Source organism: Paramormyrops kingsleyae, chromosome 25 (genome assembly GCF_048594095.1).
Source record: "Paramormyrops kingsleyae isolate MSU_618 chromosome 25, PKINGS_0.4, whole genome shotgun sequence".
Lineage (NCBI taxonomy): Eukaryota > Metazoa > Chordata > Actinopteri > Osteoglossiformes > Mormyridae > Paramormyrops > Paramormyrops kingsleyae.
In genome coordinates this window covers 15,094,566-15,166,471 of record NC_132821.1, presented here as the reverse complement: position 1 = coordinate 15,166,471, position 71,906 = coordinate 15,094,566, and the positions used below count along the sequence as shown (strand labels likewise).

Here is a 71,906-nt window from a genome sequence, read left to right as displayed (position 1 = left end):
ACATGACAAATGAGGTAATAATCAATATTTCAGAATAATTCAAACTCAGATATTGGTGTGTGATATCTGAGTTTTAATTATTTGACTACAAATCTCACCTCATCATTCCTCCCAGTGATTATTTCCAGGATAAACTGAGATGCCCCAAAGCTGGCTTCTTAAAACTGACTAAATATTTAAAAAGAGCCAAAAGAGCCGTTCTTTTGAATGGCTCTTTGAAAGGAACGGATCGCCAAGATCCGGAACCCCTCACAGAGCCATAAATCCCATCACTATTACTCTGATTGACCGCGCCTCTCTGATTGACCGCGCCTCAAAAGAAAAAAGAAACTTAAATCTCGCGGTATTTTCTGCTGCTTGGGGCAGAATTTTCAGCACCCCAAGACCATAAAATTCGGAGAGACTGATTGGCCGCATATTTATTAATTTACCCTAGCAACAGGACATGACGGGCTATTTGGCTGCACTCAGGGGCGCTTTTTCTCAGCGCCCCATGACAGAAACTCACTGGTGAATGAATGTCACTAGGTGGGAAATGTTGTATATGTTATTCATATCGCATGTAGGCACATACTGGTGGGTAAACCGAATTTAAAAACTTAATTTGTAAAAATATATTTTACATTTTTAGCCCCTCTTATCAGGGAGGGCGGTGCCCCAGCGCCCCCTATGGGCCGGCCGCCACTGCTTGAAACCATGCTATTGTCTTCGGCTCGTCTTTGATTTGAAAATAGCTTGAGCAGCGTTGCCGGCAAAATTCAAAAACTTCTTTAGACAAATGAGATGTCAATCAGCATGAGGAACTGCCAGCAGCAAATAAAACTTTGGGGTGGCACCCGGGGTGGCCAATCGGATGTCAGGGGTGTCCAGTGCCACCACGGACACCCCTCTGGTTCTGCCACTGGTAAAAAGTTAATGTAAATCACCTATTACCCACTGTAATCCTTTCTATACCCACCCCTGTAGACTTCACAGAGCATCACTGCCAACAAAATAAGAGGGTTACAGTTAAAGAGGGTAAAAAATTCATGTAAAACTTGCCAATCCAGGTTTTCAGCACCATGGACAGCAACCTAATGTTGTTTAAAAGGCCATTATTATGCTCATATTCACTGTTAATAATTAAACTTTTAGGGTCTACAAGAATTTATTTACATGCTTCAATGTTCTAAAAGCACATATTTTTTCTAATAATGTACATCTCTATTCACCCTCTGCCTGAAATGCTCCATTAGGGCTTTTAATCCCGCCTGGGTGATGAGCCTGCTGTGCCCTGATTGTTCAGCGTACCCTACATACCCCTACAGATAGATCCTGGCAGGTAGGCAGCCAATTAGGATTGTGTTACGAGGTGGATGTGTTGGCGCCCACTCCTGGGTTATTCCCTGCCCTGTGATGGGCTGGTGACCATAACACCTGAACTGTTGACGGTAGTTTGGCTTGACGCCAAAACCCCTGGAAACCCTCGTGTCTGTGCTTCCTTCCAGGTCTCCCTTTTAGCCAGGCTGCCATAGTTACTTTAGTACTGCCGGAGGTTAGGTTAGGTGTAGGGCAATAACTCTTCTCCATCTTCTCTTTTACGAGCTGATCGCGAGCCGACACTACACCGCTTGAACCCTCACCTGGACTCCTTGGAGATAACTACATGAAACCAACTGGGACTTTAAAACTTTCTTGATTTAATTAGTGACTGGGCCGATACCTGGCAGATGAAATTTAACATAGACAAATGTAAGGTACTCTATATAGGGAGCAGAAATATAAAGTACAGGTATTTTATGGGACCTACTGAAATAAAGGTAGCTGATATATGAGAAAGACCTTGGTGTGTATGTTGATGCTTCCATGTCTCATTCTCGCCAGTGCGGGGAAGCAATAAAAAAGGCCAATAGGATGTTGGGGTATATCTCCAGGTGGGTGGAGTTTAAGTCAAGGAAGGTAATGCTAAGATTATACAATTCCTTGGTGAGACCTCACCTAGAATATTGTGTGCAGGTTTGGTCGCCATATTTTAAAAAGGACATTGCGGCCTTAGAAAAGGTGCAACGTAGGGCCACAAGAATGATTCCTGGTCTTAGAGTAATGTCATACAAGGAAAGGTTAGTTGAGCTAAATCTGTTCAGCCTCAAGCAAAGGAGACTGAGGGGGGACATGATCCAGGTCTATAAGATTCTAACAGGTTTGGATGCTGTTCAACCGAATAGTTACTTCAGCATTAGTTCAAATACAAGAACTCGTGGTCATAGGTGGAAATTAGCGGGAGAACATTTCAAATTGGATTTAAGGAAGCACTTCTTTACACAGCGTGTAGTCAGAGTATGGAATAGTCTTCCTGTTAATGTAGTGCAAGCTGAATCCTTGGGTTCCTTTAAATCAGAGCTAGATAAGATTTTAACAACTCTGAGCTATTAGTTAAGTTCTCCCCAAGCGAGCTCGATGGGCCGAATGGCCTCCTCTCGTTTGTATAGTTCTTATGTTTTTATATGGAATCAAATTATTGTCAATGTTAATGCAGTTTCAGAATCAGAATAACTTTATTGTCATTGTAACAAGTACAACGTAATTAGGTGCAACCCCCATGTCGGACATAAAAAAATTATATAAATAACAACATGTCAGTGTAGACAACATTCACTCTACATGGGACAATATTGCACGAGTCCTTATTGCACATGAGGTAGAATTGAGGTGAAGAAAAAATAAAAAATAAAAAATTAACTGATATTCAATGCCCTGATGGCAACAGGGTAGAAGCTGCTGTATAGTCCATTTGTCCTAGCTTTAATGCTCCTATATCTTTTGGCTGATGGCAGCAGTTGGAACAGATCATGAGCAGGGTGTGAGGGGTCTTTTAAAATGTTTTTCGCTCTGCTGAGGAAGCGTGAGTTGTGCAGTTCTTCTAGAGTGGGTAAATGACAGCCGATGATCTGCTGGGCGGTTCCTACGATCCTCTGTAATGTTTTTCTCTGTGCTAGTGTACAGCTGGAAAACCACGCGCAGAGGCAGTAGCACAGGATGCTCTCAATGGAACAGCGATAGAAGGACACCAGCAGTTTTTGAGAGATGTTGTTTTTCCTGAGGACTCTCAGTTCTGTTGAGTTTGTGCCCCAGGACAGGTCGTCAGTGATACGAACACCCAGGAAGCGGAAGTCCAACACCCTCTCCACACAGTCCCCACTGATGTAAAGTGGTTTGGTGTCTGTTTTCTTTTTCCTGAAATCCACAACAATTTCCTTGGTCTTTGCTGTGTTCAGGAGCAGGTTGTTGTCAGTGCACCACGATGTCAGCCGCGCCACTTCGTGCCTGTAAGCAGACTCCTCTCCCCCAGAGATGAGCCCCACCACAGTGGTGTCATCTGCAAATTTGACAAAGGTGTTGCTGTTGTGTGCGGGAGCACAGTCGTGTGTGTACAATGTGAAGAGCAGGGGGCTCAGCACGCAGCCCTGGGGGGAGCCAGTGCTGACAGTGATTGCTGAGGAGATATGGGGGCCCACCCTAACCCTTTGTTTACGGTCTGTCAGGAAGTCCTTAATCCACAGACAGGTGGAGAAGGGGAGTCCCAGGTGTGACAGTTTGCACACCAGTCTGTGGGGGAGGATGGTGTTAAAAGCAGAGCTAAAGTCAATAAAGAGGAGACGTGTGTAGTTCCCCAGATGCTCCAGATGGGACAGGGTAGCATGAAGAGCAACAGCTACCGCATCCTCCGTAGACCTATTTGCTCTGTAGGCATCAAAGGTGGGAGGGATAAAGGACATGATATGACTCCGGACCAGTCTTTCAAAGCACTTCATCAGGACTGGGGTGAGCGCTACTGGCCGGTAGTCATTCAGGCAGGTTACGGATGATTTTTTTGGTAAGGGGACTATGGTTGAGGATTTCAGACAGGGTGGACAAGTCATTAGACTCGCCTTTCATGCTCCCCGGTCGCCCAGAGGAGGATGGGGTCCCCTTCCCAGTCTAGGTTCTTCTCAAGGTTTCTTCCTGCTAGAGGGAGTTTTTCCTTGCCACTGTCGCCTCAGGCTTGCTTGCTGGGGTTCTGGCCGGTTAAACGTAAAGTGCTTTGTGACAATGACTGTTGTTAAAAGCGCTATATAAATAAAATTGAATTGAACTGAACTGCAATAACTCCTAATGACTCTGAAACAAATTAGTCCAGCAAGCATTAAACTCATTGGGCCGGTTTACCAGACAGAGACTAAGCCTAGTCCTAGAATAAAAAGGTCTTTTAATCCAGAATAACTGAAGTATGCTTTCTCAGTCAAGGATTGAAACGGTTTTGGACTTAGCCTAGTCCTGAACTAATTGAGCCAATTTCCTGATGGAAGATTAGAGTGACTGCAGGAGTAAATGATGCCTTAAATTAAGCCTCCAAGGAGGCAGGTTTAACTTCAGATTAATGCTGCTTGTCAGAAAAAACACATGGATTATTTAACCTATGTCAGTTAAGATCAACGAGTACCACTGTCATGACGGCTGACGGCGCAGCTGCAATTAATTAGCACCACGCCTACCCAACTACTTAAACTTATTGTTGGTCATGCCACTTCTGAGCGATTCTCACCCTTGTCTTTGTTACAGCTCCGCTCCGCCCGACTCTCCCCACTCCCTCTGAGTGTTCTGTCGTGACAATCACCAGATAGACAAGTTCTTGCTGACAGAAATGACCCATTGCAACATTTTCATGAATGTAATTTTCAAAATCATTTTTGAAGGCATAAAGAAAATGCAATGGAGATCATTTCTCTTTTGGAGGCCAGGCTTCCATCTATGATCCAAAGAGGAAAATCTGTTCCGGCTTGTGTCCAGGTACTTATAACTTTAAGGTTTTTAGCGTGTGGCACTTTTCACCAAGAGACTGGGTACTGGTGTAGTGTCATTCACAGAGTATACAGGGCAATATGTGAATTAAGAGCACATTACATAATCTTCTCTGACCCTACAGCTCAGACTAAGTACAAGACACAGGCGGAACCCATCTTCCCATAAAATATACCTCTACCTCTAAATGCTGAGAAATATAGGAACCGCAAAAACTTTTTTTCCATAATTGCGCAAGGTGTACGCACATCAAAGTTACAGTTTTCAAACATCCTTGAACATTGGAAAGATGCAACTCATGATTTGTGAATTTCCATTAAATCATTTCTGTATACTCAGCTTGAAAGAGGAGAGCATAATGGAATATTGCTTGACGACAGTGCGTATGCTCAGAAGAATTTTGTGTTTACATCATGCTCTCACCCAACAGCTGAGTGATGTCACTACAACCAGGCTCATGCACACTAGCAGTCTAGTAGAGCACGTTTGGTGTTTGGAAGAATCAATGTCAGTGCCTCGGGAAAGCTCTTTGGTTCAAATTAAGAAGCTGTTGCACTGTCATCACTGCAACAGCTGTCCTTCACAAATGTCTGAAATGCATGGATGCCCAGATCCTCCAAGAGAAGAGGACAACAATGCAGATGTTCCACCATTTACAACAGACTATAGAGATGGACTTGCATACAGAGATGCTTTTGCATTGTGCCACATTGTTGACTTTATTTACATTTTCATCGTTCTACTCGGATCAGATAAATTTTCTTATTCAATGAGCAAATACAATTTAAAAGCAGAAGTGTACATTTTATCTGGTATGATACAGAAACAGCCATAACATCCAACATGAGTTAAGATGACAATATTTATTTATTTTGTTTCTGGTACTGATGAGACATCTGAGACGGTTGCATCTTTCTCTCCATCAGCATTTCCAATTGTAACTGAAGAATCTTCATTTTAATATCATGCTCTTCCTGCAGATACTTTAGCTTTTGCTCATAAAATTCAATTGCCAGCCTTTCCTGGAGAGAGAGTCTTTGGTGAGCAGTACTGGCTGACACTGCCACCCTTGCTCCTGCAGATGTGAGCGGTGAATCAACTTGCAGGTCTTGAGTACTGTACACATCATTTTGTCCTTGAAACAAGAAAAGTCCATATGTATGGTCAAATAAATACAGATTGCATGAAGAGATATTTCATGTCAGATGACACAGAAGTAAATGAAAGTTTTAAAGTAGAGAAAGAAAAGGCAAAGTGAAATGTTCTCACATACTTGAGGTAGATGTGTGTGACACCTCATCTGAACCCTCCGGATGGTCGTCAGTTGAGATGTTCTCCAACATTGGCTGGCTCTCCGTTATTCCAGGCGGTGAATCATCCAACTGATCGGGTTCTTCATTTGCCTATAAATTGCATTTAAAGACAACCTCAGTTCAGCTAATTCAGACTAGTATAGGTGATTTTAAATTGATCTCGTCTACTACAAGTCATAGTGCAGTAATCAGTAATTAATCATTTTTAAAACCATGATTAACTATTCCAGATTTAAGGCCAACCCCTGACTTAATTTAAACCCTGTCTGGGAAACTGCCCCCTTAAGATTAAACTCAGTACCTTGATGCTGGTCTCTGGGACCTCAACGAGGACAGAACTCTCACGTCTGTTACCCACAGCTTCAGTGGCGTCTCCCTCACTGTCTGCCTCAGGTCCCACACCTGAAAACAATACTGCATGGTGAGTACAGGCATTTGTTCCACTTTTTTTTACCTCCTTCCTCAGCTTAGCCCATGGGCACAGGCTAGTCACTCAGTGGAAAGGTGTGTGATCTACAGGTGATGCAGTAGGCCTACCTGTCTCAGTCTCTGCAGCTGGGCTGCAGAAATCATGGTCAGCAGGAGGGCTGCATGATTCCAGGCACTGATGCAGAGTGTGGTCCAATGAGAGAAAATTCTGGACAATACTTCTCACAAAGTACTGTCCAGCAAACTTCCACTCAGACCCTGCTTTCACGATGGCATTTGGTGCGTCATATTTGACAAAGCACCTTTTTCTGCCCTTTATGATGGTGAACTCGATACACCGTGTAACGCCCCCCTGCTCATAAAAGACCTCCACACGGTAGACTACTCTCTTAACCTTGCACATTTTGGTGACTAAAAGAAGTTTGCAGTTAATGCGTGTTGCAGAAAATGTCAAACTGAGATGATCGTCCGACAACGATCAAATTTGTACTCTGGGTTCTAGAACTTTCAACTTACACACGTAAGCAACTGTTTATGCACGTAAACAACTGCTTATGCACGTAAACTACTCTTCCAAGATCTCATTGGAAACGGACTGGAACTGAATGGAAGAACGTCACTTTGTAGACGAAATGTATTTCGTGAGTGAAAGAAATGCATTTTGTTTACGTAGAGGGTGCGCGCCTGTGTAGTACCTTTCAATGACCAGAAGGTGGAGCGCCGGCTTTGATTTTGCAGACCCGTGTGACTACGTTTAACTGTAATTTCAATGTCATTTAAATTTTAATAGAAATAGCTTCTGGGCTCATACTTTCACGTTTGCATGTACTCATTGGTGTCACTGTTTCTTTATTACATTTTGAATATTTTTGAGCCTAGCCAATGAAAAATCGCGCCGCCTATTCCCTACTGTTGTCGGCTATATTACCTAGGCGGTTCACCGCTGAATACCACGCTCCCCGGTACTTCACATCAGACACACTGAGTAGCCTGCGTGTAGAATACAAGGTTAAAATTCCAATGGATTAATACCAGGAGTCACAGATGGTCTGCGGATCCTCGTAAAATCGCTGCAGCAAATGCGTTTTATGAACGAAATGACTTGTTGTTGGAAGCAGATACATTCAGCCTTCTGTCCGCGAAATGCAAGGTGCTGATATCAGATTTGACGTTTTATCTGAATGTCAGAGACTGTTTTAGTTCTGAAGTGTGTTCGGACTGAATGAACATTTGAACCAGACTGTAGCGGTCGCGCAGAGTTTGTTTACAGAGTTTGTAAGAGTTAACGTGAGTAATCTTGACGGAGCTTTGTAATTTAAATGCAAAAAAAATGTAATTGTAATCCGTTACTGTCACACCCTGCTCCGTACGATCCCGATGTGTGCCACGCCCCCCTCATTACCTCGTGTTCAACCCTGATTGTGCTCGCCTGTGTCTTATTCAGTCTAGCTTGTCTTGTGTATTGTCTGTAGTGTCTCGTTAGATGTTCGTGCCTGTCTTCCCTCGCCGAATAAACCCCGTTTCCCTACTTCCTGGCTCCCGATCGCCTGCTTTCTCGCTCGCCTCCCCGTCTGATGCTGACAGTTACAGTTACTAAAGAAAAAAGTGTAATTAAATTACAGTTACTTATGGAAATATTCATGATTACAATTTTATTTACATCATAAGATTGTATGCTAAACCTTGCTAATATCTTTAATAAGTGTTTTTATTGCTTTTCATGTTTTTTTTATATAAAACATCCTCTTTTGCTATTTCCACAGACGAACGTTTGAAACTATTCGATGCTTCTGATTGGTTATACTGTCACGCATGGTTCGAATTACGGGGGGTACTGGGGGGTACGTACCCCCGATCAAGATCCAGACCCCCCCCCCCCCCCCCAAAGAGACAAAAATAGCAGTTTGGGGGGGTCTTAACGTTTTTCTTTTGTTGTAAAAAAAAAAAGAAAAGAAAAAGCTAACCTCACCTCAATGTAAAACAATTTCAGACACCCCTAATGTGGACCGTACCATTTAAATCACCTCGGCGCTAGAAGCAGCCAGTCGGTTGCGTCATTCATTCTCATTGAGTGACATATTCGTTGTATTCGTCTATCGTGGTACTGTTTGTCGTGCATTGGTCAAAGTAAGTAGTCAGCAGAAGTCTAGCCTGTTGAAAATGCGTTATTTTACAACCTTCATTTATTCGTTTAAGTGTTTCATCTACTAATGCAAGCTGACGTCTTTATAAGTTGAATTACGTACCATTGTCCTTCTGAGGCCGGTATAGTCAACGTTCGTCACTTTAACTAGCAAGATAAGCTAAGTTCTCTATTTAAACCAGGCTTATTTGGTGAGGTAAAATCGATCATGATTATTTTCCAAGGAGATTAACTCTCTATGTTTTCATTCTCATTTTATCATGAATAAATTGTGCCTTTCTGAAATTAATACGCCATTTAGCCTGTGTGGTTTATTACTATTAGGCTAATGTTAATGCATAAGAAGGTCTAACGTTATGCTCTGAAAAAACATTACTATAAGTGAAACTTTTTTTTTATCCATTGAGGCATGTCAGGACATTCTTCTTTTTTCCAAGAGCATGCATGCAATTACACGTTTGGCTTCCAGCAGACAAAGAATCAGCAGCAATCTTTCATGTTTGGTAATTTTTAAATTCAAAGGACAAATATGTAATATACACAGCTTGGGATCAATAGGAATTACTTTACAGATGATTTTACTTACGATGTTCAATATTTTAACCCAAAAACAATTAACTTTAGTGCATTCCCACATACAATGAAATAAAGTTCCCTTCTCATGCTTACATTTATAGCATTCATCAGGAATATTCCGGTTGAAGTGGTGTAACTTGACTGGAGTGATATTTTGTCTACTATCCATTTAGCCATTTATACTGAAGCAGTCTCAGATGAGTGTTCATTGTCTGGGTTTGGGCTTTTAAACATACGATTTGCCACTCTTTCTCGGTTATATTAACCTGCAGGTCAGATCGCCATGCTTGAAGTCTGTCATGAAATGATTCTTTAGAATTAGCTACAAATTGTTTATATAATAGAGATATTTGACCTCTACCTTTCAAACATTTAAGTGTAATATTTTCCAAAGTAGAAAGAGGAGGCTCAACCAGGCTTTGGCCTTGCCTTGATTGAATGAAGCTACGTAATTGCAAATATTTGAAAAAGTGTTTTTGCGGAATTCTAAACCTTGTCCTAATGTCTTCAAAGGACATGAATTTTCCTTCATTATAGAGATCAGGCACCTTGCTAATACCTTGAGTCGACCAGATTTTAAAACCTGGATCTACCCTACCAGGATGGAAATTTTCATTACCAAAAGTGAAAAGCATGAAAGTCGTGGTAATTCACCTAAATGAGTAAGAACCTCAAACCAAACCCTTATAGTACTTCTGGTATATGGATTTTTTGTGCACTTAATCAACTTTTTAACATTTGCTGAATAAAGATATAAATTCAAAGGAATTGAAATAGAATGAGCCTCTATAGCAGTGTTACTCAAACTTTTTCAGACCAAGGACCACTTTCTCAAAAAAAAAAAATCAGGGACCACATCCAACCACCCCCGTCCCACGCCAAAAAAAAAAAAAAAAGCATAAATGTTTTGAACCTTTTATTGTACAAATCATCTAACAATGGTTAACCAATGGTTTGGAATGTTTTTTTTTTCTTTTTCAATTTTATTTAAAGTTTCCTGTTCGAAATATTGAAATATGTGAAACTTTAGCTCCTCGCATTTCCTCTCGAAAAATGCCAAGGGTTTGCTAATGTAATCTTTGTGCTTTGTGTCTAAGTGCCGCTTAAGTTTAGCTGGTTTCATTGCCTCGTTGGCCAAGATATCGTAGCACAGGACACAGTGTGGATTCGGATCCTCGGAATCTCCAGTCCAAAAAAAATCCGAATTTTAAGTATTCATCATGGTATTTCCTTTTAACTTTTGTAGATGATTTCCCAGCATGTTGAATTTTTTTTGGTGGAGCTAGGTCTACCTCTTGTTGCGAGCAGTGCTGTGAGTGGGACTCCTCGCTAGCTCCCGACTCCTTTCTATGCACGTCGGTATCTTTATCATTTGCCTTTCTTTTAACTGATCCCGTCTTCAGCCATCTATCCATCCTTGTTTCATACTATCTGTGTATTTTTTTTAGTTAAAGTTCAATGCTTTTACTGCTTTTTGCTTCTTTTCAATTAGCCTACTGACCTGACAGCGGATGTTGTTTAGGAGACGAAATTGGCGGGGTTGATAGGCAACAATTTAGGCACTGCCAATTCAGATTTATTTTTAGCCTACATTTATTTTTATACATTTTTTTAAATAAAATGTATACATTTTTGTTCCGAGAATAAATTCGCTTTACCCTTCAGTCAATGTTAGGTTAGGTATTTTTTTTTAGAGATGATATCACTTCACGGACCACTTGAGGTCGCTCACGGACCACTAGTGGTCCGCGGACCACACTTTGAGTAACACTGCTCTATAGATACCCAGGTTGGAGGGTAATCCTTCTCAAAGTAAAACATTGCTGCTCTAATTTGAGCCGCCCAGTAGTACCATTTCAGGTTGGGTAGGTTTAACCCCCCTCTATCATAGGGCAAGTAAAGCAAGGAAAGTCTGAGGCGAGGGCGCTTGTTGTTCCAAATAAAGTTTGTAAAAAAAAATGTCATTAGGACAAAAAAAGAGGAATGTGGAGGAAGTGGGATGGATTGGAAGAGGTATAACAATTTAGGCAGAATTGACATTTATAATATATTAACACGGCCAATCAGAGAGATGGGGAGTTTTGTCCACCTGTTCAGCAGACCAATTATTGAATCTGATACAGGCTTATAATTAGCTGATACAATTTCATTAACAGTTGGTGTAATTTCAATCCCAAGATAAATGAAACCGTCTTGTGAAATTCTAAAGGGTGTCTGAACTGGGAGGAGAAGCCTTTCCGCTTTATGAAGGAACATCAACACAGATTTAGAATTATTAATTTTATAGCCTGAGAATTCTCCAAATGTTTCAATCAAATTTAGCAATGCTGGGATAGATTGTTTTAAATTGGAAAGGAATATAACAATATCATCTGCATATAGTGAGATACGATGTTCTGAAGGGCCAATTGTAATACCTGAAATGTGTATATGTTACGGATTGCCATAGCCAGTGGCTCCGTCGCTAGGGTAAAAAGTAAGGGAGAGAGCGGGCAGCCCTGGCGTGTTCCCCTGTGGAGTCTGAAAGGAGCAGATATTATTCCATTTGTTATTATCTCAGCTGAAGGGTTAGTATACAGGATCCGTACCCATTTCAAAAACCCATCCCCAAACCCCATTCTTTCCATAGTTTTAAACAGGTACTGCCACTCAATCCTATCAAACGCTTTTTCAGCGTCTAATGACAGAAATGCATTATCACAAGTATTCGATTTCTCATGTAATATATTTAATACTCTACGAATATTATGCAATCCTTACCTCCCCCAAACAAAGCCATTTTGATCCATGTTAACAAGCCTAGGCAAATGTATTTCTAATCTTTTTGCTAGCACCTTGCAAAGAATCTTTAAATCATTATTCAGAAGAGAGATGGGTCTATATGAACCACAAGCAGTTGGTGGCTTGCCGGGTTTTAACAGCAGAGTTATTATCGCCGTATTCAAAGAGGGAGACAAAGCCCCATTTTCCAAGGATTCCAGGAACATGTCTAAAAGGGGGCCAATTAATTTATGATGGAAAATTTTATATAACTCTATTGGTATGTCATCAGGCCCTGGGGTCTTCCCTTCTTTCATACTGGTAATGGCCTCAGACAGCTCCTCAGATTTTAGGTCCTCTTCAAGAGATGCCATGAAGCCCGAACCTGTGGATTTAAAGTCCAAAGCATCTAGAAAAGCTTTTTCTCTCACTGCAGCACTTTCCGAATATTCAGAGCTGTAAAGGGTCTGATAGTAATTCCTAAAGACCTCATTTATCTCAGTCTGATCCGATGTTACCTCACTCTCCTTCATCTGAATGGAATTTATGGCTCTTTCAGTTTGTAACTGCTTAATACGCCAAGCCAGTAACCTGCCCGCTCTCTCCCCCCTTCATAATAAGTCTGTTTGAGTCTTAGCAAGCTTTTCTTTACGCGTTCCAATGAAAGTTTGTTATATTTCATCTTCAATTTGTGCAGCTCCAGAAGAAGATCAGGTGAAGTTTTTTGGTATAGTTCAAATTCAATTTTCTTTATTTTCTTTTCAAGGTCTACCATTTCTACTTGACAATGTTCGTATTTATAATTTGTATAGCTACTCATTCATCCTCTTATAAAGGCTTAAAATGCTTCCCACTGGACTGAAAGGTTTGATTTGTGTTCATTTCAAAATAATAATCTATCTGTTCATCAATGAGCTCCAAAAATTCGGGATCTCTCAACCAGGTCATATGTAGGTGTGAAACTGCATCAATCAAACAAAAGTCCTGGCAGTAACAGGAGGACAGACTCTTTCTACAATGTGCCTAACATTTTGATGTGTTGTTCTAAAACTAGTTGGATGAAGGACAACTACATATTGCTGTAGGTGAGCATATATTACACAGGTCTACAAAAAAAAAATTCAGGTGCCAAGGTTTTTTGAATGGATTTAGGGTATTTTGAGGGTGCTGAAATCAAAAATTTTGCTGAATTGGTTCTAGTTTTTGAGATAATGGAAATCCACGAAAATAATGCATTCCTCCAATGCGACTTGTGTGTGATAACAAATGCAATAGCTTTCGGTCTGTCTTTTGACTCGTTAACAGTGTCTTAGGTAATGAAATGAATGATTAGATATTTTTTATTCCTTTTTGTGTGATGTTAGACTGTTTACTTACTAGTTGTAACTAAAATAAAAACATTCTTGCAATTCTGAATGCTTTTCAAAAGGTGTTGCCTTAATTAAATAACTATTAAATGTCTCCTGGGGTGGCATGTTGGTGCAGTGGTTAGCACTGTTGCCTCATACCTCTGGGACCCAGGTTTGAGTCTCCACCTGGGTTACATGCATGTGGAGTTTGCATGTTCACCCCATGTTGTCGTGGGGTTTCCTCTAGGTACTCTGGTTTCCCCCCACAGTACAAAGACATGCTGAGGCTAATTGGAATTACTGAATTGCCCGTAGGTGTGCATGTGTGAGTGAGTGTCAGTGTGCCCTGCGATGGGCTGGCCCCCCCATCCTGGGTTGTTCCTCACCTTGTTTCCATAGCTTCTGGGATAAGCTCCAGACACTGAAGTTTACCTTTCATATGAGAAAATGCTTTTTACATATTGATTCTCTGCAACATAAAAGTCTCATCCATAGGATTCGGACTCGGCTGTAGGACTGATGGCGGTTTTATTCTCTCCATCATGGTTGGTTTCAGTTGGCATTGGTTTTACAAAACATGTAAAATACAAAACATGCTACCAACCTCTTCAGGTATTTCACCTGGGTCTGCCTGGACAGCCCGGCCTCACTCAGCTCCCGAAAGAAGAGTCTGGCCTTCTCCCTCTCCCTGACAAATTCCAGGGAAGGCTTCAGAGGGTTCATATAAAACATGAACCTGCTGACATTTTCCACCTAAAAAGAAAAAAACATGAATGAAAATATGAATATATTACTTACTATAAAGCTAAAGTGCATTTTAAGGGAGTCCTCACCTCCTGCTTAAAATTTTCATTCAGGAGATCCTTCTCCAAGTATGTGGCGAAGCCCTTCAGGAGGGGATGGTCCAGAGAATGTTTCCTGTACAGTCCCTTCTTCTGCATCATGTGCCTGGAGGTCTGTGTCCACTGCACCTCCCGGGTACTGCCATGGGGAAAATATATTTTGTCATAAAATCGCACATTCAATTGGCTCACAAACAAAAGCAAAGAATATCAATGAAGCTGTAAAGCCGAGATACTCATACTCACACTTGAAAGGTCTCTTCAAGCTGCCCGCTGCTGACACTGACAATGTCTTCCGACTGCTCACTCTCAGTGCTCTCCGGTCGCTGCCCGGCTGTGACTGTACCAGCCACCACAGGAACACTGCTGGTCTGCGCCACCACTGCTGGGGAGGGTGTGTCTGTCACCACCATGTGCCGACGCTCCAGCTCCTGGATCAGCCTTTCAGATAAATAAGTAAATAAAAAAACTGTTGGTAAATGTCATACAGAAGAAACGACGTGAGATGTGTAAAAGACTTAAGAGTTTTTCCACCAACCTGCTAGTTGGATTAGCATCATCCATAATCTCTCGCAGGTGCCTGTAGCTAAACACCCTGCCACACTGCAGAACTTCAAGCGAATCCTGCTTCGCCTTCTTCACTACTTCATGGATGTCCTTCTTCGAAGACCTCTTCATGCACACCCTAGTCAGATGCACTGAGAGGCTTGCCTGTGTCTTCTTGCACATGGGGCAGAGCAAGAAATGCCTGTTGGAAGCACTGGGGATAAAAAAAAAACCATTTATTGACAGTTAAGTCATGGAAGTGTTACTCAAGATTAGATGTGATTCATGATTTTTAGTTGAATAAGGAAACATTCCAGTCATCCTCTCCATTGTTCATTCCTCTCTGGTTTGGATAAATAACATTTGCATATTTATTCTCATCCTGATGGGTCCCAGACTGAGAAAAGTAATTAGTTAACTACATCTATCACAACTACAGAAACAAGTACAGGTAGACTACAGTCAGTTCAGATTGGGGGCCGCTCCTCTGCTGTACAAATTCTCAACACAGGGACTCCTCAAGGTTGCGTGTTTAGTCCCCTGCTTTATACCCTCTTTACTTCTGACTGTACTGCATCACAGAGCAACACCAGTATCATCAAATTTGCTGATGATACAATGGTCACTGGAGTGATTACTGGTAGTGATGAGACAGCATATAGGAGAGAGGTGGTGAGTTTAGTGTCAGGACAATAATCTCCCCCTAAATGCTGACAAAACCAAGGAGATGATTGTAGACCCACGGAAGAAACAAAAATAACACACACCACTGCATATTGGAGAGAAGGAGGTGGAGAGAGTGAAGACATTTAAATATCTTGATGTTCACTTGAGGGATGACCTCACTTGGTCTCACAACATCAATAAGCTGGTCTCAACAGCGTTTGTATTTCCTAAGAAGGCTGAGGAAATTTGGAATGGCAACCAGAATTTTTTAAAACTTCTACTGCACAATACTGTAAATTATTTCTGAAGGTTTATGTGTTTGCACAATAGCCTTTGTCTAAATATTATTTATTTTTGTAATGCACATTGTATTGTCACTCTGTGTTTACTGTTCTATCTTTAGGGCAATGCGACGGAACATGTGGAGTTAGATTTTCATTGTATGCAGTGCTTGAAGTGGGCCGGAACGCAGCGGAACACAGTTCTGGAACTTCTGTATTTTCGTCTTTTGGGTTCCGCCACTTTTTTCTGCGTTCCGGTACTTACTGAAACTGATCCGACGCAGCGACAGTGGCCCGAGAATAGACAATATCACAAGAACGATAAAAGACTACATTACCCACGAGCCACGACAGTGCCCTATCATATGCATCCACTGAGTCCCAACCAATCGCATCAGCTTTAGTCCTAGTCTATTGTTATGACTACAAGTATCACACTGGTCTGGTTCATGTTGTTTTAATGCTTTTTCAATATTCCATTTGTGAATTAGAAAAAAGTAGCCTATGCCTATAGGTTATTGCTTGGAAGAATGATTAAATTAAAATAGTTTTTGAACCAACACATCCTAAAGACTTGATTTTTTTTTCACCGCACAAATGTCAAATGTCGGAAAATTAGAGTTCCTGCACTTATTTTTTCCCACTTCAAGCACTGATTGTATGGTGTAACTGACTGTTTTTACCATGCATATGACAATAAATTTCTTAAGGACACTTGAAATTCATAAATTGTTTTACATGACTCAAACTTCTAAAATATTGGTGAGTAGGGGATTTTATATTTTATATTTTTAGCGAAAAGACGAACGGCAACAGAGATATACTAAAACTAGAAAAGTTCTCAAACAGCTCGCGAAGGGTAATATTACTCGGTATTTTGATGCCCTGCCAAGATTTTAATACCGTGGGCCCACACACAATCTGACAAACGATAAAAACCATTGTCCGAGAAGCGTCAAATTGAAAAATCCGAGGCTGACATTCAAGATTTTTCACCCACAAGAGAGAGATAGAATGCCGGATTCGTCAAAATGACAGGTTGGGTCAAAGGTCACAAAGGTCAAATAAATCAAAAAGTGACAGGTCCGCGCTGCAAGCCGGGTGACGTCATGAGGTAGTGGGAGGGGGGTTTTTTTTTTTTTGGCTGTGAGCCAGTTGAGCGTTGGGATAGGGGTTTATTTGTATATAGTTTATTTATTTATTATAATTATTATAATTTAATTATGTATTATAATTTAATTATTTATTATTATTTAAGTATTATTTTATATTGAGTAGAGTGCTTATGAGTGTGTTGTTTTGTCTGCATCCACCGGGTGCCGAGCAGGGGACTGAGCAGGGGGGGTTGGTGCGTTAAGGTCCCAAACACTGGGTCTGAGTGGGGGGTGGGTTACCTGATGGAGTGTGAGCGTACGCTGTACCACCGTGGTAAGGTCCGTGGCTTTGGAGAATCTGTAGAAAAGGGCTCGGAGAGAGCGATGCTGTGTCTGGTGCAGTACCGTGGTAAGGTCCCGTGGCTTTGGATAATCCGCAAAGGACTCGGAGAGAGCGATGCCGGAGAGCTGAGAGTTGTGCTGCGCGAGACTGAAAGAAATCCTGTGAGAATGAACAAGTTGGAGCTAAGAATGAGAGGAGGGTCTGGGTCTGACGTCCAGTAAAAAACGCTTAGCAGTAGTTTGACCATCTGTGTGTGTGTGTGTGTGTGTGTGTGAAAGCCGACACCCCCCTGCAGCAGTAGCAGTTTGGCCTTGTGTTTTTCCTCATGCAACCTATGTACATCCCGATAGGTCAAATCCCGGTCAAACTGTAATTTGGGCCACAGATCAAGTTTGACATTTTGTATTTCAGTAAATTTTGTTAAAAGTTTTGTCTTTTCCCCCCGACTCCCCGCCACACATCAAGTTTGACATTTTGTATTTCACTAAATTTTGTCTTTTCCCCCCGACTCCCCCCATACCGTCTGCGCAGTTAAAACGTACATCGAAATAGACAACAGATAAAACTTGACAGGACGTATATTTCTCCTTAAATAAATCCTAAAAAGTAAGCAACCGCTGAAATTTTTATTACCTTGATCAGGGTTTCACTCCTTTGGTAAAGAGACACAAGTACCCCCACCCAGTATCATCATCATGGCCTTACCATGCGTGCCACACCCCCACCATCAGGCCGTGGAGAATATAGGGAGCTTTGCGCTGTAGGGCCAACACTGATTTTTTAAGAAACACAGACATGTCTGGCACTATGGAAATGAACGATTCAGCCTCAACACCACCTAAGACTCAGCAGGAGCAGGAGGAGGCTGTTATGCGGCCTCCGGGGGCTCCCAAGAAGAAGACTCCTACGAGGCGTAGACGGGTACTTTTGATGCAGCCGTCTGGAGACCTGAGAGGTACCTGGGAGCTGCCCAACGGGGATAAAGTGGTCTGCCTCTTTGACAATGCTGCGGAGGAACTACGCATCTTTCAGGTCACCGGAGATGCCGCAGACCCGGGGAATGATGACCCGCATCTGGCATGTTTTTCTGAAATGGAATGGGGAAACTTGAAGACTGTCGTTATCCCGATGATGAAGGAGAGCACCGACCCCGACTTTGAGACAGAGACTGCTAGAATGGAGATGCACTATAGAGATGCTGACACTGGTAAACAACGGAGCACCTTTATGAAGTGGGACGCGACCGGGGAGCTGGACAAGAGAATGCTGAATATATGGCAGCTGCCTAAATGCAACTGTTGTGGAATGAGAATTCCGTTCATGATTTGGATGCGGGTGATTGAAGAAAAGAGCGATTACTTCCAAGCGCTGTTCAAGGAGAGTCGGGTACGTAAGGAGATGCAAAAACCTACGCCTTAAGGATCACCCCCCACCCCTCCCCTCACCCTCTGCCTGTATATAACTGGACGCCTTTACAACCCCCTTTCACAAACATCATCATCATCATCATGGCAGCAGCAGCAGCAAATTACAGCGACAAAGTGTTCTCCGACGACGACGACGAAAGCAGCGGGGAGAATGAGGCCTTTTCACCCCCTTCACCAGCAGCATCAGAGGCCTCTGATGCCGGAGAGCTCCCTCCGACCCCTCCACCGACACCGGCCTCTGTTCCTGGAGAGGTCCCTCCGACCCCTGAGATCTGCACGCTTCTCTCCAGACCGGCTTTGTGCATAGGGATGCTCAGCTGCATAAAAGCCATGGTAGTGGGCCTTTTAGCCTCAGTCATCAGGAAGCATCAGCAGAAAAACTGCTACGGCTGCGAGGTGGATCATCCCAGTCAAAGACAGCACCCTTGCCTGTTTCCCGCCGGCAGGAATTACTTTTACATTCACTTTGACTCTGTGCTGAGTGACCTGTGGACCAGCCGGCTGACACCCGCCTTGATTCACGTTCTGACGACCCTGGGCATCCGAGCTTCCATCGGCAGGTTGGAGGGGACCGTGGAAGCTATCCTGTATGATCTACGCGAGGCCCGCGACGGAATGCTGGAAATCACTCGCCTGGAACAGGATCTGTTTGAACAGACCCCCGCGCTTAAGCAGATCCTGGAAGAAGAGTTTCTGAGTCGTTGGGAGGCCCAAGACTAAAACAAAACGCAATTTGTAATGGGGAACGGTATCGGCAGCGTTTTACGGCGGTTTATGTTAAATGTTTTTTTAGAAAAAGTTAGCCCACTGTTGTTGCATGCTATCGATAAAAAGAAAAGCGATTGTCGGGATGATTATACTTGTTGCTGCTTTCATAGACTGATATTTGAGATTGCTCAAGTCGGAGAACATTATCAGCGGGGAATAGTTTTACTTACTCAGCCGATGGCAGAGAGAGAAGGACAATCGTCAGAAAGTCTCATACACGCGTGTCTATCTTGTATTCCCGACGATGAATTTGACTGTAATCACATTTTTATATTTTATGCTTTAATCGTAGATGTAGTTGCCTTTAAATTTCATAATAAGCAGCCTTTCGATGTTAATCAGATGCTTTCTACTCTGCATACATGCATCGCTGAAAAGGCCTCTATACGGACCTTACTGCATGTGACATCGCTAATCTACCTCAACAACTGTCACGGCTGTAACTACCTGTAATTGTGTACCCTTGTAATAATGTTTTTAAACTATATCTTTCACAAAATCTACCTCAACAACTGTCACGGCTGTAACTAATTGTATGCCCTTGTAATAACGTTTTTAAAACTATATCTTTCACTAAATGTGTACCCTTGTAATAGCATTTTTAAAACTATATCTTTCACAAAGAAAATGTATACCAGCATTTTGAAAATGTATCTTTCACTAAAATGTATGCCCTTGCAATAAAATTGAGTTGAACAACATTGCAATAGTCTTTGTATATACATGTTTGGCAGGGTGGCCGAGTGGTTAAGGCGTTGGACTTAAGATCCAATGGACGTATGTCTGCGTGGGTTCGAATCCCGCCCCAGCTAAAACTCTTTTCTAAACTCTACACATATGGGGAAAAAACACACAATTTCATTAATGTGTTCACTCACCCCCCTCCCCAGACAGCTATAAAACGCCGCATCCCTGCTCTCACCCCCCCACACTCTCGCTGTGTGAAAAGCATGTCTGTTGCCAAGACTACAGCTCGTGTCTTGAGCCGCTCGTACTATGACCCCAGCCAGCCGGGGTCATACGGGGGTGTCTCCAGACTGCAGAGAGCTGTGGAGGATGATACTGGGAAAAAAGTGGCTACCGATGATATCAGAGAGTGGCTGTCTACGCAAGACAGTTATACTTTACATAAGCCGGCTAAAAAGAATTTCCCCAGGAACAGAGTGTTTGTACCGAGAGCCATGTATCAGTGGCAGGCCGATTTATGCGACATGCAAGGGCTGGCCACGTACAACGACGGGTTAAAATACCTCCTTACGGTGATTGATGTTTTTTCTAAAAAGGCCTACGCGCGTGCCATAAGAAACAAGACGGGGGTGGTCGTAACGGAGGCCTTTGATGCTATTTTAACTGAGGGGGGTGTGCCCCTCAAGTTACAGACGGATGCCGGTAAGGAGTTTTTAAATAGGACTTTTCAGAAACTTTTAAAAAGTCATAAAATCACCCATTTCACCACGGGTAGTGAACTTAAAGCTTCAGTCGTAGAGAGATTTAACCGAACGTTAAAAGAGAGGATGTACAGGTACTTTACGGCTAAAAACACTCGACGATACGTGGATGTGTTGGACGATCTAATAAAGGGGTACAACCAGTCATTTCACAGCGCTATTAAAATGAAACCTTTCGAGGTCACGACCGATAATGCTCATCTAGTATTTGATAATCTATACGGTCCTCTGAAGAAGAAGAAGAAAAGCAGACGGCCACGTTTTAAGTTTAACATAGGGGACACTGTGAGAGTCTCCAAGCACAGTCAGATATTTGACAAAAAGTACGAGCAGACATTTACTGACGAGTACTTTGTCATATGCGAACGTGTACCCAGATCCCCGCCGGTGTATAAATTGAGGGACGTGCGCGGTGAAATACTCAAAGGGACATTCTATGAAGCTGAGCTGCAGAAAGTCAAAATATCTCCGAAACGCGCGTTCAAGGTCGAGAAGGTTATAGGCTCAAAGACCGACGAAAAGGGGAAAAAGTGGATTTTAGTACGCTGGCAGGGTTGGCCCTCGAGGTTTGATTCGTGGATACCGCGGTCGGACTTGATACGGATTTAATTTTTAAAAGAAAAGGGGAAAAAAATGGAGGATCGCCCCTCTTTTTACCTCACGCTACCGTCAAACTCTTGTCTCTCCATCTTCCCCGATAACCAGAGTTCGGATTACACCGTGATGCTCTCGCGACCTATAGAGCTACGGGGGCCTTACGAAGTAGGACTGGCTGAAATCATGTATTGTTACACGTGGCGAAATATTACACACCCCGAAAATACTTTTGAATTGCGGGATACGGAGGTGCAGGCAAGAAGAGACGCCGATCCTCTAGTGGATTTGCCTTACCTGTACCCTCGGAAAATTAAAGTCGGATATTATGAATCCGTTTCACAGATTGTGTCAGAAATCAACGCTTCGTTAAAAAAGTTAGGTACGGAAGTTTTCTTCGCATACAACGAGATTACGCGAAGGGTTAATATAACCGGACATCAGAAATACAAGATCAAATTTAAACCTACTTTGGCCTACATGCTGGGCTTTGAGCCCGGTGCCTGGTATAACGTAGGAGGTACCATGCCAACCTCACCCTACCCGTCCGACATTCACGCGGGATTCTATAATATGTACGTCTACTGTAACATTGTGGATCCACAGCACGTGGGGGAATTTGTAGTGCCGCTCCTGAGAACCGTTAAAATAGACGGTGGGTTCGGCGACGTAGTCACTTTGCCGTTCCACAAGCTGCACTACGTACCGGTGAACAAGCAGAGCCTCCAGAATTTGCATATTGAGATAAAGAACGATCAGAATACTCTGATTAATTTCTCCTACGGAAAAACGATCGTCAAGCTGCACTTTCGCCCAGTGCCAAAGATCCCCGTTTAAAAAAAAAAAAAGAGAGAAAGCTGAGGGGGGTGGGAGAGCATGGCGTACCACAATTCGCAGAGATTTATTCAGTATTACACCAGTCAGGCGGGACATGGGCTCCCCGGTTTTGCGGGGAGCCCCGTGATGTACGGGCGTGGGTTGGGCTCCATGCTCAGTAGGGCTTTTAGATTCGTTTTACCCTTTCTTAAGCGTGGAGTTGATTTAGCGAAACCTCATTTGAAATCGGCGGCCAAAGGAATAGCTTCGGATCTCGCCAGCTCTGTAATCAGCGGCCGTTTTACAAACACCGGTGACCCCAAGCAGGAAGGCTCTGGTCTGCTGTTCCTATCTCAGAGGGGTAGGAAGAGAGCCCCAGCGCCTTTACCCAGGCAGCACGGTCATAAAAAACCTCGCAGCAGCAGAGCTGTCAGGATTCCCAAGTCTCGACCTTCAAAGAGAAACAGGAAACCCCCCGGGGACATATTTTAAGAGCGTAAGGAAGAATGGCTCTAGCTCACCGCCTCTCGGCTGAATGCACCAAATCTGAGCTGGACCTGTTTGCGGCCCCTATGACGCAATTATCCATAGATCAGACCAATTATGTAGAAATCAACCCATTAAATTCCATTACCGATCAGGATGTTTTGGATTTCCTAATACCGGGGTCGGGCAATTTCTATCTGGACCTCAACTCTACACTGCTATATCTAAGGCTCAAGATCGTTAGGGCGGACGGCGCCCCCCTGGTTGACGCTGACCCCTGCGGTATTATACAGTATCCGCTAAACTGTATATTCTCTCAGCTGGACGTGAGTCTGAACGACGTCCTGATCAGTTCCTCATCGGCCACGCACCCCTATAGGTCATTCATAGAGACCCTGCTCAATTTTTCTACGGATACGCTAGAGAGTCAGTTTTCGGCAGGGCTCTGGTACAAAGACGGCGGAGCCGACTTGGATAGCGTGGACATCACCCCCCAGGGCCCTAACGTGGGGTTGCAGAAGCGAGCTTCCTTCTGTAGAAACTCTCGGGAATTCTCTCTGATAGGCCCTATACACGCTGATATTTTTTTCAGCGAACGAATGCTGTTAAACAATGTGGATATACGCTTAAAGTTTGTAAAGGCTAAAAGCGATTTTAGTCTCATGTGTAGAAATGACGCCGATTATGAGCTGAAAATACTGAGGGCCAGCCTGTTTGTGAAAAAAGTGGACGTCTCCCCGGCGGTGTCACTGGGTCACTCGGCCGCTCTCATGAAAGCAAACGCCCTGTACCCTATAAGCAGGGTAGTCGTTAAAAATTACACGCTGCCCGCGCAGTCGCGGGTCTGCCCGCAGGACAATCTTTTCCTGGGCAACTTACCACGCTACATCGTTTTGGGGATCGTGGACCACGCCGCGTTCGTGGGCACGCGAAACAGAAACCCATTCAGGTTTCAGCATTGTGACCTGGAATTTCTGAGTCTCTCTGTAAATGGTCGACACATACCCAGCAAACCGTTCCAGCCCGATTTTAATGCGAGGCAGTCGGTCAGAGAGTTTTACAACCTTTTCCTGGCTACAAACAGGCATTTAAGGGATTCGGCGCTATGCATTAACCGTGAGGATTTTGAAAACGGATACTCACTATTTGCTCTCAATCTCTCCCGAGACGACGAGCTGGACGGCGGTGCCCTGTCACCCGTCATCAGCGGCACGTGCCGTCTGGATTTAAGGTTCAGAGCCCCGCTACCTCGAACAATGAGTCTCATCGTCTACGCCTGCTTCGACACCGTGATTGAAATAAACTCCAAGAGACAGGTTTTGGTGGACTTTTAATCATGAACACTCACCAGCTGGAATGCCTTTTACGACCCCTGCTGGGGGATGCTTTTGGAGGTGTGTGGCCTAGCGATTTATTACCCACCAGCGTACAGACGAGGCCCACTTTTCTGGTCGCAAACACGCACGACAGCAATAGAGAGGGTGAACACTGGATCGGGATAATTTTGGAGCCCCAAGAGGGGAAAGCCTCCTTCTTTGATTCTTACGGTTATCCCCCCGATTCCCCTTACTATCCTAAAAGTTTTATGCGCTTCTTGGGGAGGCACGCTAGCGAAATAAGGTATAATACGCGTCAAGTTCAACACGACTTTTCCTCCACGTGCGGGGCCCACGTCTCCTTTTTCCTCTACCAGCGCTTCAAGGGACTTTCATTTCAAGAGACTATGATGCTGTACTCTGATGACTTGAGGAAAAACGACGCTCTAGTATCCAAGTTTATCAAGAAATATTCAAACTGTATTAGCCGTGTTAATGCCGATAAACTTTCAAAGCCGCAAAATGTATGTTCCTTAAAACTATTTAAAGATTGTTATAGTTGTTAGATTATTGTAGAGGAAAAATAAAAAAAAAAACACCGTGACACCATTTATTCAATAAAATCAACATTTTATTAACCATCTTTTTTTCGTTGTTACAGGCGTCTTTTTTTTCCCCACACGCATAAAACACTTAATCGCTGTAATCTATCCACGGAGAATAAGGGGTACCCTTTAAAGGCCATAAACGATATTCAGGGGAGGAATCACGCGGTGTGTGAGGGGTACCCACAAGCGGAGAGTCGTCCGTACTAAATTTTGCACGTCTCTTGCGCTTCTTTTTCACAGGAGGGGGCGAGGAGGGTGGCGGGGGACCCCTCGCCGTGGCGTTTCCAGCGCCGTAATCTTTAAGATGGCTTAGGGCTTTCCTAGCTTGAATGTTACCGACGGTCGTGAGGGGGATGTTTAATTCGGATATTACGTTTAAAAAGGGTTCCCAGCCTTTAGGATATCCGACGGCCTGGGATTTCGGCTGGGATAAAGTTTTCATCAAATCCAAAATATGGGAACCTTTAATGGGACTATCTCTGATGATGAGTTCACCCGACTGGGTCCAACGTACTGCCCCGTCGGAATCGAGCAGTTTCTGCATGATGTACCCCACGTTCTTTCTAGCCCTGGGCGCCACTTGCTGGACAACTTCCTGTACAGATTTGTCCCTAGTCGCGCCGCCGGGCTGTCTCTCCTCCTCCTCCTCCTCCCCCGGCACATCTCTCTTTTCCTCATCCGTTTTTTCTTTCCGCTCGGTAAGGATAATTTCTCGCCCCTGATTTTCCTCTTTTCGGACTAAATTCAGATACCTCTGTAGCAATTGGTTGTATCTCTTTACTTTTTCGTGCGAGTTCATACCCGGCTGATTTAATAAACCGTGCATCTGGGTTTCAAGTTCACCCAGGGCCGATTCCCCGATGGTGGTGGTATGCGGGGTCGCCCTCTGGGTCAGCATACGGAGTTGTTGGGGGCTCAACAGGAACATTTTTTTTACCTCGCTCATGCCGGTGGTGGAAAAAACAAACACACAAAAGCTAGTTAGCCGTCTTACTGGTGAACAGGCTTGTGATGAATGGCAGAGCCACTGACAGCAGCGGTAACAAAAATCCTCCTTTCTGAAGCACGGCCTTGCGTTTCCTCGCGACGCTGTTTTTCTTACAGGCGAAAAGCTTAATCAGCCTTTTCTGCTTCTTAAGCTTGTTAAATTGAGCTACGGATAAAGGTATACGGCCTCTTATAAGATTGAGACAGATTTCGGAGAGAGCCAAAATTATGTTATTAGATGGGTCCGAAAGAATCTTTTTACGTTTCACCCCCCTCATCCTCTGTAAAACTTTAAGGGTCGGCAGTTGTTTCCTGAGATGCTCGGACATGGCTCAGTAATGTTAAATCAATCAATCAATGGCTCGCTGGTAGAAAGAGGACGGGAAGCGTCCCCGGTAATAAACCGGTCCTGAGTCGGAACTCTTCTGGGCACGTGGCTCTTAAATCGACCAATAAATACCCGTGTGCGGGTCGAGTGGCCTCTTCATAGGCATCTAGAAAAAACTTTTTCTGCCAAGGAAACATTTGCTGAGCTAAAACTTTGATTTGCATTCTGTCCCGCACATTCTTAAACAGACAATAATAAGTAGTATTTAGGCCTATAGTCCTACTGTACTTGCCCTGGTGAAATACGTTCTGCACTAGGTATATGACCGAGATTTGACGGTGATGTCTGAATCTCGTGAACGCTTCTGCCACGAGTTTATTTTCGGACGCGCTGTCCATCAAATCATCGATGATTATCAAGGAGCCGGAGGGGAAACGCTCCTCATCTTCCCAGCTTTTAGGCAGCCCTTGTATAAATTCAATTTCGCTGATCCGATCACGCAATTCATCATAAAGCGGCTGATGGGAAGCGTAACACCACACAATTTTTTTAACGGGTCCCCCTATGAAACAGTGACTCTGATTTAACAGCAATTCTTTAGTAAAATAGGTTTTCCCCGAAGAACTCGCCCCGGCGATTATCGCCGTAAACGGCAATTCTAAACGGTGATCAAAGTCGACCTCTCTCACGTCGCTACCCATCATCTTCCAAAAAAACACTGATGAAACGGTAAACACTACCCTATTGTTTTAAATCCTTTCCACACACACACACACACACACACACACACACACACACACACACACACACACACAAACCCAAAATGCGTGTATAAAAGTTTTTATAAAATCTTGTGATAAATGTACAAAACATTTTCGTACACAAGTTACATTTTAAAACAAATGAACATCTTTGAAAAAACAACTTTAAAAAACATCTTACTTTCATGATACATTTTAAAAAACTTTCATTTTAAAACATCTTACTTTCATGATACATTTTAAAAAACTTTCACTTTAAAACATCTTACTTTCATGATACATTTTAAAAAAACATCTTTAGAAAAACTTTCATTTTAAAAAACAAATGTACATCTTACTTTGAAAAACTTTTCATTTTTAAAAAACATCTTACTATGAACATTTTAAAAAAACATCTTTGGAAAAACTTTTAAAACATCATACTATGAACATTTTTCATTTTAAAACAAATGAACATCTTTGGAAAAGCTTTTCATTTTAAAACATCTTTGAACATTTTACATTTCAGTAACCAAAAGGCAGAGTTTCCCCGCTAGTCAACAATCTGCGTTTGTCGTAGACGACCCTGACCTTTTTGTCTAGAGGCCTATTAAACAGTCGAAAACTTTTCATGTCGCGTTCGATTTTGTTGTAGTGCGTCATTATAGGGGGATCATTCCTACATCCACCGATGTAGTTTTCAATCAATCCAATCATACTGTCAAGGTTTACCTTTTGACAGGCTTCATAATTTAGAGTTATACCCTTACATTTCAACTGTGTTTTCCCGTTGTTGAGTCGGTAACAGTAACTTTTTGGTCCCAGCGCACCCCACGAAGCAATGTATTCGTCGGGGGCTAATTCGGACGTGAGCTCCCCCAGGTAATTGCCTAAGGTCGGCTCATATTCACCCGGCCTGCTTATGTACACGATGCTGTCTGTGTCGTGATACAGCACCCTACGCCCCAATTTTTCCAGTTCTTTGTAAAGCGTCAGCCGCCCCCACGCGGTAGTTTGACACGCTATGAATATGTTGGTCTTTCCCGGCGGCACTTTGTAGGAAGACCTGTATCGCCAGCGGATGAGGGCGACCTCGTCGTTGACAAACGCGAAGCTGGAAATCTCGTACAGCTCCGAGCATAAAAAATTAAAAAACTCCCCCGGGTCAGACACTATACATGTCTGGAGCATGTTGTTCCTCTGCGCCAGTTTACCCCACAGAGAGTTAAGCAGAAGCTTGGCCACCTGCCTCTTGCCACCGTTAGACACGATCTTATCGGGCTCCAATTGGATCCCCTCGCGCTCGAGATAGTTTTCAATGTAGTCCCTGCGACCCGCGTCATCGGTCGCGTCGTCGGGGTAGCCCGAAGCCTGCTGCTTCACTTTGAGAAAGGTTTTAATGTATTCTCTAAACAGGTCGCCGCTGGTCTGGGGAAAATGCCACACTTCGTGCACCTTCACGACAGTATAGCCCCTGTCTAAAGCCTGATTGAGCTCCGCAGAGACCCACACGCCGGTCAGCGCACGCTCTGCGTCAGAATGACCACAGCTCCCCTCTTGCCTGTTGTCGATCGCGCACGTCCTGCACAGTGTAAACACGAGTTTCCCATTTGGCAGTCTGCTGGGTAGGACGGGGAAAAACAGCTCGCGCGGGGTGTTCACAGTGGCTTTGATCAGGCCAAAGTATTCATTCAGAGGTTTAAAATTTGAATGAATGATTTCCGGGTGCCCCACGGGGAATTCACATTTAGCCAGAGTGTACGGGTACAGCGACGTGAAATCCACGTAGTGGACGCGCTCTTCCCCCGTGACGTCGTAACGCAGGCGAATCGCCGACGTCCGACCCCCAAACAGCGCTTCTCGCGGCCTAAGGGGGTCAGGGGGCTGAAAGTCTGACAGGAAACTCTGCACTTGTGGGTCGTGAGTTTTAGCGTGAGCCCATTCGTGTTCCCAGATGGATTCTACGTTCATATTAAACTCTTGGCGCAACACCTCGAGTTTTTCCCTTGTTTTAACGTACAGGGCACCGAAGCTCTCGCGGGTCAGGGGGCAGACATCGTGTTCATTGTTGCACTTAGGACAGCCGTGAAACTGGCAGCCTAGAAACTCGAAAGCCCATTTCTCTCCCTCTATCTCAGCGTATCCGTCTAGGTGAAAGCGCCCCACGCGCACTTCACCCCCGCGCAGCGCGTGTCGAATTTCTATGCCGCGCGTGCGGCCCACGAATTCCAGCCACTGGATCGAGACGTTGGAATAACTTTTGTATTGCCTCCTGTAATCCCAGACGTCCGGGATCGCGATCGTATCTCTGGGCAGGAAATTTGTCCTGTAAACCAGCAACGCGGCCGAAGCGATGGTCGCCGTGGAGAAGGGGTCGCAACCCGTGAGCGTTTCAAACTCCTGCAGGAAGCGCAAGCAGCCCTCTCTCAGAATCTCCACGTCGTTCTTACAGTAAGCGATCATCTCTTTGTGAAAATTAAAGGTCTGGTGCTTTACACCGTCGTACCATTGATAAAACTTGTCGCGTTCTTTGCAGGGCATTTGCTCGGGCCCATACTGATCGGGAGGAGGGTAGGGCCCCACGTAACTAAACTTTTCCATGTCTGTGAAATGATGCGGAAAATAGCCTTTTCGCATCTGAGTCGAGCACCCCATTGCATCGGGGATTTTTCTCAACGGCATGCTTAGAAAGCAGTGACTGTCGATGTACCTTTGCTCAAACACGCTGTCCAGGATGAGAATGATTTTATTCCCCTGTGACACCACACGCGGTTCCACTCCTTCCTTCACCATAGCGTTCAGTATTATGTAATTATCAAACGCCTTTCCATAGTGACTAATGAAACACGTCCCTGTATAGTAGGGCGTCCTGAAATGTCTGAGAAAGTGCAGCGCGCAGTCTGGCCCCTCGGCGGTCATTGTCTCATTCTGATCGGAGATGGCGCACACGTAAACCGGGATATGGGTACCCGAGCTCTGGGATGTTTCAAAGTCAAAAAACACATATTTGGGGGGCTTTTTACTGCCCTCACCGCTTTGGGCGACCGCTTTCCCTTTGTTAGATTTCTCGATTGGATTTAAATAGCAGAGATGTGGGGTGGATATGTCTGATTCTGCTGACTGCAACTTAGCGTCGCATATATTACATTTTACTGTTTTACACGAGTGCGGTTTTGGGTTCTCGGGACTTTGGTAGTAGTTGAGCCCGCAAGCTTTGCATTTTTTGAACTTGTCACAGGGGCTAGCAATCTCCCCCCTATCGGGGCAGACCCTCGGCGTACGGTGACGCTCGAAGCACATGTTATTTAAGCATCTGAGATTACACCGCTCACACACTATCCCCGGTGTGATTTCACCTTCTTTACAATTAGTCTGACAGACGCTGCAAAATTTTTTACAGCGATGAGAATGATGCGAGTCGTACCCTTTGAAACAGCTTGTGCAAACATAGCCGGCCCCTAAGAAGCCCTTGGCGCTTTTAATGCCGTAAAAATGCTCCTTGTGTAAAAAGAAATACACCACCCGTCTATCGTCGGTAGGTGTGGGTGTCTGGTAAATTTGGAGATTGTTTGAATAATGTTGTTGATAATACACCACTGCTTTGCAATCAATGATTTTCTCAAAATTGATAATGTCATTCAAAGCGACTGCGTAGTCGGGGGTGAAACCCGCTTTCTCCTGTAACTCCAGGCCGAGCTTTTCAGCCTCTGCGTCAGTGAAGTTTTCGTGCAGCAGATGAGCCAAATTTATGGCGAAACACGCTCTGCTGTCGTTCTGAATGATAAACATGTGTTTGGCTTTTTTAGAAATTATTTCTGAAGCTAACATGGTCTGTAGTTTACGTTTGTTTCCAACGCCGCCACCGCGTGGGATATTTATTACGTCTACTATTACTTCTAGGTTGGAATCATTTAAAATCTCTTGATTAGACTGAACCAAGCGATCCAACAATTGCTGGAAATTTGTCAGCTCCCCTTCCCCATACCGTACAATTTGCGACAACTCGTCATTTAAAAAGTCACCGCGCAGGGTGACCTGTATATAAGCTCCCCATGCGGCGTAAGGTATCGCCTCATTCACAATATTTTGAAACCCCTCGATTACATTTTCATAGTACTCGCGGAAATTGCCTTCGTTTCTAGGTCGCGGAATATTTAGAATCCGCCTAATCTGTACATTATTGAATCTGCGGCGATGCACGACCCCGTCAGGCTGGTGATCCAAGTCACCACCGCCACCGTCCTGTTCAACATTTTCAAATTGCCCCAGTCCCAAGTCATTTTCAATCTCCTCGGCATCGAGAAGAAATTCTACGTCTGACAAGACTTCCCACAATTCAGAATCCGCGGGGGACCACGCGACCTCGTCGTCGGGCAGCACCGCTTCTGCTTCAGAGCCCCTTTCATTTAACACGCTTATTAATGTCTCTAAGGACGGTAGGAAACAGGGCTCTTGGACCCTGGATTCACCAGATGCCGCGGGTGGCGAGTCGTGTTGATAAACCGCATCATTTTCATCATTATTAGCGTTGTTGATGATGTCTATTTCATTTAATAACGCTTCGGGTATAGGCGCTGGTGGTGGTGCTGGCGAGTCGTGTTGATAAACCGCATCATTTTCATCATTATTACCGTTGTTGATGTTGTCCATTTCATTTAATAGCGCTTCGGGTAGAGGAGGGGGTGTTGCTCCGTCCATATCTGCTGATTCAGGTCTTGCGTAGATTTTCTCTTGACCGGTCCGCGCCGTCTCTCTTGTACATAGAAAACAGGGAATACCTATTATTAGAATAAGTTATTTTTAATGTATAGCGTTTATCATATGTATAAAAGAAATAATATACTCACTATATGGAGTTTTCTATCCGCAGCGTCTCCCGTAGAGAAAAAAACAAACCCAAAATAGCAGAATCTCTAAAAATAAAATAATTATTTTAAGTTATTTTATTGTATGGTGTTTATCATAAAACACGCATAAAAGAAATAATATACTTACTCTATGCAGGTCCCGAGTAGTTTTCTCTTTCCAGTAGGGCAAGGCCTTGATGATACTGGGTGTGGGGTACTTGTGTCTCTTTACCAAAGGAGTGAAACCCTTCTCGGCATACTAAAAATTTCTGTGGTTGGTTACTTTTTAGGATTCTTTAAGGAGAAATATACGTCCTGTCAAGTTTTATCTGTTGTCTATTTCGATGTACGTTTTAACTGCGCAGACGGTATGGGGCGAGTCGGGGGGAAAAGACAAAATTTACTGGAATACAAAATGTCAAACTTGATGTGTGGCGGGGAGACGGGGGGAAAAGACAAAACTTTAACAAAATTTACTGAAATACAAAGTGTCAAACTTGATCTGTGCCCCAAATTACAGTTTGACCGGGATTTGACCTATCGGGATGTACATAGGTTGCATGAGGAAAAACACAAGGCCAAACTGCTACTGCTGCAGGGGGGTGTCGGCTTTCACACACACACACACACACACACACACAGACACACACAGATGGTCAAACTACTGCTAAGCGTTTTTTTACTGGACGTCAGACCCAGCTCCTCCTCTCATTCTTAGCTCCAACTTGGTCATTCTCACAGGATTTCTTTCAGTCTCGCGCAGCACAACTCTCAGCTCTCCGGCATCGCTCTCTCCGAGTCCTTTGCGGATTATCCAAAGCCATGGGACCTTACCACGGTACCGCAACAGACACAGCATCGCTCTCTCAGAGCCCTTTTCTACAGATTCTCCAAAGCCACGGACCTTACCACGGTGGTACAGCGTACGCTCACACTCCATCAGGTAACCCACCCCCACTCAGACCCAGTGTTTGGGACCTTAACCCCCCCCTGCTCAGTCCCCCCTGCTCGGCACCCGGTGGATGCAGACAAAACAACACACTCATAAGCACTCTACTCAATATAAAATAATAATTACATAATAATACATAATTAAATTATAATAAATAATTAAATTATAATAATTATAATAAATAAATAAACTATATACAAATAAACCCCTATCCCAACGCTCAACTGGCTCACAGCCAAAAAAAAGCCCCCCCTCCCACTACCTCATGACGTCACCCGGCTTGCAGCCCCCGCCTGTCACTTTTTGATTTATTTGACCTTTGTGACCTTTGACCCAACCTGTCATTTTGACATAACCGGTATTCTATCTCTCTCTAATGCACTTTTCTGTTTCCCCTGCATTCTTTTTAAAAGCGAAAAATGTGATTCAACGTGGACACAGTCAGGACAAACCGACTTGAAGCACCTCTCCGAACGCATAAAAAAGCATGAACGATCAGAAGTTCATATGGAAAATTGCATCAAGCTAGCTGTGCTAGGAAAAATTAGCATAGCAGCGCAGCTGGATGAAGAAGAAGGCACAATGAAGAGGTTGATAAGAATCATCATATTTTATCTAAACTCATTGACTGTATTAAGTTTTGTGGTGCTTTTGAACTTGCATTGCGGGGACATGATGAAAGGGATACTTCTGAAAACCCCGAAATTTTCAGAGGTTTAGTCGACTTGATGGCATCCATTGACCGGGACTTGAACGATCACCTTGAAAATGCAACTGTTTTTAGAGGCACCTCAAAGACGGTACAAAATGAGTTACTGGACTGTATGCTGGCAGTTCTGAGAGAAAAAATCTTGGATGAAGTAAAAACAGCTGACTTTTTAGCCATCCAAGCTGATGAAACTACTGACAATTCCACACACTGTCAGTTAGTCCTGGTACTAAGATACATTGACAGCACCCATAATGTCCAGGAGCGTTTTTTTGAGTTTATTAAGCTCTCCGTTGCCAACGCGGATGCAATTGCTGGTGCCTTATTGGAAAGGCTGCGCACCATCCTTCCCGAGGGACAAGATAAGAAGCTGATCGCTCAGGCCTATGATGGGGCATCAGTGATGAGGGGTGCCACTGGAGGAGTTCAACGTAAGGTCCAGGACACCTATGGAAATGCTTACTATGTTCACTGTTATGCCCACCAGTTAAACCTTGTAATGCAACAAGCAACATCCCACATCCCACAGATCAGTCACTTTTTTTCTGATATTGGGGGATTTTCTTCGTTTTTTTCCAAGTCAAGCAAGAGAACGGCAGTGCTTGATGAGGTGGTGGCGCATCGACTTCCAAGTGCATCGGCAACGCGCTGGAACTTCAACATCCGCGCTGTTAACACAGTGTATGAACACAAGGCGGATCTGGTGAAGTATTTGAGATCATCCGGAACAGAGTTGAATTTGACGGCCCCACGAAGAGAGAGTCTGGCAGCTATGTGACAATGCTGGAAGATAATGATTTCTGTTTTTTCCTGGCCCTCTTCCACAAAATAATGCCACATGTGGACATGCTGTATAACCAGCTGCAGAAAAGGAACATCGATTCTGTCTACATCTCAGGAATCATCCAGAGATTCATTGACAACATGCAGGCTATCAGGTAAGCTATGCATGTATGCACAGTGTTACCAAATGTTAATTCTCTTTGAATAGACTCAAAATAGAATGTTTAATCTCTCATCTTGTTAAAACAATGAATTTATCTGTAACATTATGATGAATTTGAAATGTGCAAATACAAGGACTTATGATTTAACACTAGAAAGACTGACTGGGTCATTGACCCAAATCAAACAAAATCACTGCTATTTCTCATTGAAGTTCTTGCTACAAAAATCTGAAAAAAGTTAGCTTCAGTTAGCTTTCGTTTGACAGCTCATGCATATTTTGGCCAAGCATTTGCCGCAAACAGGACGCTTGCACGTGTCACAGGTAGTGACAGTTTTGTTGCATTTACAAGCGACCGTGACTTGACAGCTGACTCTTCTCTCAAGTTGCCCTGTCGGTGATGGTGTTATGACTATTATGTTATTGTTGTTATGACTTGGTTATCTAATTCATTTGCATGACATTACGTCAATTGACCCAGTCAGTCTTTCTAGGTATATACTGCTGTAAAATACTAATTTCACCAGTAACTTCATTTGTGTTTGGGATGACTCCCTCAGGGAAATTAACATTTCCAGCAGCAAGAAAAAATAAATAAATAAATAAATGAATAAATAAATAGATAGATATATACAGTACGTATCTATCTTATACAGTAACCAATTTTCAGAAATGACTTTTAGAACTTATAAATTGTTTCCGTATCATCAGGGAAGCTGTCCCTTCTCTAGTTGAGGGTCAGGAGTACCGGGGACCTGAACAGGAGCCACCCACAAAGAAACGGAGGACATTGGGAGAAGACAGGCAACACCATTTGGCATTGGAGGTAAATACTTGCACCTGCTGACAAATGGATAGAAGGCACAACAACTTATCACCACATTGGCCACAATAGTGCTACTGACTGAAATATACATTGTCATGTTATTATATGAATATATAGTGTAAGCCATATTGGCTCATTACACAATTATAGGTATTCAGGAAAGGAAAGGAGAATTATAGCCTATTGTTATAAATAAAATGTCAAAACCTACTTCTTACCTATTTTTTTTTTATATATCATGTCAGGTATGTGACACCATTATCTGTGAAACTGGAGATTAAATCATTACTGTTAATTGTAATCATCGTCTGACTGTTGATTTGAATTCTTATATTGGACTAAGCAAAGAAATATATTGTCACATCAGCCCCACCAGGAAAAATTTTCACCAGCCGCCACTGCTGTAGAGCCTACTATATATTTGTGGTGTGGTGGCGAATTGGTGCAGAAGTTTTAGAACTGCACTATCGATTTATCACTTTATTTAGAAATATAAATTCAGTTCTTATCCTTTTTAAAAGTTACATTTTTTGAAATTGTCTATCAAAGTGTCCCTCAGAATGACACTGGGGCTGGGGTGGGCGGGGCTACGAGGGGGGGAGGGGACTCGGTCAGAATGGTATATTAAGAGGAGACCTCCGCATGTACAGTTACTCTACCTCTGCTTCCAGCGAGACAAGAGCTCCAGATTCTGCTCAAGATTTCATCTTTTGTCGAACAACTCGTCAAGAATGGCTTCCAAGGCGTAAGTTATGATCAATTTATTATTGCATTTGAATGTGTAGAAACTGTGGATAAACTGACACTGTGCTTAAGTCTCTTAAACTGACTACTATTGTTAAAACTTAAATTGCATCCACTACAAAACGAAAACAATATTTCGAAGCAACTTTTTTTAATTACTAAAAACTGATCTTTTTAGAAAGACATTTTGTTAAGGTACTTTATAGATTCTCCTGTTTTATCTCTTTATTTTTTTTTTGTAGCACTTTTGAGATTGCTAAAATATAAAGTGCAATGCAAATAAAATGTATTTTATACTAATTATCTTTAAATTAGTAGTAAAGATGGTATTAAAGTGTAGAATACCATTTTTTTATTTGCAGTGATCACAAAGGGCTTGTATTGCTTGATATAAATGTAACTAATTAGTAAACATGTTTCAGTATTTGTGATCATGTAGTTTACTAATTACTTTTCTCAGTCTGGGACCCATCAGGATGACAATAGATATGCAAATGTTATTTATCCAAACCACTGAGGAATGAACAATGTTGATGATGATGACTGGAATGGGTCCTGAAAATCATGAATTAAATCTAATCTTAAGTAACACTTCCTTGACTGTTACATAACTGTTAATTGTTTGTTTGTTTTTTTTATCCGCAGTACTTCCAACAGGCATTTCCTGCTCTGCCCCGTGTGCAAGAATACACAGGCAAGCCTCTCGGTTCATCTGACTAGGGTGTGCATGAAGAGATCTTCGAAAGAAGCCATCCAAGAAGTAGTGGAGAAGGCAAAGCAGGATGTGCTTGAAGTTCTGCAGTGGGGCAGGGTGTTCAGCTACAGGCACCTGCGAGACATTATGGATGATGCTAATCCTATGAGCAGGTTGGTGGGAAAACTCTTCAGTCTTTTTTACACATCTCGCGTCGTTTCTTCAGTATGACATTTACTAAGAGTTTTTTATTTACTTATTTATCTGAAAGGATGATCCAGGAGCTGGAGCGTCGCCACATGGTGGTGCCTGACACCCCCTCCCCAGCAGTAGCGGCGCAGACCAGCAGTGTTCCTGTGGTGGCTGGTACAACCGTGCAGCGACCGGAGAGCTCGGCGACTGAGCAGTCGGAGGACGCAGTCGGAGGACGCAGTCAGTGTCCGCGACGGCGAGATCTTTCAAGTGTGAGTATGAGTGTCTCGGCTTTGCAGCTTCATTGATACCTTTTGCTTTTGCTTGTGGGCCAATTGAAGGTGCAATTTTAAGACGAAATATGTTTTCCACATGGCAGTACCCGGGAAGTGCAGTGGCCACAGACCTCCAGGCACATGATGCAGGAGAAGGGACTGTACCGGAAACATTCTCTGGACCATCCCCTCCTGAAGGGCTTCGCCGCATACTTGGAGAAGGATCTCCTGAATGAGAATTTCAAGCAGACGGTGAGGTCTCCCATAAAAGTTCACTCTATTATTTTTTTGGAGCTTTATATCTACGCAATATATTCATTAAGTAATGCCGATCTTATTTTCCAGGTGGAAAACGTCAGCAGGTTCATGTTTTTTGTGAACCCTGAAGAGCCATCCCTTGAATTTCTGAGGGAGAGGGAGAGGACGAAGCTCTTCTTTCGGGAGCTGACTGAGGCTGGTCTCTCCAGGCAGACTCAGGTCAACTACATGAAGAGCCTGAAGAGGTTGGTAGCATGTAGATTTTTAACAGTATATTGTAGGTTTGTGTTGTATTGTCGTATCTGTTTTCTTCAAGGAAGTTCAGTCCTCCCACTATTGTCATGGTGGCATGTACAAGTTTATGTACATATGGATACTTACATACATGTCCTTCCTCTGACAGATTCCTCGAGTACCACACCGTGGCCACCGACCTCCGGCGTGACAACATTGCCTTGTGGAATGAGGCAATGTTCTTCGTGGAGTACCTGGGCTCACTCCAGCAGAGCTCTGCAAAGTTGGTGAGTAAGGAGATGACGCAAAGGAGGTAAGTTCAACTGTCAACACCCGTTAAATTCCATATTATGATTTGATGATACATCTCCTCTACTGTGTTTAACACACTCATGATGTTTTTTTTTTATCTCCCTCACTGCTCCTGGAGTGCACTGCATGGAGAAGCAGAGCCATTTTACATTGTGAGCACATTTTATTAAAATGTGTACTGTATTGATTAGGATTGACAGTAATTGAATTTTCTTCTCCCACCCACATAGTCATGTCATTCTCACGGGGATGAGCCCAGAGAAGAGTCCAGAGGACTGCTGGGCCGTGCTGAGGGCTGCCAAGAACGACTTCTTGGCAGTCCTTGGCAAGGTGTATCCGGAGGAGATGCCCCTGGAGTGTGCAGAGTGCTGCCTTGTCCTCTACTACCTGGAGGCCACGGTCATTCTGAAGCATCTCCAGCGACCAGGCGTGGTGGAGCACATGACCGTAAGTGTTGTATTCTTTATGTCTTCACTTTTCCTTTTTGCCGATACTCTTATTTATCAGTGGGACATCATTGTATTGTGTAGGTCCAGGAGTGGATGACCAGGAGCACGTCCGAGGCCGACCATACGGTGATTGTGGTGAAGGAACACAAGACGTCGGCGCAGCAAGTGGCCACGTTTGCATTGTCCTCTGAGGAGGAGACGGTAAGTATATCAAGTTTGATAAGATTTATTTCATAGTTTATTTCAAGAGCAGCGATTTAATCTGTTTTCCTCTGCCATCAGTGGTTCCACATCTACTTCACCCAGGTACGGCCACAGCTCCTGAGCTCCAAGAGGAGCCGGACGACATCGGATGACCTGGGAGGAGACGAACGGTTCTTCGTCTCCACCGCAGGCAGGCCGGTGTTCAACGCTTCGAATGACCTCACCCGGCTGCACCAAAAGTGAGCTGATCGTCATGATTAATTCCCCCTATAATATGTTCTACATATGTGTTGTGTGAGACGTATTAATAAATGTATTTTTGTATTTTAGATACAAGCTGGATCCAGTCACCTACCAGACGGCCCGGCGCATCTTTGAGACGGCCACCAAGGACTTGACGGACCAAGAGAAGTCCTTGGTGGCCGATTACCTCACTCATTCCACTGCGACGGCTGACGAGCACTACCGGATGAAGCAGTCGCGGAATGTGGTGCTGGCCAGTAAGCTGCTGAAGAAGCTGGCAGGAGACTCAAGGTAGGCATGTTTTCTGTTTGTCAACACACTTACCAACATCAAGACACACAACCAAAGCCCTCACCACTGAACACTAACCTTAAACTTTTGTGTTTTTTTTTTTTATCTCAGCGCTGACTCCGCAGAGGAAGGACCCAGCTGTTCTGCCCGTGGTGCCGCACGGGATGCTGCCCTGGCATCCAACCAACAGATGGATGTCCAGGCAGCGTTCGATCAGCTCCTTCGGACCCACCCCGTGACCCTGGATGGCGACGTCCCAGATAAGACCGCAGTCCATCTTCATCTGCTGTTTCCATAGTTCATCAAGCATAACCGCAGTAATTCTATTGGCGGTAACCACAGACTGACACCCTGGTCTTGCACAGCATACTCCGCCAAGTGGCCCATTCACTGTCCAACCAAGCATGGTCTTAATGGCGAAAGGCCCATCATCCACACTCTGGACAACTTCTATTGGCTCTAGGGCTCTAGGCATATTCATGCCAATCAAAAGCTCCACTTGCGATTGTATCTCAGGCAGACGAATGTGCTTCAAGTGTGGCCAGCCATCCAGGTCCCGTTGTCTTGGGATGTTGTACACGCTAACAGGCATTCTGTACTGTGTGAAAAGGTCAGGCATTTCACAGTAGACATCACTGTCCAATCCAGCCACCTCCAGGTCGGGCACAATGAAACTGTCCACCACTTTCTCTTGTCCCATGGTGCGCAAGAGAATCTTTGTCTTCCTCCCAGAGAGATTCAGCTTATCCATAAGACCCACTGTACAAAAAGACGCTGAGCTCCCCTGATCCAGGAAGGCATACGTTTCCACTGTTCTTTGACCTTTCCTTGACTTCACTTTAACTGGTACAATGGCAAGCTTGCAGTCTTGTTCTCCGGCCCCAGTAAGACCACTGGTCTGGACTGTAACAGGAGTGTTGTCTACCTCACTGTCAGGCTTGGCCTCATTCTTCTCCTTGTGGAGGATATGGAACACACTTGAATGTCTGAAACCACAGATTTTACATAAGACGTTTTCTACATTCTTTACTGATGTGCCCAGTAGGGTTGGGTACCGAAAACCGGTGCCAATACGGCACCGGTACCTATATAACCGGTATGTACCGGACCGAAACAAAACGCGAATTTCGGTGCCACTTAGATGCCTGAACTGTCGATTGAAATATTTGTTCTCTGGGGCTATGATGACACAGTTGTAATAAGCATCAGATTCATCAACACACACGTGACATCATCAGGAAATGAGACCATCCGAGATGCGTGTGAATGCAGCAACTAACGTTACACTTGCTCTGACGGCAGCAGGCGGTCTACCGCTATCTTAGCTTGCTAAATGAAACAACTTTTGTTAAAATGCCTAAAACTAAACGGTCGAAAATGTGGCTATATTTCACAAGAAAGGATTCCGACACTGTGGCATGCAGCAAATGTTTTACAGCAGTTGAGTGTAAAGGGGGAAACACGTCAAATCTAATGAAACATTTGAGGGTACACGGAATAAACTTAAAAGCAGAGAGATGCACCGTGTTTGACAGCTTGCGGACAACAGCTGGCACGATTGGTGTGGATAACCCCAGCCCCAGTCATACCAACCGTAGCAAAAAGGAGTCCACCGATTATGATGACGACAGCAACCTTTCCGCAGGTTAGTAGTAGGCTAATGTAATGCTAAATTAACATTACATAGGTGGCTTATGTTTTGTTGTTGTTTTTTGTATTTACATATATATTCATATATACTTTAAACTTTTAATATATTGTTCAATTTTAAGCATTCAATTTTTTGTTCAATAAAAATGTATTCTTGAGACATCCACCATCATTTTGTGGCTTTTGTAAAGTATCGGTTCAGGCACCGTTTTGGCTGAGATCTTTCAGTTTATATGCCAGTGGAATCATTACAATATAATGTGCATCAAGGGAATTTCTAAGCCATCCGGAAGTCATTCTCCATGGCCTCGCCAAACTCCTCCAATACCCGAGTTTTTGCCTCAGTGACCGCCGAAGCCGCGTTCAGCTTAGCCGCAGATGTTCCCCACAGACCCACACTATACACTTGGGTCTGACTGGCTTCCTCCCCCACCAGCAGAGCCAACCCACCACCAGGTGGTGATCGGTTGACAGCTCCGCCCCTCTCCTCACCCGAGTGTCCAATACAAGTCCGATGACACGATCGCAAAGTCGATCATTGAACTGCGGCCTAGGGTGTCCTTGTGCCAAGTGCACATATGGACACCCTTATGCTTGAACATGGTTCATTATGGACAATCCGTGACGAGCACCGAAACCCAACAACAAAACACCACTCGGGTTCAGATCGGTTCCTCCCAATCACGCCCCTCCAGGTCTCACTGTCATTGCCCACGTGAACATTGAAGTCCCCCAGCAGAACAAGAGAGTCCCCGGGAGGAGCGCTCTCCAACACCCCTTCCAAGGACTCCAAAAAGGGTGGGTATTTTGAACTGCCGTTTGGTGCATAAGCGCAAACAACAGAGAGTGCATAATGAAATAATTCAGCAGACAGTCTCATATACTTTTATATTAGTGGAAAGAGAAGAATGGAGAGGAAAAATAAAGAATGTAGGAAAAAAAGGGAGAGGGCAAATGTTATGTATCTAAATGGAGGCTTATATAAAAATCTTAAATTCTCTGCAGATTTAAAACGTTTAGTAGCTTTTTTATTCAGTGATGTAAAAACATTTTGTATGCAGATTTAAAATTCCTTTTTATATACCGTAGTCAGACCTTGTGGTGACTGTTGCTATCGCACCTACGTTTCGCAACAAAAACACAGAGGAAATTCCGTCTCAGAGTCCCCCAGAATCACTCAAGTACACTTCACTGCAGCCTGCGGGATGGGGCGGGGCGAGATGTGGGCGGAGCGAGATGTCACGCAGTGGCCTTATATGGTGAAATACCCATACACTCCGATACTGCAGGTGGCGATAGTTGAAACAAGTTGCATGAGTCCAACAAGAATGCGGGAAAGCAACACTTTTCGCGTTACGATGGATAACCTGTCAGAGGTAAGCAGAAATTAAATGCCAAATTAAAGCCTAAAATGCTTGTTTTTTGACCTAGATGAAACAAAGAAATGTGTGGCACTGGAATAAAGAAATGCATGTTAAGGAACTGTAAGGAAAAACCTTGCTTAGTTTTAACTTAAACTTATACTTCAACATCTGCTGTATTGGCTGTTTGTGCTTCGGTGAAAAGTATTAAATTGTAACCGCAGTATGTGCAGAACACTATACCAAATGTTCCATCGGACAATTTTTAAAACCAAATTATAATGTATATTTACATTTCTTAAATGATGCTTATCTATGCATTGATCTGTTTTTCATCCGTGTTAAAATATATGAATTATGACAACACTGCCCCTTCCTTTCTTACAGAGACACATTTCCATATCTATCAGCCGACAGCCTTGCACTTATTATAAGGCTGGACAGCTTCACTGCCTGTTCTGCCACTATATGTCTGCAGAAGAACACAGGGTTACAATACATGTGCAGAACCATGCCGTGTTAAACATTAAGGTATGAATATTTGAACAAATGATCTGCTAAGGAACAACAAATGAAAATTGGTGTACTTTGACTGCACTTTTCTTGTTAACTTAATGAGAAATTCCCTTGATGCACATTATATTGTAATGATTCCACTGGCATATAAACTGAAAGATCTCAGTTGTTATTTATAATTATATGTCTTTTGGTGGAAAAAAGAAAGCATGCTTACAACAAACAAACAAACAAATTTATTTTTGTATTGCGCATTATCACAACATTACATTGTCTCAAAGCGCTTTACAGCATCCCCACCCAAAGCCCCCAGTGAGAAAGCCATAGGCAACAGTGGCAAGGAAAAACTACCTAGAAGGAAGAAACCTTGGGAGGGACCAGACTCAAAGGGGGAGCCCATCCTCTAGGGGCCGGCAGGGAGAGTCAAATATAGTTAAATCTGTGACACAAACGGTGAGCAGGGGGGAGATGGCAAGCCGGTGCCAACGCTCCCTCCAATCGCCAGGCAGCCAGAAGGCAGGGAGCGGGTCATACAAGGAAGATGACACGGGCAGAACGGCGAGCTGGATGCATGGACGTCATTGGTAGAGGCGACGTCACATGTAGCAGGGTGTGCTGGACATCTTGATAGATTGAGGTCTCCAGGAAGCTCCCCCCAGGAGAAGTAGGGGAAATAAATGCAATTAGTCAAAGTAAGGGAGACTATAGGCAGTGCTAAAAGGTAGATGAGTGCAATATGAAGTGCAATGCTCCGGCAGATACGGCTATGGCAGCATAAGTAGGAGGGAGAGGCATGTGGAAATGCAGGCATGGGGAGTCCCTGAAATGTCAGCACTCCAATCCCACAAGCAATTGTGAAGCTAGAGTGACAGCACTGTCAATTCAGTTTATCCAAAGCCAATGGCACCGATCCCCACCCAGCTCAACACCTCACACTTGTAGGAATTATTAGCTCAGGTAATTTTTTATATCTCCACCAATATGTTTGAAATTAATTGAAGTTTAATTAATTATTATTTAATGCTGATTATTAGCCAATTGTTATGCCGAATGGTCGGCTCCTCCAAACTCAATTGCGGTGTCCCTGTGAGTCTGTTAATGTAAGACTCAAATGGGATTCACTAATTACCAGTATCGCTTAGTAACCTGGGTTAGAAGGGTCGTCCGGCGAGCTGCATCACCAGGTAATGTAACCGATTGGTAGCGAAGCTCCCCTCACGGCCGATGAGAGAGAGTCTCGCGATGTTTCAGGCGAGTTTGAGGTTCAGAGTGTGTAGCAAGATCGCACAAAGGCAGGAACTTATTGTGGAACACTCAATGACGGAGGCTAAAGTTGTGTAAAAGACATGCATTTATTCCTAGCTAACACTACAACTAACATAAGACAGACATTACACCTAACACAAACAGCAAACACGAAATAACGGAATAAAACAAATAATGTAATTATGAAAATGCAATGACGGGATTTAAATGAGTAACCTTAAATGGGAAATACTGTTCTGCAAAGCAAGCATAGTTTGTGGAAACACGACCCTAAAGTCTTACAGCAGGTTAACAGAACAGCTTAAGTTGTTAGAATGAAAGGAAGTTGGTTTACTTGGTTGAAGAGTGGGGGGGGGGGGGGGGTCTTGGCAGTGCTGGCAGAGCTGTTGAGCTGATGGCACTCAGGAAGCAGTGGAGTGGAGCCCCTTTGGATTCTCCCTTTGGATTCTCTCTCCTGGTGAAGCTTTGTCTTGGGTGCTGTTCTCTGTTCAGCTGGGCCTTCACCGGAGGGTTTCTTGTGGGCTTCTCGTCTCCCAGGCTGATGGTCTTTTCTGCGCTTGATGATCTGTTTGCCCCGGCTGATGTTCTCCTTCGGGCTGGCGGTTATTCTCTGCGCACCTTTGTTCTGAGGTGCTAGATTTTTATGGTCTAAAGTTCATGAATAGGGATGACCAGGAATTTGACTCCTGGCCCAATGGCTGGCCATCCATTTGGCGGGCTTTCGGAGGGGGGTCTGTATAAGTCCTTTTGGGATTTATGGCCCGACTGATTCTCCCTTTACTGATTATTTTCATTAAGCTGTTATAACTTTTGATAGATCCACTTTTATGGTAATCACTGACCAGATTTGGAATCAGGGGTGATTAACAATCAGTTTGACACCAAACATGCCATACCAGCTTCACAGGTACATACCTCATACCATCTGCATTAATTGATTAAACAATTAATTATTTTATCTATGTGACTGATTCACATCAGTATAGGATACAGGTGTTTTGGGTTGCACCTCAACAGATGTTACACTTTGTGCAGACATTACATCAAATATTCATATTACAAACAGCACATCTTATCCATAGATAGGCGTGGCCATTAGTTTGTGGTAATATCAATATAAGTTGCACATCTGGACACAACATATCTTGGTTGGTGTGGCTTATTCTAATTGATCTTCTCCAAAATGGATAATGTACACCTTAATTTAGTTCTTTTTAATATAGTATGTTAGAACACAGAAACTTGGTAACGGTCCACCAAGATCAGATAAGGACCACAAAGGAATGTTGGAAGAGAAGGGGGGGTTTTAACAAAGAAGACTCTCTAAAAGTTAGGACACATTGGTTACACTAATTTTCCAGATTCTTCTGGTATACCATGAGAACATATATACAAGGGTAGCTATGCCTATCTATTTATTTAAATTTATATGTGTTCAAGTACAAAGGGGTAAAATAGGTGATACTCCGTGAACATGGTTATAAGGGTGGCACACAAAACGCTAAGATTGTCTAAGGACACATACAAACATAACGTATCTGTATATTGAGACTAGTAGTCGTGAGTAAATCAATATACAGGGTATACAAAAGCCAAAATTAAATGAAATTTCCTTTAGGGTGTTCGTCTGTTGGGTGAGTGAGATGTAAGGCAGAGTGTATGTGGAGGGGGGTTGTGTGCCAAGTCAAGGGCAATAAAAGTTGGAGTGCTGGCCTTTCTTGTTATCCGTGTGTGTGTGTTTATGTGTGTAACCCCCCTTTGGTGCCTCTCGTACCAGGCTCGGCCTTGTCTCAGGCCACCTGGAATTTAGGCCCTGTGATATGTGCATGTGTGATCCTACACACTATAGGTTTAACTGGGAGTGAGAAGTTAGCTAGAGTTAGAACTAGTGTCCCTATAAGCTAAACTAAACAGGTGTGTTTTTAGTCTAGACTTGAATATTGAGAGTGAGCCTGAAACCCGCACATCCGGTGGAAGACCGTTCCACAGCTGAGGAGCTCTGTAGGAGAAAGCTCTGCAGCCTGCCGTAGCTCTTTCTACCCTAGGTACTAACAGATATCCCGCACCTTCCGATCAAAGCAAGCGTGGGGGGTTGTATGTGGTCAGCAGATCACTAAGGTATTCTGGTGCAAGGCCATTCAGTGCTTTATAGGTTAATAGCAGTATTTTATAGTCAATCCGAGACTTAATTGGTAACCAATGAAGGGAGGATAAGACTGGTGTGATGTGATCAAATAATTTAGTGTTTGTGAGAACTCTGGCTGCTGCATTCTGTACCAGCTGAAGTTTATGTAAGGATCCAGACGGCCAACCAGAAAGGAGGGCATTACAGTAGTCCAGTCTGGAAGTTACAAAGGCATGTATTAATTTTTCTGCATCACGAAGTGAGAGCATCTTACGAAGCTTGGCTATGTTTCGTAGATGATAAAACGCAGTTCTAGTAATACTATATATATATATATATATAACTGTATCATCTGCATAACAATGAAACCCAACACCATAATTTCTAATAATGTTACCAAGCGGTAGCATGTATAGGGTAAACAGTAGTGGGCCCAGTACTGATCCCTGTGGGACACCGTATGTGACTTTGGTGGCCTTGGATGATTCGTTGTTCACATGTGCATACTGATAGCGATCAGTTAAATATGAGCGGAACCAAGAGAGTGCTGTCCCTGTAATGCCAACCACACTTTCTAATCGGTCCAAGAGGATATTATGGTCCACAGTATCAAATGCTGCAGTTAAATCTAGTAATACCAACAGTGATATAAAGCCACGGTCAGAAGCCATAAGTAAATCATTCATTACTTTGACTAGAGCAGTTTCTGTGCTATGGTTTTATGGAGGGCCGAGTGTGCCAAAATTAAATAAATAAATACACCAATAATTAATTAATTAAATGTTCCCTATGCTGTATGTATTCATTTTGACACTACATGATGTGTGCCAGCTATGACTCTGGATGCTTATTTGGGTTTTTACTGTGAAATGAGGAACTTTCCTCTCTCTACTTTCCGTACAGGAAAGTAGAGAGAGAGACAGGAAGAAAAGGAGAGCTGAAAGACAAAAGGTAAGTATTTTGTGTTGCGTATCAATGTAAGTGTAGAGGGTCGAGATTTGACCATAGAGTCACACTACATGTCTTTTTGAAACAGGAAACAGATGAAGAACCAGCCCTAAAGAAGACTGCCAGCATGGTACTCAGTAGTGATGAATCTGATTTGGTGAATTCTTTTTTTTATCCATTTTATCATACCTGTACTATACTAGCAACAGCAGATAACAACATGTTTTTATATAAAGATGATCATGTTTGCAAAAGTTGGTATGGTACTGCAATGCTCTCCTAATAAACAGGCACTGGAAAGAAAAGAAGAAATGTTTATGTAGTAATTAATTCAATATCTGTTTTGTAGGCTGATGAGGCACCAATCAGTTTCACTTCAGATCTCTACATTCAGAGGCTGGAAGTCAGTAGCTATCTGCATTATAACATAGTTAAATTAATCCCTGTTTATTGAAGCACACTTTGTAATTATCCATCACTCCTTTAACAACAGGAACGAGCCCATGAAGTCCAACAAAAGCCGAAGCAAGACTGTTCTGTGCTTACTGGATACATTACTAAGAACTATAATGTACGACAACACCTTGAAGTAAGTGTAGCCAAGATGGAAATTATTTAATTTAATTTACTTTTTATTAATCTTCATATAAACTGTTATTAGGTTTTTGCAGTATTACTGGTGTAACATCCCCCTTATTTGACCACCTCTCATTCATTTCCAGGCCATCTGCACAGGAATGTTGGAGTCTCCATGGGAAACAGAAAAAGCCCAAAAGCCGATGGTTCATTTTGAGGATGATGAGCAGATGGATGAAGTCTTTGCATTTCTGTCTGGCATTGTGAAGAATACGGCTGAAGCCAGGCAACTCACGGATGAGATTTCTTTCATCCTGGATGTGCTTCTACCAGAAGTGCATAGATACTTATTAATTATTTATGCATATTTCTTCACATTAAATATAACATTGTAGTCACTATCTTATTAAAAATTGTTAAAAAGCCATGTTTTGATTTATTTTATTTAATAACTGACTTGTTTGAATCAATCTTTATGCTACAGGCAACAATACACGCTCTTGCAGGGGTACACTCCCTGTGTGAAGAAGCAGCAAGGCAGATGTATCTGCGTGGACCACAGTATGACTGGAGGTAAGATTAATATTTGATATTTGATATATATTTGAATGATGAATAAAGCTGAAAATTACCAAGATATTTTAAAGTATTTCAATGGTTATAACTTTGTAATATCCTTTCTTACCAGTAAAAGACAACTATTTGACAACCAGGTTATCGGGAGTTTAAGAGGAACCTGAGGAGAAACTGCTGTTTACTCTGTTGGTTTTTTTTTTCTTCAAGGATTTGTAAATAATGTAAATAAAATAAACCATTTTCCCCCATATTTATCTGGGTTGGTTGTTTCTGATGTGAATTTAATGGTGTTTGTTGGAGAGTAAAATAACATTTCGCACACCTGTAACATGTAACAAATCTGTATGTCTTAATTCAACTTTAAACACTATCAAACTTTTAAATAACAATATGAAATATTCTGTAATCCACTAGAGCAGTGGTTCCCAAACTTTTTCCAGCCGCGTACCCTCTGCTACCAACGACTCTTAATAAGTGTCTATAAATAGATTGCAATACCGCATGCATAAAAATAAATACTGAACAGTCCATTATTTCTCACCACCAAATGAATTTAATAATATATTTTAGTAATAGATTGTTGCTATCCGGTGGGAGAATTTCACAGTAGGGATGGGCACGGAAAAGGTTTTTGGTTCCCGTCCCATCCCATTCGCGTTGGAGGGTTTCCGTTCCCGTCCAATTTAACCGCCAAATTTTCAAAAACCATTCCCATCCCGTTCAGTCCCGTGGGATGTCATTCCCGTACCGTCCCATTCCCATCAAATTTTAAAAAATCTTCTACCGCTCCCGTGTTTTTCATATATTTCCGTTAGCGCTTGTTTTCCGCGACCAGAGTGGCAGATATTTTTGACTAGGGTCCTGGGAAAGTTGCACCAGCATCATACTGGTGCATGCCATGGCAGAATTTCAGAATAGAAAAATATGCAGGACTTTATTTAATGTGCGGTTAGACGCTGTTAGAGACAGTTAAGTTATCCGTGACAAAGCTCTCCAGTGAGTGTCATGCCCCGATCGTCCGCTCCTTCCGTGTGCCAAGCCCCCTCGTTAACCCTGTGTGGATTCCCCGTGTTTACCAGCTGTTCCTGATTGTTGTCAAACTTGTCATTAGTCCATTGTATTTAGTCCGTGTTTCCGTTTGTTTCTCCAGTCCTGTCATTGTATTGTAATTCTGCTTTACCGCTAGTCGGCTAGTGTGTGTTCCTTTTGCTCATTAAACCCCGCATTTCCCCAATCCTATGTATCCTCGCCTCTGCTTCCCCGGTCAGCGTTGTGACAGTGAACCTACTCCAATGCTGCAATGTGAACATTTGCCATGTTCCTAAAAATTCTGTTTATTGCACAGTGTCTGACCACACAGACCTACAGTAAGAGTAAAATCTTTCCGTGCCACGGGCATATGCCACTCGACATGTCACCGCTACGTGCGCATGGCACTCGACATGTCACCGCTACGTGTGCACGGCACTGGACATGTCACCGCTACGTGTGCATGGCAGTGGCAGCTGCCACTCTACATGTCACTACTACATGAGCATGGCACTCGATGTTTCACTGTTACTGTATATGCGCATGGCAACCGACCCGGCACGGCCATCCGCGCATTTCACGGGACCCGGCACGGCCATAGGAACCTGTCACTCGACCTGGTGTCTTCACATATCGGCTGTCATTCGACCTGTCACCGCTACATGCGACTGTCACCACTTAAAGCTTGGTTTATACTCGCAGAGGTGCGCGCGGCGAAAATGACTGCATGGTGGGTCATTTTGCGTGGTGGTGGGCACGGTATTTTTTGTAACTTCGGAGGTTAGCAGAGGATTAGCAGGAATAAGCTTTCAGAGCACTTGTAAATTACCCAATATTGTCGGAGACTATATAAAAACATTCGTTTTTCTATGTATTTTTGTCGAGATGGGAATTCACACGCATGTTATCTTTGACATTTATGTCCTTGAGTATTGTTTGTTTTTGGTCACATTTCAATACATTGTTTTATGTAGCCTAGTTACACCAACTATTTGCAAATCTGCATAAAGTTTAAATTGTTTCTGAATACCCCTTTATTTTTAATTATCCCTCACCCATTTTTCTGTTCATACCTTAAGCACCAGTGTTTTATCAAATTTTACAAATTCAGAGGCCTATAACGACCCCATTTCCTACACCGTTCATTTGTACACTAGTCATTTGATCTGGTATTCTCTGTATGCATCTGTCACAACATTCTCTCAAATTACTATTAAACAACCAAAGGAGATCAAGAAAATTAAAATTGTCATTAATATTAAGACTACTGTCAAGGCTAAATTAAGCAATACGTTTCAATCTAAATTATAATACTATGTTGCTTTTAATATATAGTAACAGCAACCTAAAGTGACAGAAATAAAGTGACAAGAAACACGATATATATAATCACACCAACCACTTCTTTAATAAGACCTCTATAATGTTCCCTATTTGCATTTCTATGATCAAAAATAAATGTTGAACGCGAAAGTCTTTTTTATTGTACCGTAATATACTTAGACTGCAATCTGTTTCTAGTAATTAGCACTTTTGTGTGCTCATAACTGCCCATCCTGTTTCACAAGTACATCATGAATTATCCAATACATAACTGCACACACGTCCGGAGTAATTTACTTAGGGGGTTCAATCTTGAAACGGCAGCTGGCAGGAGGAAGTGACGTCACAGGCACCCGTCAAGGCAGGTAGCGGCAGCTGCCACTCCGTCACAGGCACCCGTCAAGACAGGTAGCGGCAGCTGCCACTAAGAAGTGGCAGCTGCCAGTTCTTAGTGGCAGCTGCCACTTCTGTCCGTTGATAGTGGCGCTAAACAGTGACAGGATCCGTTCGGGAACAGTGCCTGCCGGTAGTGGCAGGTCTAGTGGCAGGTCACGTGGCAGGTCTAGTGGCAGGTCTAGTGGCAGGTGCCGTTCAGATACAGTAGAGAGGCACCTACCCGCCACTCCTGGAAGTAGCCTAAACCAGAGATTCTGTACATCGGCTTAATGATCATTTTGTGAATATTATAATTATAAATAGTACAACTAAATGCAGGAATTTTTACGTAATTTTATACAAAGCTTCCTTAGCTATAGAAGTTGAGGAAATTAAATAATTTACATACCAAATAACAATAGTACCTAGAGATGTTTCAATGTAATAAGAAATATTATTACATTGTAAAATGAATAAATATAATATAATAAATATAAACAGTACAATCATTGTCTTCTCAAATATGACAATGAAGAGTTTTGCAATCAACAACAATAACATCATGCATAGTCATACAACGATTAAACAAGTCCTCAATTAATTTCCGTATCCCAGTTTATCCTAGCCGATTCACAGAATCTCTGGTTTACTTCCATGAGCGGTTGGTAGGTGCCTCTCTACTGCATCTGAACGGCACCTGCCACTAGACCTGCCATGTGACCTGCCACTAGACCTGCCACGGGACCTGCCAATACAGGCAGGCACTGTTCCCGAACGGCTCCTGTCACTGTTTAGCGCTACTAGCGACGGACAGAAGTGGCAGCTGCCGCTACCTGCCTTGACGGGTGCCTGTGACGTCACTTCCCCCTGCCAGCTGCCTTTTTGGGACTGACCCTTACTGGTAATTTATAGTATTTGGTGTGCTCATACCTGCGCAATCTTTTTCGAAGGTAGCGTCATCAGTGTTTACGTGCCATCTCATAAGAGATTGAGATAGTAATCAGTAGTTTTTACAAATTCTAAGTTGCAAGTTCCATATTTTTCTTCATTACTTATAAAAATGCTTTGTCTGTCGGCACATTTATAATGCATATATCGCATTAATGTCATGCCAGGGTAATTTTAACGACATACATTAATTAATTCGTCTTTTAGCCCTGATCGAACTTTAAAACTGAAAAAGAGATTAGCACCGATTGTTACAGACAGTAAGCAAATGCATTTATTTATTCTTTCAAATACTTTCGGGAAACTGAAATCGCAATTGCTGAATCGAGAAATGGGGATTCAATTGTATTTCAAATTCAATTAATTATAATCAGTGCTTGAAGTGGGCCGGAACGCAGCAGAACGCAGTTCCGGAACTTCTGTATTTTCGTCTTTTGGGTTCCGCCACTTTTTTCTGCGTTCCGGTACTTACTGAAACTGATCCGACGCAGCGACAGTGGCCCTAGAATAGACAATATCACAAGACCGATAAAAGACTACATTACCCACGAGCCACGACAGTGCCCTATCATATGCATCCACTGAGTCCCAACCAATCGCATCAGCTTTAGCCCTAGTCTATTGTTAGGCCTACAAGTATCACACTGGTCTGGTTCATGTTGTTTTAATGGTTTTCAGTATTCCATTTGCGAATTAGAAAAAAGTAGCCTATGCCTATAGGTTATTGCTTGGAAGAATGATTAAATTAAAATAGTTTTTGAACCAACACATCCTAAAGACTTGATTTTTTTTTCACCGCACAAATGTCAAATGACGGAAAATTAGAGTTCCTGCACTTATTTTTTCTCACTGATTATAATATAGGCTACATGTATTTTACGATTCCTCAGACCACACTGTTAGAAAGACGTTTCTGTGCAGACCCGAGGTTGAAACCGTGAAACTCGCTTTCATTTGTAAAACAATAAGTGTTGATTGGCGCTGATGAGGGGGCGGGCAGTTTGTGTGGGGGGGGTGGGGGGGGCTCCACGAGAGGTGCGTCCGAGGTATTTCGTAGGTTTCAGGGATTCTAGTCCAGTGGCGTATACAGACGTGTATAGTCATGTTGAGACCGATGACAGACACACATATCAGTGGCAGCTGCTGTACTGGTAGCAGTGACGTGCGAGTGGCAGCTGCCAGTGCCATGCGCACATAGCGGTGAGATGTCGAGTGCCATGCACACGTAGTGGTGACATGTGGAGTGGCAGCTGCCACTGCCATGCGCACGTAGCGGTGAGATGTCGAGTGCCATGCACACGTAGCGGTGACATGTCGAGTGGCAGCTGCCAGTGCCATGCACACGTAGCGGTGACATGTCGAGTGGCATATGCCCGTGGCACGGAAAGATTTTACTCCCTCTGCAGACCTAGATCATACTGGACATATTTTCCACTATTACAGATTGATGTCTTGCATATACTGATTTTATCGATTACTCAAGAACATACAATATAATTAATACCACTTTTGTTTTCACTGTAAAAATAATTCCCATGGTTGTTCATATTCTCATTCTTACTTAATATTTACTTTTTAATAATATATATAACGAACCGAATCAGGCTTAATCAAGATAGGTGATCTATCACTTTAACGATCCCCAAAATTAACCTCCTGGACCGGACAAATACAAATTAACGAATGATTAAACATTATATGCGTCTCTTTTTGTATGTTTTCTAAATAAGACCGCGTGCCCATACCCAACTGTAATAGCGATTAAAGCGATCTATTCTTTTAGTATTTATGTTAAAGCAAGACATTTATTTTATTACTGTTGTGGGATTAATCTTTGGAAACACTTAAATTTAATAAGCACAAAAACATATGACATAAACACGACTGTATTTTGTGTTTTACGGCTTTTTTGGAGGTCACCGACTCCGCTGTTTTGAGAATTACTGACTGTCTCGTTCGAATTCGTGATTCCCCCCGCTCCCTCTCGTACCCCCTACAGCCTCTTGTGTACCCCAGAGGGTTCGCGTACCCTAGTTTGGGAACCGCTGCACTAGAGCTTTCATTGATCATTTCATTTTTTTTCATAAAATTAATATTTTAATATATATAAAATATCTCACATCTGGATTGCATACGATAATTAGGGTATACAAACGTATGACGTGAAAGAAGCGCTAAAATCTCATAAATCAGTGAAGTTTACACATTAGTTGTAGTCAAACCATTAAGTCTTCGCAAGGCTGCCATAATCACGGAGCGGAGTTTCGAATTGGTCCTGCCCATCCATGTACCCATATAAGGCTACTGCGTGACATCTCGCTCCGCCCACATCTCGTCCCGCCCCATCCCGCAGGCTGCAGCGAACACCTTCTCGAATCACTCAGCTGTCCCAGACACGTAATGCGCATACGTTCTATGGGACGTCAAACGCCTCGCTGTATGATTGGCCGAAATCCTCGCCCCCCGGCACCCCCACCGGCTATATAAAGGAAAGCGCAGCGTGCACGGTGTAGATCCTCTGCTAAAGAGTAGAGTCGCACTTGTTTATTTCTCTGGTTTCCGCCAAGAAACAGGGTTATTCTTTTACAAAACCAAGTGCAGACGTTTTTTCCAACCGAAGGTCACCTAATCTTCGCTGGTGTGATTTTCAGGCGACTGGCTGAGATACGGAATCAAAAAGGTGAGCTTTATTTTAACACGGTAATTTAATTAGATAATTGTACTTACGATTTATTGTCTAATACATATGTGAGTATTGTAGGATAGTCCGACACAAGCTAGTCAACAAAAATGCTGTCTGTTAAATAAAGGAGGCTGTTTTTCTTTAAATGTCTGCGGCGCTATTTAGAGACTAATACAACGTTAGTATTGTAATGTATTGGTTTTTCGTTTGCCAGTCATATATGATGCATTTTATGGGCGGCGTAATACTATGGAAGATCGTAATACTGCGAGATGTTCGATTTGCGACGGTTTTTAACCAATCCGTAGGTTCCTATATATTCGAAGTTTTTTTTGTACCAAATGTTCTTATGCTCAGTTTGGTTAAAATTTAATTACTGCAGCTTGGTCTAGTGGTGGAGTACTATTATCCTGTTTCGGACGTTTTTTGTTTGGTTTATTGGTTACCGTGGTTTTTTTCTTCCCCAGAATGTGTGTGGATATCGTCAATATCAGTGAGTGGCCGACGCAGATGTTCCAGGCGATTAAGAAGGCCTTCCGACGCCTGAGGGCGGCGCTGTCAAAAATCAAGCGTCGCTGTATAGCAGCCGTGAAGGCTCTGCGGCCTGAGGTGTGCCCCCTGCCGATCGTTACTCTGGGGAAAGATGAGCGTGCGAGTTCCCCAGATGAGCAGGATGTTGACCTGTCGGAGCGGCTGGAATGGGAGTCCTGTGAAGTCTCTTCTGATGAGGCCCATGAAGCTGTTCCTGGGAAATCCAGTGTGTCCTCGGAGGGGCCAGGCTGTGACAGTGATTCAAGCTGGTCTGATGACGACGGTGATGACAATGAAAACTCTGAGAATGCTCAGCTCTGGGAATCCTTCCGCAGTGATGACCCATACAATCCGCTGAGTTTCTCCTCTGTGGTGACGTCTCAGGCCACTTGCCCACCAGAGGGCTGCACTCCAAAGGCTGGAGGGACGCAGGTGGAACGTCTCTGTGATGAGGAACAGTGGCGCCCTCTGCAGGAGGAGATGCCCACTACAGGTCACAAAAAGGTATAATTTGGATGATATCACTGTGCCTCTGTGTTCCAGTCCCACAGGGAGACACATTCTTTTTGGGTTTCACAACATCTTCAGTAATGCGTTAATACAAATGCAGTGAACAGCTAATGTATGTGGTTGGTTATGTGTTGTGCTCTTTGTGTAACACTCCAGGTTTCGTTCAACGCCTCCCCTTTGTTATTGCAGGTGACCTTCAGTGAGAAGGTGGAAGTGCGCCCTCTTGTGGCCTGGGCGTTTGCCAGCCGTGTTGCCCGTGATGGATCCTGCTGGTTGCAGATGGCCAGAGACAGAGACCGGTTCCGGAGGAGGGTGGAGGCAGCCAGTGATGTCATTGGGCCTGTCCTGCTCCCCCAGCACAGAGCATCAGTTTGGGAGGGGCTCCTACTCTCGTGTTTATGTCTGACTGACACGCGCCGCCATAGTGAGATTTAACAGTACTAACGTTAAAAAAGCTCTTACTGACCTCGTTTTACTGTATCTTATGCGCGGTAATTTTGCGCTAGTGCTCTGTTTGAGTCCATGAATTATGTCCTGCATAGAAATGTGCAGTGGCAGTACATTTAAACAACTGGATCGCATTTTAAGACACAATCTTATGTAGACATCACACCTCTCCCGGAACTTCCGTGAGTCTCCCGCAAATGGACCACAGCTCCCTCAGCATCCCGGAAATCTGTCCACACAGAAATAAGAGCAATCAAATGCAGGGAAGTGGCCACGTGCCTATGGATTGTATGCTGGGCGTGGCTACGGATCGTCTGCCGCCGCCCCCCAACTTTCACAGCCAGCACCCCCTCCCTTCCCTAAGGGGGGATAATTCAGACATCCCAACCTGCAAAAACTCAATTCAGGGAAGTGCCCCAAACCCCCCAACAAGGAGGGAAATGTAACTTCAACAAACTTAATTTCACAGTTTAATTTGTTCATTAATTTCCTCTAGTCAGCACACTAAATTACGAAGGTCAATATTATGTATTATTTTGACAATAATATAAGTAGATTATTTTACCATTTATGCAAATTCCTTAATTATATTCCATTGCTACTTTACAAAAGTCTTCAAGGAGTCTTTCATGACAGCATTGGCAACTAACCAAGTGTCTAACTAGTGTAGACCTGAATAATACAGCATATGAAATGACACCCGTTAAACTCACCTCAACATGGCTTTTACAGTCGTCTAAACCGTCATGAGCAATGCTGAAATCACTGTTGCAAACAGTACAGCGCGCAACATTGTCATTATTTTAATCCTTATTAAACAAGGATTTTCACTTTTGTGTAGTCTGAAGTGAAATACGTTTTATATTTTCGTTTTTTGGGGCACTTTCCCTCAGTATAGGCCCTCTGTGATCACTGCAAATAAAAAAAATGGTATTCTACAGTTTAATACCATCTTTACTACTAATTTAAAGATAATTAGTATAAAATACATTTTATGTGCATTGCATTTTATATTTTAGCAATCTCAAAAGTGCTATAGAAAAAAAAATAAAGAGATAAAACAGGAGAATTTATAAAGTACCTTAAAATGTCTTTCTAAAAAGATGAGTTTTTAGTAATTAAAAAAAGTTCTTCGAAATGTTGTTTTCGTTCTGTAGTGGATGCAATTTAAGTTTTAACAATAGTAGTCAGTTTAAGAGACTTAAGCACAGTGTCAGTAAACTACATACAAGGATGAACAAGTTTATCCACAGTTACTACACATTCAAATGCAATAATAAATTGATCACAACTTACGCCTTGGAAGCAATTCTTGACGAGTTGTTCGACAAAAGATGAAATCTTGAGCAGAATCTGGAGCTCTTTGTCTCGCTGGAAGCAGAGGTAGAGTAACTGTACATGCGGAGGTCTCCTCTTAATATACCATTCTGATCGCGTCCCCCTCCCCCCCTCGTAGCCCCGCCCACCCCAGCCCCAGTGTCATTCTGAGGGACACTTTGAAAGACAATTTCAAAAAATGTAACTTTTTAAAAGGATAAGAACTGAAATTATATTTCTAAATAAAGTGATAAATCGATAGTGCAGTTCTAAAACTTCTGCACCAATTCGCCACCACACCACAAATATATAGTAGGCTCTACAGTATAATATAATTTACCCAAACAGATTCCTTATGTCGCTTGCTCATATACATTTGATTTGTGTCTGTCTTTGCCATTTCAAAACCATGTTGTGACTCTTGGCTGACTTTAATATAAGCTATTGGGGATGTAATAATTTCCGTTTTACAATATCTTGATTAATGTGGAAGATCGTAATTTAACATACATAGGATGATAATAAAGAATGTTTGCTTTCTTATGCGTCGGTCACGCTAAGCAACCGCAACGCCCCGCATACCATCGGAAAGCTACAGCGATTCTGAGCAATTGTAGCGGAGAAATTTCGCCCCGCCTTGGTAGGGGAAAACTGGCGGTTATTCTACCCAGGGAGACTAAGTAATGAGAGGATCTGAGTCCCTCACCCCGAGTTCTTTTAGTCCCAGTATTTGCGTGTGCAAATATGTTTTACCCGTCCTGCTGCGGGAGGGTGTTGGAAGGCAGGTTCAGGGGACAAAAATGGACACGGTGGCACCCTGAAGTATATACGTTTTCGGCCGGGTACCGATATAATCTGCCGACAACCCTGCACTCCCAAAACCTAGCACGTCGGGTGCGACGGCCCTACCCCCGAGTAGTTACACAATGTTTGAACGCATAAACCACCCTAAACACAAACGAGTGATTTATTGTAAACGGAAAGGTCGCTTCTCTTTCCGCTGTCCTCCAACCTTAAACAGCAAGCCTAAAACGGACGGCATGAAAGAAAATACTTCAGGCCACAGAGCTGAATTAGGCCCCGATGACGCAGAGGAAATTGAATAATTCAAACATCCCCTTTTTTTAGCAATTCACCAATTTGTCCCGTTGTCATCAATAACAGAAAAAGACAGATTTAACTCAAAACGGGAAAAAAAGAAAGAAAACATCTCAGGGTTACACAGCAAAGCATAGCACAATACCAATCGTCATTCACCTATTCAAAATACAGCGCGTAAATGACATTAAACAAACACTTCGACTGCGCTTAATTACATCCAACACACACTTATGCATACAATTGTCCAGATCTGCAACTTTGCCGAGACCTTCACCCGATTGAGGAGAGTGAAGAAAAGGAGCAGGTTTACCAGTCAACGACGGAATGGGTCGAGATGAGTTGTAGGGGGAGGCCTCTGTATGGCAGGGTCACTCACTCGCGCTGCATCCGAGGTCGAAATCGCCCGCGTATACGCCCGTGTAACACAGCTCCGGGGCCCTGGATCTCAAAACCGGCGCGCGCTGCCTCCACTTCAGCACCGCTAATCCGGGTGCCCTCCTCCACGATATTCCCCAGCTCCTTCAGTTCCACCGGATGCCAGGACACGACTTAGACTCCCGAAGATGCCACTCGTCATACCCGCTGTCGTCGACACCACTCAAACAGCCCCTCCGCGTCTCTGTCTTCCGCTGCAGACCGAGATGGCGTCCGGCGTATGCACACCAGGCTGCTCACCACGCTCTCCGCTTGGGATGGCGCAGCCCCAATAATCCCCAACTCCAACACAAACAAAAAAAAAACAACAGACTTTCGTCCTGCCAAAACGAAGCCGGGCTCCAACTATACTAGCCGCGATTCCTTGTAAAAAGTAAAAAAAAAAAAAAAAAAAAAACTTCACGCGACTGTGCTTCCACTTCGCCCAACCGACCTTATTTTACCGCTCCCCTCACCACCAGAGACCCGCCCAGCAACGCTACTCATTAGATAGGCTAAGGCATGACCGCATGATCCAGCGAGCCCAGAGACTAGCAGGGAAACTTTAAAATAAAAACTACGGATCTTTATATCCGCTACACAATATTGGCAGTATGATCCAATTTCGATTTCGCCGTATTTACCCTGAAATTTCTGCACGAATTCGCCACCACACCACATATATATAGTATACTACAATATAATTTACCCAAACAACAGATCCCTTATGTTGCTTGCTCATATACAATTAATTTCTGTCTGTCTTTGCCATTTCAAAACCATGTTGTGACTCTTGGGTGACTTTAATATAAGCTATTGGAGCTGTAATAATTTACGTTTTACACTCCCTTGATTAATGTGGAAGATCGTTATTTAAAATACATAGGATGATAATAAAGAATGTTTGCTTTCTTATTTGTCGGTCGCGGTAAGCAACTGCAACGCCCCGCATACCCATCGGACAGCTACAGCGATTCTGAGCAATATTGCCAGTATGATCCAATTTCGATTTCGCCGTTTTGACCCTGAAATTTCTGCCTGAAAGCACTCGCTCACTAATTGGAGCGAGCCAGCCTTAAAGGGCCCAGATCGCATTACTGATGGTACCACATATTGTTCTAATCCGTACTGTTGTGACACAGACATGACATACAGTGACTACTAATATTAGCAGGATAGGCTCAATGTATAATGTTCCGAATATTTTGGTATATTGCTCGGCATTACTGGTTCTTTAATACATTTATTTGAGTCACTCTGTTTACGTGACCTGATGTTTACGTGATCTCAGCCTAATTGTTGCGTTGGCAGATTGTTGGGGGATGGGTAGCCCTGCATGTGCATCGCAGAGAAGTGCAAAACAGCAATCAAGGAAACAATAGCCCTAGGCTGGCAAGCCCAATCCAGGTATTTGTCCCCTCATGTCAGAAGCTGATGTTAACGTCTTGAATAACTGACCTGCTTGATTCAAATGCTGATGACTCCCAGGCTGAGGAATTTGTAACTAAATAGTTGGATTAAAAATATTTGCATCATTGTAATTTGCTCACAACTACAGCTAACTTGCCTGTGTGGCCTGTTCCCTGTCCCTTGTTTTCTTCTGCTTATCACTTACTTTTAGTTGAATTTCCAATTGTCATCTCCATTGTTTAGTGCTCAATGTCTTTGATAAATAACATCATATATATAATATGTCTAATATAAGTTTAATAACTTTATAATTTAAGTTAGGACAAGCTTAATACTAATTGTATATTGAGGGAATAATTAATAAAATAAAGGGAATGATTCTATAATGCTGTAATTAATCAAAACGAGAACTGACTGGCGCGCCGGCAAGGCAAGGCTACCTAATCGGAACAGATAGGGAGGGCGACAGAGAATATCAGCGGCCCCTACTTATCTTTTAGCCTTCCAGAAGGACAACTACAGTACGAGCCGGCTGGAATCACACATGTGGTTGTCACGTACACGGAAGGTACCGAGAAGGGGGGGGGGGATGCCCAAAGGGCTTTAAAAGGGATACAGCTGATACATATGGCAGAGCCTCCTCCTGTACATGCTGAATGTATGTCAGACGGCCGCTCCCTGATCATAATCAGTCAAGACAATAAACCGGTGATTTGCAACTTCTCCCCGTGTCAGCTGTGAATCTCTTCTCATCCACGAAGTCGGTGGAGACGCAGTGCTCCAACAATTTGGGGGCTCGTCCGGGATCCCCAGGAGATTCGCAGGATTCGGCTAAGGGGTGACGCGGCCTACTTGGACACAGAGAACTGCGAGGCGCCGACTAGAAGAGGTATGCAGAGCCTGTTATATCAAAATCTGCACATTGGATATGTCAAATTGAGCAATTTGAAGTGTCCAGGGGCCCGTCGGTAAATTAAGACGGAGGAGAGGTTGCACGCACTGTGTTTATATAATATATTGGGTATGTCTATGTATTGTGTATGCATTGTGTCCAGGTATCGTGCGCAGAGAAATAGAACCTTAAGGAGCAGAGGGCACGGGACCCCCGCAGGGAAATAGAATTTTAAGGAGCAGGCAGGGAAATAGGACCTTAGGGAGCGGAGGGTACGAGACCCCCGCATTGTCTTTGGTGTGGCAACCCCACTATTTGCTGACGAGCGGTAGAAAAGCTGGGTCAGAATCCCGGGGAATTCAAGACCCCCGAATGCTAGATTGGCCAGAGGGAATAAGGTCCCCCTCTCTAAAACAGGTTGGAGTCTCGAGACGAGGAGTCTCAAAGCTATTTGTGTGTTGTGCTGAGTTGTGGGTGTGCAGGGTTGTGGGTTCTTCCTGTTCAGGGTGCTCGCCGCTCGCTCTCTGTTGGTCGAGCTGCCCGTGGCTCTGCTGTCACTGCTTGCGGTCTTACAGTTTGTCAGAACCGAAGGGGAGTTCTCAGCAATTGGATGCCCAAAAGCGTGCCAGCCCGGCCGCACCCGCTGACTCAGTACGGGCAGGGCCGACGGGTACCTCAGGCGTTCATTACAACTGCCGAGCAGGACCTCGCCTAGGGTGAGTTCTAAGAACACCCCTAGCTTGGACTCTCGGGAGGGTGGGTGACGCCTGAAGGCTATTTTGCTGGCCTTGGTCGAGTCAGAACACCGGTAGTGCGGCCGATAAGCTGACTCTCACCTGGGTTGTCTCAGTTGTGCGTACAGAACACCCCCTTCCAAGTTGACATTGCTGGGGATCGGGGGGGTTTCGGCTGGGAGCGGGCCTGTTTGACTGGGATTGGGCTTGTGTGACGTGCCTTGTTCAGGGGGGACACAACAGTGAGCTGCTCTGAATATAGTCTTATTATTTTAGAAGTTGTTGATTTATGTATTGGTGGTGTTTGTTGGTAGGACATTCGACTAGGATAAGGAGGTGTACTAAGTGTGGGTGGCTGAACCCACATCCGGAGGCAGAAGGGCTGTTAGACAAGGGATCAAAACAGTCAGGACTGATTAAAGATGGACCGCGAGTTTGATCGGGAGCTAGATGATGGGGGATGGGCGCCCCCGGAAAATACAGTGTGGAAGCCACTAGTAAAGCAGATCCAGGTGGTGAAGGAAGCTATAGAAGGGGCAAGTGGTGAAGGAGATAAAGAGAAGGAGGTAGCTGATGCCGGGGAGCGTATGTGTGGGGCGGTTCGAAGCGCCGGGTGTCGAGTAGAGGATAAGCGCTCACTGGGAGAATTACTGTGGAAAAAGGAGAGAGAGCATGCGAGCCAAAGGGACGAAGCAGCAAGGCAGAGGGCGACAGCCAGTATAGTGCAGAAAGGGAAGTGGAAAAAAGAGGAAGAGAGGCATGAGAAGGAAAGGAGAGTGTGGGTGAGATTAGCCATATTTTGGCAAGGGACAGACCACCTCCATAGTGAGGAAAAAGGGGAGGGTAAGTCACTCCCTCCCGTAAAAGAAAAACAAGTAAAACATGGGGATCGTCCCTCAGTGTATAAGGGTAGGGTGGCGCTCTCAACAGCGCCCCCGGCCCATATGTGCCCCATGATCAATGTGACAGGAGGAACCCTCCACATTCGAACACAGGATACTCAGGAAGTCTCAGACTGTGTCCGGTCTGGGAAGGCAGAGGAGGAGTCAGACAGGGACTCAGACATAGGATCTGAGTGCTCTAGTCAAGTGAAAAGAGACAGGTCAGATGTCCGTGAAAATACAAGGGCACAAGAGCAGCCAGCATTTAGCAACAGAGTATTGAGGGAACAGGCAGAAAACCTAGGGGGAGGTGGATGTGCTAAATCCGTCACACCAGGGAGAGAGCTAGGCCTCAGCGGCCGGACGCAGAAGAAAGTAGAGGTGCTGGGCCAGTTGTTAGGGTTACTGGAGGAGGAGGAGACAGAAGTGGCCCTACAGATAGACGGACTCAGCGAGGAGTACATAGAGGGACTGCCAGGCCCGTCTGGAAATAGATACGTCCTGCGCTCCAGAGGCAAGCAGCTCCCCCTATTGAGGGGAGCAGGCAATGGAAGGGAAAGGTATAAACCTTTCTCTATAGGAGATGTGCAGGCCTTGGCAGATAAAATGCCCCCCCCCCCCCCCCCCCCCAGTGGATGGAGAAGTTAGACCAACTCACTCAGGGCATGACGCTTGCACTGGGAGATTTCCGGGCGGTGGCAGCCCGCTGCTTGACTAAACATTCCCTACAGGGCGTAGAAGACAGAGCAGGGACTATTACATATGCAGACAATATGTGTCTGACGATGGTGGTGATGCGCTTGGGTGACGCCATGCGGGAGATGTTCCCCGCCCCTAGTGGAGCAGCCGTCCCAAAGTTTACGTGGGATCCTAAGGTTCACCCTAGAGAATATTTGGATAAATGTAAAGAGGATTGGACCCGTCGAACCGGGTGCCACCCGGGGCAGGAAGGGGTGCAGCGGGAGTGGTTTAGGCGGGCAGTAATGGAGGTGGTCCCAGAGGCAGTTAGGTCAGCTATACTGGGCAACCCGGAACTCCCGGGAGCAGACTCCCATGTGTGGGACCGGCATGTAGTACACCATCTGCAGAGGGCACAAGAGGAAGCAGAAAAGGAAAGAGTAACCTTAAGGAACTACAGACACAATTACTGAAGCTGCAGGTGGGCAAAGCGAGGCAAAAGGCTAATGAAGCTAAAAGGAAAGAGCAGGGAAAGCAGATGGTGCCGGGGGTGTCCCCAGGGGGACCACCCATATACCCGCCCAGCCCTTGGAATGGGCCACCCACCTACCAACAGGGGAGGTGGGGCCAGCAATGGGGAAGGGGCCGAGGCGGTTGGCGCCGGGGATACAGGGGCCGGGGCTGGGGAAGGGGCTCACCGCAAAGAGGACCACCGTCAGGTGTCTGTTTCAGGTGCCGGGCAGAAGGACACTGGGCAAGACATTGCCCAGCACCTGTCCCGGCCAGTATACGCGGCAGGGGAGGACCTCCTGGAGTCCAGGGACTGTCAACCGATCCACAGGTGATGGCACCCAACCCCCAAGCGGCTCCCACAGCAGGACAATATCCAGCAGTGGAGGCAGGGGAGTGGGACTGGTACCCCTCCTCACCATGACGGTTCCCACAAGCGGCCCGGGACGCAGGGGAGGCAGACCCTATGCTGTCCCTTATGGTCATGGACAAAGAACTGCCATTTCTGGTAGACAAGGGAGCCACGTATTCCACTCTTAACGTGGTTCCACAACAACATCATCTGTCTACTCATCTGTGGCCAACATCATCTGTGGGCTTCTCGGGGGAAGAACAGAGACTGCCAGTGACTAAACCGGTGAAGGTTGCGGTGGGAAAACAGACCTTTCTCCACCCCTTCGTGGTGTCTTCTTCCGTTCCAGTAAACCTCCTGGGACGGGACATGCTGGTGAAGCTGGGGGCTTCGATCCTGTGTAGTGCAGACGGACTGGTGGTCACCCTGCCGGAGGGCACTCGCCTGCGGTGCGACGCCCGCACCGCAGGCACGGGACAGTGGCTGGTACAGCCGGTCCAGAGTCAGGCCCTAGCAGACATCTATTGGGGCCTGCTGGAACCCAGCCTGACTGGCATCCTGGCGGCCTACTCAGCGTGGCGGCCCTGGATCTCGTTCCTAGAGCCCTATGTACCCCCACCTGACCCTCCTCATGTGACCCTTTCCTACGACAGGGATAGTACTGATTGGTATGAGGAACTGTTTGTTGAGCAACTAGAAGGCCAGCAGTGGCAAGTTGCCTCTGAGAACTTATATGTGGGTCCCGAAGGGGTAGCCTCAGCCACACTGCTTACCCCAGAACAGCTGCCCTGGTACATGATGGGACAGGAAGCTGTCCCACATGTCTCTCTGGCCCTCCATCCTAAACACCAGGCCAAGGATTTGGGCCCGATGGTAAAACGGGCCAGAGAAACTGAGGACTGGGTGCAGACCCAGATCCCACAGGTCTCCTTCTCGCCCTCCTGCAGTACCTATCGCATACAAGTCACAACACAGGACACAGCCCTCCTGCAACATGAGCAGATAGCTAGAGATCACGGGTGTGAAAAGATGGACCACCCAAAGGCGTCGGCCCTTCTGGCGTCTCTGCCAGATTCGCTGTGGTCCACCAGCCCCACAGATGTAGGTCTAATATCCTGCACGCCAGTGCAGTTCCAACTTCGATCAGGGGAGGGTCCCCTCTGGCTCAGACAGTACTCGCACAAGCCGGCGGCGGAGGAAGGGATAGCTGAGACTATAGAGGGCCTCTTGCGTGCCAGGGTGTTAGAGCCCTCCACGTCTCAGTGGAACACCCCCATCCTCCCAGTGGCAAAACCCGGCACAGGCAAATATCGGATGGCCCACAACTTGCGTGCCATAAACAACCTCCTGCTGACCCCTACTGTTCCAGTCCCAAACCCATATGTTGCCCTAACTAATCTGACCCCGCAACAAAAATGGTTCACATGCATTGATCTAGCAAATGCTTTTTTCTGTTTGCCCCTAGCAGAGGAGTGTAGGGACATATTCTCATTCACTTACAGGGGCTGCCAGCTGCGGTACACCCGCCTGCCTCAAGGGTTTGCCCTTTCTCCAGGTATCTTTAACCAGGTCCTGAAGCAGGCTTTGCAGGGGTGTCCTCTCCCGGACGGTGTCACCCTCGTCCAATACGTGGACGATCTTTTGATCGTGGCCCCAACAGCGGAGGCGGCCCTACAGGCCACCCAGTCAGTGCTGCGCCTTCTGTCAGAAAAAGGCTTTAAGGTCAGTAAAGACAAATTGCAGATTGCTAGGACAGCAGTGACCTTCCTAGGACGAGTGTTGTCGGGGGCAGGAACAGGCCTCTCCCCAGCTCATCGGTCGGCTATCTTGCATTACCCAAAGCCCATCACAGTAAAAGACATGTTATCTTTCCTAGGGCTCACAGGTTACAGTCGCACCTACATTCCAGATTACACGGGACTTACACAGCCCCTGAGGGCGCTTGTCCGAGAACACGGCCTACGTAACCTCAGGGCGCCCCTTAACTGGGACCAAGCATCTGAGGAGGCGTTTATCACCTTAAAGCAGAGGCTAGCACAGGCCGCGGACCTAGCCCTCCCAGATTACTCCCTCCCGTTTCACTTGGATGTGTCGGAAACAGGAGAGGTCGTCAACGGCATCCTGTTTCAGAAAAAAGGGGGAGAGAGGAGAGTGCTGATGTACGTCAGCATAAAACTCGATACTACAGAAAAAATACACCCCGCCTGCACAAGGCACGTGGCGGGAGTGGCCAAAATTATTCAGAAAACAGCACACATAGTGATGGGACATCCGCTGCACATTCTGACCTCGCACAGTGTGGTGGCTTATGTGAATTCACAGACGTTTACCATGACGTCACTCAGGCAACAGAGACTTAGTAAAATACTAGAGGCACCTAATCTGAATTTTTCTCACGAAGGGATCAACATGGCAGACCACATGAGCGGGGGAGAACCACACGAGTGTGAGTACCGAGTTCAGAAGGAGGAGAAAGTCAGACCAGACTTAGGGGCAGAAAAAATAGAGAAAACAGACGATTGGTTTACAGATGGGTGTTGTTTTAGAACAGACACAGGAGGGTTGCAGCCAGGGTATGCAGTGGTGGCCAGACAAGGCCAGGATTATGTAACCTTGAAGGCAGACAGGCTGGGGGGAACCCAGTCAGCCCAGAGAGCCGAGGTGATAGCGGTTATCGAGGCCCTGAAATTAGCAGAAGGGAAAGAAGTTACCATATACTCAGACTCAGCATATGCTGTAGGCGCAGTGCATGTGGAACTCAGCCAATGGCTGAGGGCAGGATTCTTGACCGCGGGGAACAAGCCAATAAAACACGAAGCAGAAATGAGGGAATTGGCAAAGGCCTTGATGCTTCCCAAAAGAGTGGCAGTGGTCAAGTGCAAGGGACATGAAGGGTCAGGAACAATGGTAGCGAAAGGAAATCAGGCGGCAGATGAGGAAGCGAAGAGGGTCGCAGGGTACGTGGTGTCCAAACAGATGATCACAGTAGAGGAGGAAGTTCACCAGAATTACCGACTGACCCTAGAGAAAGTTAAGTGTAGTGGATCCTCTCGTGCGTTGTGTGCGTTGATAATAAAAGAGACTCCACACAAGGATGTAGTTGTCATGTGCTTTAGTTTTTGATTTCTTCGAGTCTGCATTGAAACATAACAGCCACCATGAGACAGTGAAAGGAGGAATCTCTGCTCTAGTTGTGCCTCCTATCGCTATGACATCCCGCGTAAGAGAGCTAACAAGCATTGACAATTCTTTGAACAACAATAATAATGAAAATATAATGGAGAGAAAATCAAATACAGCAAAATAAAACAATGCTATAATGATCCATTTACATACCTGCATTGAAACATAACAGCCACCATGAGACAGTGAAAGGAGGAATCTCTGCTCTAGTTGTGCCTGTCAATCATTACATACTTTTTCAGTGTATATTCGTTTCACAGGAAATACCTTCAAATCTCTCCTGGATCATTAAAAATAAACAAATATAACTTCATAAGTTATAATTGTATAACTTCTATCACAGATGAAACTTTTAAACTCTTTTACCAAAGAATCATGAAATACTGAAAACGCAGAAGCATACCGCATGTGTAATGGCGACCATTAATCACAATCATACCTGGAATAAACGTACTCTTTACAACATTCATAACTTGGATTACTAATCCCCGAACAGAGTTAACAAACAACCACGTTTCACACAGAAACTCTATAAACAATCAGTAATGAACAATATTTAACCACTTTTTCCGGGGAGCTGATAAAACATACCTCCTATCGCTATGACATCCCGCGTAAGAGAGAGCGCGCCCGGAAATGACATCAGCTCTACCCTCGCGGTTACACACTACATAGTCTACGTGACAGCGGTTCCTGAACATCTTAGATAAATTAACTAATTCACAAAAAGGGAAAACAAAAAAATAATAATTCAGAAATATAAATTGACCTATATAAAGAAATGAAAATGATGCATAACATATACTCAATCACATGACCTACACTCACGCAGTGTCTCCTAATACAAATTTCAAAATAAAAATTCTGTACATTTAGTGCAATTGGTTAATAGCAATTTCAATAATCTAGTGTAACAACATTACACTTGCCACATCCACCCCCACTGTTTTACACTAGATTATCGGACAGACCAACATCTCGACTCATCAGCGTTGTCATTCCACATAAACCATCCTAGGTCATACAGCTTTAAAGCTATCTTGTTACAGATTCAGATAAATCAAGGGCAGCTAATCCCCAACCTACCATTTGAAAAGCCATGCCATATACACAGCCTCAAGTATGACATACACTAACAGCCACTAAGTGAGCTTGCTTTTACAAGCAAACCCATATATCAAAGATCATAAAAAAAAAATCCTCCTTTCCCCCAGGAAAAGTTGACAGGTGTACACTTAAGCACCAAAATACACAGAGCAACACAAAACCGATACCCGATGGAAAAGTAAGAAAAAAAGAAAAAAGTCACACTTCTATCACAGGACAGACCCCTTGAGTCGACATTATCTGTATCAATCTGCTGACGGGTTTAATAATTCTACCAAACCTCGTGTGCATTCTTTGCTGTTCATGAGATTCTGCTACAACATGACAAAAATCTTCATGTTGAGACGAACTCACAGGTCGCTCTTCCGAAACAGTGCAATTATGATCAGCAACAGCCATCACAATTTGAGACACAGAATCTTCGTTCTGAACATCTAGTACAGGTGGCACCTCCTCGTATGGTGCATGGCACACAGACATTGAACCATGAGACATATCGTCAGAATCGGCCTGACACTCCATCCCCCCATCATGGCTAGTGTGTCGCATCACTTCGTAATCACAAATCCCATGTTCAACACTGTCCGTCACACCCTCCATTTCACCCGCACCCATGCCCGCAACCTCATTCAAATCAGCAATCCATTGAGAAGTTCTGTCTGCAGAATTACCTGTCGGACAGTCAGTATGTGACGTAGCACAGTTCGAACATAGATCACTCTCTGAATCCACTGAATCATCCCAAGCAGGCAATGGTAAGAAGTTCACAGGCATCAACAGATTCCGATGGACAGTCCTGACACGACCTGAACCAGGGTGGCGAATCTTGTACGTATTCAAGGAACAGTTCTTACTCACTACAATATACACTGCGCTTTCCCAACGGTCAGCTAATTTCCTTTTTCCTTTCTCCCCCTTGTTTGCCAGGAGGACCCTATCACCCAACTCCAACAAATGACCCTTGCACTTGCGATTATAATGTTCAGCCTGTTTGCTCTGTTGTTGGCGTGCATGTCGTTGTGCGAGTGACATAGCCTCCCTTAAATCCTCCCCCAGGGACTGGACATATTTACTCACATCAACAGTTCCCCCATCCAAAATTACACTCTCAAACAAAACATCCACTGGCAATCTCGGGGTACGACCAAACATCAAGAAGAAAGGAGGGTAGCCAGTAGTCTCATGCCTAGTGCAATTGTATGAAAAAGTCAGTGTGTTCAGCATACGAGGCCAGTTAATCTTAGACCTCGGAGGCAAAGACCTTAGCATATCACCGAGCGTACGATTAAACCTTTCGGTCTGACCGTTACCCATAGGATGATATGGTGTGGTACGAGATTTGGCAACACCTGACAATTTTAACATTTCTGCAATTAGAGAACTTTCAAAGTTCGCACCCTTATCAGAATGAATACGTGCCGGGAAACCATATACACAGAAGAAATTGTTCCACAGAACACGAGCAACAGACTTTGCAGTTTGATTCGGACAAACGTACGCACATGCAAGTTTTGTGAAATGGTCGGTTATCACCAACACATCAACTGACTTGTTATTGACATCCTCAGCCATCCAGAAATCGATACAAACTAACTCTAGCGGTGCTGTTGTAGCTATCGACACAAGTGGTGCCCTGGCCTCCGGCTCAGGAGTCTTACTCAACACACATCTCTTGCAATGCGACACGTGCAGCTTTGTGTCTTTCTCCATAGAAGACCAATAAAATCGCTGTCTTGCAAGCCAAAGAGTGCGGTGTTGGCCCTGATGACCTGCGTCATCATGCACCCCTTTCAGGACCAAACCTCGCAAGGCTGCTGGCACAACGTACTGGAAAACCTTTTTCTTGGTTATTGGATTCTTAGATACCCGGTAAAGCACGCCTAAATTGATTGTGAATTTACCCCATTGCCTGAGTGTTCGTACAGTTTCCTTCGACTCATGACCCTTTTCTCGTCTAGAAGGCCGTCTACCTCGTTCCACAAAGAACCTCACCCTACTTATGACTGGATCCTTACACTGCTTGTCGAGCAACTCAGCATGAGTAAGCTTATTGAAAGGATACTGCGTGTCATCCTCCAAACCTCCCAAATGCTGGACATATGCGACTGCTCTAGCTGCAGCAGCTTCCTCCCAGTGACGATGAGAACGGAGCACAGCTGACATCTCCTCACAAGACACTTTCCCACCAGCAAAACTCTGGACCAAATTAGTCACTTCATGACACCCCTGCGACCCAGACATTGTCTCAACATCCTCCCCTTTTGTACGGTCACAGGATAAATGAAACATACCCTGCACCTGCCCAATCTCGAGCATCTCCGCTTCATGCCTCAAGATGTCATATGGTGTTCTGGACAGTCTGTGCAAAATCCTGGAGGCTGCAAAAGGCTCCCGGCTTAAGGCATCAGCTACCACATTCTTCTGTCCAGGTATGTACTGTATGTCAAACTCAAAAGGAGCTAACTTCGCAACCCATCTCTGTTCACAGGCATCAAGCCTCGGCTTGGTTAAAATATACTTGAGCGGGTTGTTATCCGTCCAAACCGTAAACCTGTGCCCGTGAAGCCAATGACTGAATTTATCGCAAATGGCCCATTTCATTGCCAGAAATTCGAGCCTATGAGCGGGATACTTGGACTGAGCATGGTTAAGGGATTTTGAAGCAAAAACGATTGGTCTCGCGACAGCATGCCCCTCCTGAACTTGGGAGAGCACTGCGCCAAGACCCTTCATCGAAGCATCAACAGACAGAATGAACGGTCTCGAGAAGTCAGGATGAGCAAGTAAAACTTGTTTTACCAGCGCCGCCTTCAAATCCTCAAATGCCCCTCTACATTCAGCTGTCCAGTCATCAGAGGTGATTTTCCGGACAGCTCCGGTTCTTTTTCCCATACCCTTCGCCTTCCGAGGTTTCTTTTGGCCAGTCGTCAACTGAAAAAGAGGCCTAGCAATCATCGAACAATTCTCAATGAAGTGCTGATAGTATATAACCATCCCCAAAAAGGACCTTATTTTGCCCACCGAAGGGGTGACACCATCAGCCTCCATTAAATCCTCTTCTAATACATTCGTAATAGCCTCTACTTTCGTTGGATCACTAGCCACCCCCTGCTGCGAAACGATGTGCCCTAAAAATTTAACTGATTTCTGTAAAAATCTACACTTGGAGGGCGACAGCTTCAAATTATGATCCTTGAGACGCCGAAACACCATTTCAAGTCTCTGCAAACTTTCTTCCTCATCCTTACCAAAGACCAACAGGTCATCCAGGTAGCAGAGTAAGCTCATGAAATTTTGATCCCCGAAAATAGTCAGCATCATTCTCATGAACGTCGCGGGACTGTTGCAAAGCCCCTGTGGTAAGCGGTTGTACTCATGCAGACCAAGGGGAGAGCTGAAGGCGGTAAATTTTTTATCCTCCTCATGTAAAGGGATGTTATAGTACCCAGACGTTAAATCCATGGTGCTAAACAAAGCATTTCCCCCCAGTGCTGCCAGTACATCTGCCTGGTGAGGGAGGGGGTGCGCGTCCCTCACTGTTCGGGCATTCAACCACCGAAAGTCAGTGCACAGCCGCAAGTCCCCATTCTTTTTCCAAACTAATACCAA

General features: G+C 44.3%; 2 protein-coding genes, 1 long non-coding RNA gene and 1 other non-coding gene across 10 annotated transcripts; 3 read left to right on the top strand and 1 right to left on the bottom strand.

Annotated features, from left to right (window-relative positions):
- The first annotated feature begins 20,084 nt into the window (after nt 1-20,084).
- Nucleotides 20,085-20,167, top strand: trnal-uaa (transfer RNA leucine (anticodon UAA)). The gene has a single exon. It is a non-coding gene; the product is annotated as a tRNA-Leu (tRNA).
- A 13,444-nt stretch (nt 20,168-33,611) lies between these two features.
- LOC140582796 (uncharacterized) lies at nt 33,612-37,283 on the top strand. Its single transcript, XM_072707153.1, has 7 exons — nt 33,612-34,124; nt 34,844-34,958; nt 35,630-35,703; nt 36,348-36,569; nt 36,668-36,860; nt 36,968-37,115; nt 37,209-37,283. Exons 1-6 carry the CDS (start codon nt 33,967-33,969, stop codon nt 37,097-37,099), a joined length of 894 nt encoding a protein of 297 aa, XP_072563254.1. The 5' UTR covers nt 33,612-33,966; the 3' UTR covers nt 37,100-37,115; nt 37,209-37,283.
- A 241-nt stretch (nt 37,284-37,524) lies between these two features.
- On the top strand, nt 37,525-54,294 carry LOC140582795 (uncharacterized). Of its 7 annotated transcripts, XM_072707146.1 has the most exons (14): nt 37,533-37,642; nt 37,786-37,819; nt 37,898-38,114; nt 38,198-38,317; nt 38,399-38,559; nt 38,651-38,854; nt 38,966-39,115; nt 46,675-46,723; nt 46,809-46,877; nt 47,070-47,123; nt 47,214-47,309; nt 47,443-47,631; nt 47,781-47,869; nt 53,901-54,294. In XM_072707146.1, exons 2-14 carry the CDS (start codon nt 37,794-37,796, stop codon nt 54,058-54,060), a joined length of 1,584 nt encoding a protein of 527 aa, XP_072563247.1. In that variant the 5' UTR covers nt 37,533-37,642; nt 37,786-37,793; the 3' UTR covers nt 54,061-54,294. The 7 variants fall into 7 exon arrangements, with proteins under 7 accessions (XP_072563248.1, XP_072563250.1, XP_072563249.1 ...); XM_072707147.1 differs by having other exon boundaries at nt 37,525-37,819; nt 46,809-46,850; XM_072707149.1 differs by lacking the exon at nt 53,901-54,294 and adding an exon at nt 47,985-48,079 and having other exon boundaries at nt 37,525-37,819; nt 47,443-47,582.
- An 86-nt stretch (nt 54,295-54,380) lies between these two features.
- On the bottom strand, nt 54,381-59,380 carry LOC140582798 (uncharacterized). The gene is made up of 3 exons (XR_011985577.1): nt 58,447-59,380; nt 57,015-57,089; nt 54,381-56,630 (listed from the first exon to the last, which is right to left on the bottom strand). It is a non-coding gene; the product is annotated as an uncharacterized lncRNA (long non-coding RNA).
- Nucleotides 59,381-71,906: the final 12,526 nt, after the last annotated feature.

Coding starts and splice junctions, on each gene's coding strand:
- LOC140582796 (XM_072707153.1), top strand. CDS start 33,967: ATGCTGGAAGATAATGATTTCTGTTTTTTCCTGGCCCTCTTCCACAAA. Junction 34,125..34,843: donor GACAACATGCAGGCTATCAG/GTAAGCTATGCA, acceptor CCGTATCATCAG/GGAAGCTGTCCCTTCTCTAG. Junction 36,570..36,667: donor GATGCTAATCCTATGAGCAG/GTTGGTGGGAAA, acceptor TTTATCTGAAAG/GATGATCCAGGAGCTGGAGC.
- LOC140582795 (XM_072707146.1), top strand. CDS start 37,794: ATGGAGAAGCAGAGCCATTTTACATT. Junction 47,124..47,213: donor TCTACATTCAGAGGCTGGAA/GTCAGTAGCTAT, acceptor CTTTAACAACAG/GAACGAGCCCATGAAGTCCA. Junction 47,310..47,442: donor ATGTACGACAACACCTTGAA/GTAAGTGTAGCC, acceptor ATTCATTTCCAG/GCCATCTGCACAGGAATGTT.